Source organism: Oncorhynchus keta, unplaced genomic scaffold (genome assembly GCF_023373465.1).
Source record: "Oncorhynchus keta strain PuntledgeMale-10-30-2019 unplaced genomic scaffold, Oket_V2 Un_contig_20805_pilon_pilon, whole genome shotgun sequence".
Taxonomy (NCBI): domain Eukaryota; kingdom Metazoa; phylum Chordata; class Actinopteri; order Salmoniformes; family Salmonidae; genus Oncorhynchus; species Oncorhynchus keta.
This window is the reverse complement of record NW_026282188.1, coordinates 30,677-102,486: the sequence shown is the minus strand read 5'-3', so window position 1 is coordinate 102,486 and position 71,810 is coordinate 30,677. Positions and strand designations below refer to the sequence as shown.

General features: G+C 42.0%; 2 protein-coding genes and 2 long non-coding RNA genes across 19 annotated transcripts; all 4 read left to right on the top strand.

Annotated features, from left to right (window-relative positions):
- Positions 1-23,726: 23,726 nt before the first annotated feature.
- On the top strand, positions 23,727-32,159 carry LOC127920830 (uncharacterized). 14 transcript variants are annotated; one of them, XR_008107619.1, is made up of 6 exons: positions 23,727-24,207; positions 24,544-24,634; positions 28,607-28,697; positions 29,181-29,577; positions 30,777-31,173; positions 31,654-32,159. It is a non-coding gene; the product is annotated as an uncharacterized LOC127920830 (long non-coding RNA). The 14 variants fall into 14 exon arrangements; XR_008107621.1 differs by lacking the exon at positions 24,544-24,634 and having other exon boundaries at positions 23,729-24,207; XR_008107616.1 differs by lacking the exon at positions 23,727-24,207 and having other exon boundaries at positions 24,429-24,634.
- Positions 32,160-32,413: 254 nt separating this feature from the next.
- LOC127920828 (deleted in malignant brain tumors 1 protein-like) lies at positions 32,414-37,002 on the top strand. The gene is made up of 7 exons (XM_052504873.1): positions 32,414-33,195; positions 33,421-33,723; positions 34,152-34,457; positions 34,583-34,852; positions 35,309-35,629; positions 35,733-35,821; positions 35,942-37,002. The coding sequence occupies exons 2-7, from the start codon at positions 33,525-33,527 to the stop codon at positions 36,074-36,076; spliced, it is 1,320 nt and encodes a 439-aa protein (XP_052360833.1). The 5' UTR covers positions 32,414-33,195; positions 33,421-33,524; the 3' UTR covers positions 36,077-37,002.
- Positions 37,003-46,361: 9,359 nt separating this feature from the next.
- LOC127920831 (uncharacterized) lies at positions 46,362-48,292 on the top strand. The gene is made up of 3 exons (XR_008107626.1): positions 46,362-47,676; positions 47,753-47,828; positions 48,094-48,292. It is a non-coding gene; the product is annotated as an uncharacterized LOC127920831 (long non-coding RNA).
- Positions 48,293-50,022: 1,730 nt separating this feature from the next.
- On the top strand, positions 50,023-70,851 carry LOC127920827 (deleted in malignant brain tumors 1 protein-like). 3 transcript variants are annotated; one of them, XM_052504872.1, is made up of 8 exons: positions 50,085-50,516; positions 67,627-67,656; positions 67,888-68,223; positions 68,652-68,957; positions 69,083-69,358; positions 69,815-70,135; positions 70,239-70,327; positions 70,439-70,851. In XM_052504872.1, exons 3-8 carry the CDS (start codon positions 67,995-67,997, stop codon positions 70,577-70,579), a joined length of 1,362 nt encoding a protein of 453 aa, XP_052360832.1. In that variant the 5' UTR covers positions 50,085-50,516; positions 67,627-67,656; positions 67,888-67,994; the 3' UTR covers positions 70,580-70,851. The 3 variants fall into 3 exon arrangements, 1 of the variants encoding a protein (XP_052360832.1); XR_008107611.1 differs by lacking the exons at positions 67,627-67,656; positions 67,888-68,223; positions 68,652-68,957; ... (2 more) ...; positions 70,239-70,327; positions 70,439-70,851 and adding an exon at positions 52,904-54,502 and having other exon boundaries at positions 50,023-50,516; XR_008107610.1 differs by lacking the exons at positions 67,627-67,656; positions 67,888-68,223; positions 68,652-68,957; ... (2 more) ...; positions 70,239-70,327; positions 70,439-70,851 and adding an exon at positions 52,826-54,502 and having other exon boundaries at positions 50,023-50,516.
- The last annotated feature ends 959 nt before the right edge of the window (positions 70,852-71,810 follow it).

Here is a 71,810-nt window from a genome sequence, read left to right as displayed (position 1 = left end):
GTGTCTAAAACTCTGCCACTATACGTTGTACAAGCATCTATATTAGTCTTTGTGGTTAGGCCCTGGCTGTTGTGAGAGTGGGCTTGCAGGCTGGGTCTGAGTCTATATTAGTCTTTGTGGTTAAGTCCTGGCTGATGTGAGAGTGGGCTTGCAGGCTGGGTCTGAGTCTATATTAGTCTTTGTGGTTAAGTCCTGGCTGATGTGAGAGTGGGCTTGCAGGCTGGGTCTGAGTCTATATTAGTCTTTGTGGTTAAGTCCTGGCTGATGTGAGAGTGGGCTTGCAGGCTGGGTCTGAGTCTATATTAGTCTTTGTGGTTAAGTCCTGGCTGATGTGAGAGTGGGCTTGCAGGCTGGGTCTGAGTCTATATTAGTCTTTGTGGTTAAGTCCTGGCTGTTGTGAGAGTGGGCTTGCAGGCTGGGTCTGAGTCTATATTAGTCTTTGTGGTTAAGTCCTGGCTGATGTGAGAGTGGGCTTGCAGGCTGGGTCTGAGTCTATATTAGTCTTTGTGGTTAGGCCCTGGCTGATGTGAGAGTGGGCTTGCAGGCTGGGTCTGAGTCTATATTAGTCTTTGTGGTTAGGCCCTGGCTGTTGTGAGAGTGGGCTTGCAGGCTGGGTCTGAGTCTATATTAGTCTTTGTGGTTAGGCCCTGGCTGATGTGAGAGTGGGCTTGCAGGCTGGGTCTGAGTCTATATTAGTCTTTGTGGTTAAGTCCTGGCTGATGTGAGAGTGGGCTTGCAGGCTGGGTCTGAGTCTATATTAGTCTTTGTGGTTAAGTCCTGGCTGATGTGAGAGTGGGCTTGCAGGCTGGGTCTGAGTCTATATTAGTCTTTGTGGTTAGGCCCTGGCTGATGTGAGAGTGTGCTTGCAGGCTGGGTCTGAGTCTATATTAGTCTTTGTGGTTAAGTCCTGGCTGATGTGAGAGTGGGATTGCAGGCTGGGTCTGAGTCTATATTAGTCTTTGTGGTTAAGTCCTGGCTGTTGTGAGAGTGGGCTTGCAGGCTGGGTCTGAGTCTATATTAGTCTTTGTGGTTAGGCCCTGGCTGATGTGAGAGTGGGCTTGCAGGCTGGGTCTGAGTCTATATTAGTCTTTGTGGTTAAGTCCTGGCTGTTGTGAGAGTGGGCTTGCAGGCTGGGTCTGAGTCTATATTAGTCTTTGTGGTTAGGCCCTGGCTGATGTGAGAGTGTGCTTGCAGGCTGGGTCTGAGTCTATATTAGTCTTTGTGGTTAAGTCCTGGCTGTTGTGAGAGTGGGCTTGCAGGCTGGGTCTGAGTCAGACTGAAACTAGATAAAGAGAAGTAACCACTGTCTGGTTTTGACATGTTGATATTGTGAGACCGTGGACAATGCTAATGAATTCAGAGAAGCTACTGTACCAGGTTACTTTATAAGGAAACCTCAGCTTATTGATACACACACACTTGCACGCTGGGTGATCTATACCAGTCTTTGGTAGTGACCACATGTATATAACTACTGTCTGAGTCTATATTAGTCTTTGGTTACTTTATAAGGAAACCTCAGCTTATTGATACACACACACATTGACGTAGGTGATCATACCACCAGGTAGTGACCACATGTATATAACTACTGTACCAGGTTACTTTATAAGGAAACCTCAGCTTATTGATACACACACACATTGACGTAGGTGATCATACCACCAGGTAGTGACCACATGTATATAACTACTGTACCAGGTTACTTTATAAGGAAACCTCAGCTTATTGATACACACACACATTGACGTAGGTGATCATACCACCAGGTAGTGACCACATGTATATAATCAGCTGTGCCTTTAGGTGGGGTGCAGAACTTACTCTGAAACATACATGCTGTGTTCCCGTTGTCAACATCTGTCTGCAACCACATTAATAAATGATTTATTTACTTAAAGATATTGTCTGATTGCTGATTTCACCAATTAGCAAATGATTGACAAAGAACAACAAGGAACCTGCCCCGACATCACCACCATGAATGTACATTTACATTACATTTACATTTAAGTCATTTAGCAGACGCTCTTATCCAGAGTGATTATACCACCAGGTAGTGCATTCACCTTATGACATCCACTGGAACAGGTTACTTTACAAGTGCATCTAAATCTTTTGATAGGGGGGATTACTTTATCCACCAGGTAGTGACCACATGTATATAACTACTGTACCAGGTTACTTTATAAGGAAACCTCAGCTTATTGATACGCACCATTGACGTAGGTGATTATTCCACCAGGTAGTGACCACATGTATATAACTACTGTACCAGGTTACTTTATAAGGGGAACCTCAGCTTATTGATACCTCAGTGGTGGGTAGGTGATCATACCACCAGGTAGTGACCACATGTATATAACTACTGTACCAGGTTACTTGATAGAAACCTCAGCTTATTGATACACCACACATTGCTCCGTAGGCATACCACCAGGTAGTGACCACATGTATATAATCAACTGTGCCTTTGGAGGTGCGGAGGAGCAGGTGACTCTGAAAACTTGGTGAAGGTTGAACACCAGACTGCAACCACATTAATGGAATGAGTTGTAGAGGTTTAATGGCACAGGCAGGGAGCCCAGCCAACATGATTTCACCAATCCAGCTGTGATTTACAAGTGCCTGGACTTAGGAACCTGCGCCTGATGTCACCACCATGAATGTAGGATGTTGTATAGTCATAACCAAGTGTTAATGGGCTACCGCCATGATGTTATTTAGAAGATAGTCTTGTCCAAGTGCCAATGTCACCACCATGGGATGAGGACACAATAGTAGTCAACCAAGTGATAGATCATCACCACCATGAATGTAGAAGAGCATAGTCTACCAAGGTGTTAATGTCACCACCATGAATGAAGTTATATAGTCTACCAAGTGTTAATGTGAATTAATAGTCTACCAAGTCACCACCATGGATGTAGAAGTTATATAGTCTACCAAGTGTTAATGTCACCACCATGAATGTAGAAGTTATAATAGTCTACCAAGTGTTAATGTCACCACCATGAATGTAGAAGTTATATAGTCTACCAAGTGTTAATGTCACCACCATGAATGTAGAAGTTATATAGTCTACCAAGTGTTAATGTCACCACCATGAATGTAGAAGTTATATAGTCTACCAAGTGTTAATGTCACCACCATGAATGTAGAAGTTATATAGTCTACCAAGTGTTAATGTCACCACCATGAATGTAGAAGTTATATAGTCTACCAAGTGTTAATGTCACCACCATGAATGTAGAAGTTATATAGTCTACCAAGTGTTAATGTCACCACCATGAATGTAGAAGTTATATAGTCTACCAAGTGTTAATGTCACCACCATGAATGTAGAAGTTATATAGTCTACCAAGTGTTAATGTCACCACCATGAATGTAGAAGTTATATAGTCTACCAAGTGTTAATGTCACCACCATGAATGTAGAAGTATATAGTCTACCAAGTGTTAATGTCACCACCATGAATGTAGAAGTTATATAGTCTACCAAGTGTTAATGTCACCACCATGAATGTAGAAGTTATATAGTCTACCAAGTGTTAATGTCACCACCATGAATGTAGAAGTTATATAGTCTACCAAGTGTTAATGTCACCACCATGAATGTAGAAGTAGTCTATAAGTGTCTCACCACCATGAATGTAGTTAATAGTCACCAAGTGTTAATGTCACCACCATGAATGTAGAAGTTATATAGTCTACCAAGTGTTAATGTCACCACCATGAATGTAGAAGTTATATAGTCTACCAAGTGTTAATGTCACCACCATGAATGTAGAAGTTATATAGTCTACCAAGTGTTAATGTCACCACCATGAATGTAGAAGTTATATAGTCTACCAAGTGTTAATGTCACCACCATGAATGTAGAAGTTATATAGTCTACCAAGTGTTAATGTCACCACCATGAATGTAGAAGTTATATAGTCTACCAAGTGTTAATGTCACCACCATGAATGTAGAAGTTATATAGTCTACCAAGTGTTAATGTCACCACCATGAATGTAGAAGTTATATAGTCTACCAAGTGTTAATGTCACCACCATGAATGTAGAAGTTATATAGTCTACCAAGTGTTAATTTCTATCCTACTGTGTTACTTGTGAGTTGATGTGATGTCATTGATGATTTCTAACAGATTTCCACACAGTGGAGTCCCTGCAGATTGTGAAAAACAGGATGTGTCACACCCAAACAGCTCTTTGCTGTACGCCCAGACTTAACACTAAGTCACACAAGACAAGTTTGTATCAGTGGAAAAAAAACTAGCATTTAACAACAGACAATTCTCTAAGTAAAAAAAACAGTATAGCATGTCTAATTTGTAATTTACTACCACACCTGTTGAGTTGACTTGGGTAACAGACCTCTAGCTTCTACAACACAGAAAGTTAGAGGCGACTTTCCCAAGTCAGTCACTGACAATTGGTAAGATATTATAGGACACTATGTGTAACTTCTGCTCTGCCAGCAGTTTCCTGTGGAGTTTTTCTGATGTCAGTGTTTCCTTTAGGAAGGCGGGTTTAACTGATCTGATTTGCTTAACAGTTTGCCACATAATTGAAGTAAGGAAGTAATGAGATAGAAGTCATATAGCCTAGCAGTATTTCTCACTCTTCAGTCCTCTCTTCATGACAGTAGACTTGTTTCGCTCAGTGGAGCCCCAGTTAGAGAAAGATATGATACCTGCAGTGATATTGGTGATCCTGTTCTGGAGCACAGGTATGTTTCAAATTGTAAGATATATTACAATTTGTGCGGCTAGTAAAATAACATACAACTGGAAGCAGACAGTAAAAATGTGTCTCAAAGCAGAACAATGATGCGATCACCTGTAAATGTACTTTACTGTAGTCTTACTGTCCATCTGGGGACAGGCACTAATATAAGTTAAGGTGTGATGGTCAGTCTTATTAGAACCAAGGTAAGACCCAAATGCAGACAACAGGTTTCAGGCAAAGACAGGTCAAGGCAGGCAGGGGTCAATAGTCCAGAGTCAGGGGGGGCAAAGGTACAGGACGGCAGGCATCCTCAGGGTAGGCAGAGATCTGTAATCCAGAAGAGGGCAGAGGTACAGATCAGCAAGCAGGCTCAGGGTCAGGCAGGCAGAGTGGTCAGGCAGGTGGGCTCAGAGTCAGGACAGGCAGAGTGGTCAGGCAGGTCTCAGAGTCAGGACAGGCAGAGTGGTCAGGCAGGTGGGCTCAGAGCAGGACAGGCAGAGTGGTCAGGCAGGTGGGCTCAGAGTCAGGACAGGCAGAGTGGTCAGGCAGGTGGGCTCAGGGTCAGGACAGGCAGAGTGGTCAGGCAGGTGGGCTCAGAGTCAGGACAGGCAGAGTGGTCAGGCAGGTGGGCTCAGATTCAGGACAGACAGAGTGGTCAGGAAGGTGGGCTCAGGGTCAGGCAGGTGGGCTCAGGGTCAGGACAGGGAGAGTGGTCAGGCAGGCGGGCTCAGAGTCAGGACAGGCAGAGTGGTCAGGCAGGCGGGCTCAGAGTCAGGACAGGCAGAGTGGTCAGGCAGGCGGGCTCAGAGTCAGGGCAGGCAGAGTGGTCAGGCAGGCGGGCTCAGAGTCAGGGCAGGCAGAGTGGTCAGGCAGGCGGGCTCAGAGTCAGGGCAGGCAGAGTGGTCAGGCAGGCGGGCTCAGAGTCAGGGCAGTGGTCAGGCAGGCGGGCTCAGAGTCAGGGCAGGCAGAGTGGTCAGGCAGGCGGGCTCAGAGTCAGGGCAGGCAGAGCGGTCAGGCAGGCGGGCTCAGAGTCAGGGCAGGCAGAGCGGTCAGGCAGGCGGGCTCAGAGTCAGGGCAGGCAGAGTGGTCAGGCAGGCGGGCTCAGAGTCAGGGCAGGCAAGGGTCAAAACCGGGAGGACAAGAAAACAGAGACTGGGAAAAAGCATAAATACAGGCATAAATACACAGGGGATAATGGAGAAGATGGGCTACACCTGGAAGCGGGTGGAGATAATCACAAAGACAGGTGAAACAGATCAGGGTGTGACACAATGTTCTCTCTAAGCTGCAGATAAATCAGCAAATAGCGAGAAGCACGAGATTGAACTTCGTTCAATTTTCTAAAGCAGCTGGTCACCAACCGGTGGATCGCGAAGTGGTCGATCTCCATGGTGTTCCTAGTGGATCGACAAACACTTCTGTAAAAACCCACGATAAAGCCTTGTGTTCCTATTTTTGAGGGGGTCTCGGGCTGTTGGCAGGAGGTGCACCTGATTCAGTTTCCCTGCACGCTGGGTTGATATTGTGTAGTCATAGTAACCAGGAGTGGTATGGTGTTGATATGGTGTAGTCATAGTAACCAGGAGTGGTATAGTGTTGATATGGTGCAGTCATAGTAACCAGGAGTGGTATGGTGTTGAATATGGTGTAGTCATAGTAACCAGGAGTGGTATGGTGTTGATATGGTGTAGTCATAGTAACCAAGAGTGGTATGGTGTTGATATGGTGTAGTCATAGTAACCAGTGGTATTGTGTTGATATGGTGTAGTCATAGTAACCAGGAGTGGTATAGTGTTGATATGGTGCAGTCATAGTAACCAGGAGTGGTATGGTGTTGATATGGTGTTAGTAACCTGGAATGGTATGGGGTTGATATCTCTGTCATAGTAACCTCTATGGAGAATGGCTGTATGACCTCTATGGAGAATGTAGCTGTATGACCTCTATGGAGAATGTAGCTGTATGACCTCTATGGAGAATGTAGCTGTTTATCTGTATAGTAACTCTATGGAGAATGTAGCTGTTTATCTGTATTATTGACCCCTATGGAGAATGTAGCTGTTTATCTGTATTATTGACCTCTATGGAGAATGTAGCTGTTTATCTGTATTACTGACCTCTATGGAGAATGTAGCTGTATATCTGTGTTACTGACCCCTATGGAGAATGTAGCTGTTTATCTGTATTACTGACCCCTATGGAGAATGTAGCTGTTTATCTGTATTATTGACCTCTATGGAGACTGTAGCTGTTTATCTGTATTATTGAACTCTATGGAGAATGTAGCTGTTTATCTGTATTATTGACCTCTATGGAGAATGTAGCTGTTTATCTGTATTATTGGCCCACATGGAGAATGTAGCTGTTTATCTGTATTACTGACCTCTATGGAGAATGTAGCTGTTTATCTGTATTATTGACCTCTATGGAGAATGTAGCTGTTTATCTGTATTATTGACCTCTATGGAGAATGTAGCTGTTTATCTGTATTATTGACCCCTATGGAGAATGTAGCTGTTTATCTGTATTATTGGCCCACATGGAGAATGTAGCTGTTTATCTGTATTACTGACCTCTATTGAGAATGTAGCTGTTTATCTGTATTACTGACCCCTATGGAGAATGTAGCTGTTTATCTGTATTATTGGCCCACATGGAGAATGTAGCTGTTTATCTGTATTACTGACCTCTATTGAGAATGTAGCTGTTTATCTGTATTACTGACCCCTATGGAGAATGTAGCTGTTTATCTGTATCACTGACCCCTATGGAGAATGTAGCTGTTTATCTGTATTATTGGCCCACATGGAGAATGTAGCTGTTTATCTGTATTACTGACCTCTATTGAGAATGTAGCTGTTTATCTGTATTACTGACCTCTATTGAGAATGTAGCTGTTTATCTGTATTACTGACCCCTATGGAGAATGTAGCTGTTTATCTGTATTACTGACCCCTATGGAGAATGTAGCTGTTTATCTGACTGACCCCTATGGAGAATGTAGCTGTTTATCTGTATTATTGGCCCACATGGAGAATGTAGCTGTTTATCTGTATTACTGACCTCTATTGAGAATGTAGCTGTTTATCTGTATTATTGACCTCTATGGAGAATGTAGCTGTTTATCTGTATTATTGACCTCTATGGAGAATGTAGCTGTTTATCTGTATTATTGACCTCTATGGAGAATGTAGCTGTTTATCTGTATTATTGACCTCTATGGAGAATGTAGCTGTTTATCTGTATTATTGACCCCTATGGAGAATGTAGCTGTTTATCTGTATTATGCTGTTTATTGGCCCACATGGAGAATGTAGCTGTTTATCTGTATTACTGACCCCTATGGAGAATGTAGCTGTTTATCTGTATTATTGACCCCTATGGAGAATGTAGCTGTTTATCTGTATTATTGACCTCTATGGAGAATGTAGCTGTTTATCTGTATTACTGACCTCTATGGAGAATGTAGCTGTTTGTCTGTATTATTGACCCCTATGGAGAATGTAGCTGTTTATCTGTATTATTGACCCCTATGGAGAATGTAGCTGTTTATCTGTATTATTGGCCCACATGGAGAATGTAGCTGTTTGACCCCTATGGAGAATGTAGCTGTTTATCTGTATTATTGGCCCACATGGAGAATGTAGCTGTATGACCTCTATGGAGAATGTAGCTGTTTATCTGTATTACTGACCCACATGGAGAATGCAGCTGGGATCATATTCCTGAATTCCCAGAATTCCCTGTTAAGGTGAAAGAGGTTGAGGAGTCAAGGATCAGGGCTGTACAGTAAGTCTCCTATGTGGAGGTGATGAAGAGAGTTGAAGGGAAAAGAGGCCACAGTTCTGAAGAAGAGATGGAGGTGGATGAACCACAACCAGTTGTAAATGTTGTACGTCAATCAAGTGATCTGGATGCACTTATTGTGGAAAAGGTGGTTTTTGTAGCATTTACAGCCACAGTTATTAATTGTACTGCAGAAGTGTCCACTAAGTTGGAAATCATTATAACTGCAGCCGAGAAGTTTTTGGGCCTCCAAGACTTACGGCAGAAGCACTTCAAGGACGACTGTCACCAGGAAATGTCCCTCCATTACATGATCCTTCTGAGCCTGTGTAGGGACCTGATTCAAATAGAAAAGCAGGCTGATTTACTTTAATTAACATTTCGTTACTTATAGTTTATATTTAATTTATATTATTACATGTTTATCCTTTTAGGAGACGTATTATCAACCTGAACAGTAGGTGGCGGAATGAACATACAATTGTTGCGAACGCAATTATACCATAGAAGAAGAACCTCGCGTCCTTATTCCAGAAAACCCGGAAGTTACAGAGACCGAGAGAGGAACAGAAACAATCACACAGAGCGCTACTCCAAAACATTGATAAGTACAATAAACGTCACAAGAATAAAACATTAATGCTTGTTTGCCTCATCCTTGTACCATATTGTTACTGAAGGGAGGTAATAATAATGTGTGTATTGTATGAACTGAGATCGCTAAATTAACTGTGTGTCGACACATTGCTGACGGAGCTGAAAACAGAGCAGGGAGGAGGTGTGTTAGTTTACCAAATGCTGTCCGCTGCCAGTGACTGACTTCTCCGTCAAAGGGTGATAATGTATTGGACCTGTAGCTTACTGCACAAAACTCATTGCTACAGTAATGGTTTTAATTTGTTGATGTTGCATAGGCGTACGTTTTTTTAAGTCGTGTTAATAAGAAAAGCTGATTGGTAGATCTCTGCTTGCATTTTGACTCAAAGGTTGGTGACGACTGTTCTAGAGTTTCTCCTGTTAACACCATCACTGTTCTAGAGTTTCTCCTGTTAACACCATCACTGTTCTAGAGTTTTCCCTGTTAACACCATCACTGTTCTAGAGTTTTCCCTGTTAACACCATCACTGTTCTAGAGTTTCTCCTGTTAACACCATCACTGTTCTAGAGTTTTCCTGTTAACACCATCACTGTTCTAGAGTTTTCCCTGTTAACACCATCACTGTTCTAGAGTTTTTCCTGTTAACACCATCACTGTTCTAGAGTTTTACCTGTTAACACCATCACTGTTCTAGAGTTTTACCTGTTAACACCATCGCTGTTCTAGAGTTTTACCTGTTAACACCATCTCTGTTCTAGAGTTTTCCCTGTTAACACCATCGCTGTTCTAGAGTTTTCCCTGTTAACACCATCGCTGTTCTAGAGTTTCTCCTGTTCACACCATCGCTGTTCTAGAGTTTCTCCTGTTAACACCATCGCTGTTCTAGAGTTTTCCCTGTTAACACCATCACTGTTCTAGAGTTTTACCTGTTAACACCATCGCTGTTCTAGAGTTTTCCCTGTTAACACCATCGCTGTTCTAGAGTTTCTCCTGTTCACACCATCGCTGTTCTAGAGTCTCTCCTGTTAACACCATCGCTGTTCTAGAGTTTTCCCTGTTAACACCATCAACGTGTCCCTTTACTCTGGTAGATCTACATTACTTTACTCTGGTAGATCTACATTACTTTACTCTGGTAGGTCTACATTACTTTAATCTGGTAGATCTACATTAATTTACTCTGGTAGATCTACATTACTTTACTCTGGTAGATGTACATTACTTTACTCTGGTAGATCTACATTACTTTACATTACTTTACTCTGGTAGATCTACATTACTTTACATTACTTTACTCTGGTAGATCTACATTACTTTACATTACTTTACTCTGGTAGATCTACATTACTTTACTCTGGTAAATGTGATCAATGGAATATTATCCACTTTCACTGCAACAAACCGAAACTAAACCAACTATGTAAGAGATGTTGTAGACAGAACGCATCGGAGTAGGATTCTATTGCATTGACACGACTCATCCTGTACTCACACAGACCGGTGCGGCAGAACCAATCAGAGCTGTAGGAGTAGGATTCTATTGCATTGACACGACTCATCCTGTACTCACACAGACCGGTGCGGCAGAACCAATCAGAGCTGTAGGAGTAGGATTCTATTGCATTGACACGACTCATCCTGTACTCACACAGACCGGTGCGGCAGAACCAATCAGAGCTGCAGGAGTAGGATTCTATTGCATTGACACGACTCATCCTGTACTCACACAGACCGGTGCGGCAGAACCAATCAGAGCTGCAGGAGTAGGATTCTATTGCATTGACACGACTCATCCTGTACTCACACAGACCGGTGCGGCAGAACCAATCAGAGCTGCAGGAGTAGGATTCTATTGCATTGACACGACTCATCCTGTACTCACACAGACCGGTGCGGCAGAACCAATCAGAGCTGCAGGAGTAGGATTCTATTGCATTGACACGACTCATCCTGTACTCACACAGACCGGTGCGGCAGAACCAATCAGAGCTGCAGGAGTAGGATTCTATTGCATTGACACGACTCATCCTGTACTCACACAGACCGGTGCGGCAGAACCAATCAGAGCTGCAGGAGTAGGATTCTATTGCATTGACACGACTCATCCTGTACTCACACAGACCGGTGCGGCAGAACCAATCAGAGCTGCAGGAGTAGGATTCTATTGCATTGACACGACTCATCCTGTACTCACACAGACCGGTGCGGCAGAACCAATCAGAGCTGCAGGAGTAGGATTCTATTGCATTGACACGACTCATCCTGTACTCACACAGACCGGTGCGGCAGAACCAATCAGAGCTGCAGGAGTAGGATTCTATTGCATTTATAAGTGGATAAACAGGTTCATGTCAAGCCCTGCGTGTTTCTTTCAAAAGTCTCATGGAATGTAGGTCTACGTTGAACACCACACATTGGCTGCTACTGTAGACTGAATGACAGAACAGCTGTTTACATGTTAAAATGTTATGGGATGTATTTTCTCCATAGTTTTTGATGGCAGGTCACTCTGGTAGATCTACATTATGATCAAATAGCCACAGTAGCCCACTTGTCCACTGTTAACTGTAAGTTAAAGGGGTCATGTGTGTTCACAGTAAACACACTGTTAGAACTGTAAGTTAAAGGGGTACAGCCTCAGTGTTCACAGTAAACCACACTGTTAGAACTGTAACTTAAAGGGGTACAGCCTCAGTGTTCACAGTAAACACACACTGTTAGAACTGTAAGTTAAAGGGGAGTACAGCTCATGTTCACAGTAAACACACACTGTTAGAACTGTAAGTTAAAGGGGTGCCTGGTGTTCACAGTAAACACACACTGTTAGAACTGTAAGTTAGGGGTACAGCCTCAGTGTTCACAGTAAACACACACTGTTAGAACTGTAAGTTAAAGGGGTACAGCCTCAGTGTTCACAGTAAACACACACTGTTAGAACTGTAAGTTAAAGGGGTATTGCCTCAGTGTTCACAGTAAACACACACTGTTAGAACTGTAAGTTAAAGGTACAGCCTCAGTGTTCAGTAAACACACACTGTTAGAACTGTAAGTTAAATTGGGTACAGCCTCAGTGTTCACAGTAAACACACACTGTTAGAACTGTAAGTTAAAGGGGTACAGCCTGTGTGTTCACAGTAAACACACACTGTTAGAACTGTAACTCAACAGGGGTACAGCCTGTGTGTTCAGAACACACACTGTTAACTGTAAGTTAAAGGGGGTACAGCCTCAGTGTTCACAGTAAACACACACTGTTAGAACTGTAAGTTAAAGGGGTACAGCCTCAGTGTTCACAGTAAACACACACTGTTAGAACTGTAAGTTAAAGGGGGTACAGCCTCAGTGTTCACAGTAAACACACACTGTTAGAACTGTAAGTTAAAGGGGTACAGCCTCAGTGTTCACAGTAAACACACACTGTTAGAACTGTAAGTTAAAGGGGTACAGCCTCAGTGTTCACAGTAAACACACACTGTTAGAACTGTAAGTTAAAGGGGTACAGCCTCAGTGTTCACAGTAAACACACACTGTTAGAACTGTAAGTTAAAGGGGGTACAGCCTCAGTGTTCACAGTAAACACACACTGTTAGAACTGTAAGTTAAAGGGGGTACAGCCTCAGTGTTCACAGTAAACACACACTGTTAGAACTGTAAGTTAAAGGGGGTACAGCCTCAGTGTTCACAGTAAACACACACTGTTAGAACTGTAAGTTAAAGGGGGTACAGCCTGTGTGTTCACAGTAAACACACACTGTTAGAACTGTAACTTAAAGGGGGTACAGCCTGTGTGTTCACAGTAAACACACACTGTTAACTGTAAGTTAAAGGGGGTACAGCCTCAGTGTTCACAGTAAACACACACTGTTAGAACTGTAAGTTAAAGGGGTACAGCCTCAGTGTTCACAGTAAACACACACTGTTAGAACTGTAAGTTAAAGGGGGTACAGCCTCAGTGTTCACAGTAAACACACACTGTTAGAACTGTAAGTTAAAGGGGGTACAGCCTCAGTGTTCACAGTAAACACACACTGTTAGAACTGTAAGTTAAAGGGGGTACAGCCTCAGTGTTCACAGTAAACACACACTGTTAGAACTGTAAGTTAAAGGGGGTACAGCCTCAGTGTTCACAGTAAACACACACTGTTAGAACTGTAAGTTAAAGGGGGTACAGCCTGTGTGTTCACAGTAAACACACACTGTTAACTGTAAGTTAAAGGGGGTACAGCCTCAGTGTTCACAGTAAACACACACTGTTAGAACTGTAACTTAAAGGGGGTACAGCCTCAGTATTCACAGTAAACACACACTGTTAGAACTGTAAGTTAAAGGGGGTACAGCCTCAGTGTTCACAGTAAACACACACTGTTAGAACTGTAAGTTAAAGGGGGTACAGCCTCAGTGTTCACAGTAAACACACACTGTTAGAACTATAAGTTAAAGGGGTACAGCCTGTGTTCACAGTAAACACACACTGTTAGAACTGTAAGTTAAAGGGGTACAGCCTCAGTGTTCACAGTAAACACACACTGTTAGAACTGTAAGTTAAAGGGGGTACAGCCTCAGTGTTCACAGTAAACACACACTGTTAGAACTGTAAGTTAAAGGGGTACAGCCTCAGTGTTCACAGTAAACACACACTGTTAGAACTGTAAGTTAAAGGGGTACAGCCTCAGTGTTCACAGTAAACACACACTGTTAGAACTGTAAGTTAAAGGGGTACAGCCTCAGTGTTCACAGTAAACACACACTGTTAGAACTGTAAGTTAAAGGGGTACAGCCTGTGTGTTCACAGTAAACACACACTGTTAGAACTGTAACTTAAAGGGGTACAGCCTGTGTGTTCACAGTAAACACACACTGTTAACTGTAAGTTAAAGGGGTACAGCCTCAGTGTTCACAGTAAACACACACTGTTAGAACTGTAAGTTAAAGGGGTACAGCCTCAGTGTTCACAGTAAACACACACTGTTAGAACTGTAAGTTAAAGGGGGCACAGCCTCAGTGTTCACAGTAAACACACACTGTTAGAACTGTAAGTTAAAGGGGTACAGCCTCAGTGTTCACAGTAAACACACACTGTTAGAACTGTAAGTTAAAGGGGTACAGCCTCAGTGTTCACAGTAAACACACACTGTTAGAACTGTAAGTTAAAGGGGTACAGCCTCAGTGTTCACAGTAAACACACACTGTTAGAACTGTAAGTTAAAGGGGTACAGCCTGTGTGTTCACAGTAAACACACACTGTTAGAACTGTAACTTAAAGGGGTACAGCCTCAGTGTTCACAGTAAACACACACTGTTAGAACTAACTTAAAGGGGGTACAGCCTCAGTGTTCACAGTAAACACACACTGTTAGAACTGTAACTTAAAGGGGGTACAGCCTCAATGTTCACAGTAAACACACACTGTTAGAACTGTAAGTTAAAGGGGGTACAGCCTCAATGTTCACAGTAAACACACACTGTTAGAACTGTAAGTTAAAGGGGGTACAGCCTGTGTGTTCACAGTAAACACACACTGTTAGAACTGTAACTTAAAGGGGGTACAGCCTGTGTGTTCACAGTAAACACACACTGTTAGAACTGTAACTTAAAGGGGGTACAGCCTGTGTGTTCACAGTAAACACACACTGTTAACTGTAAGTTAAAGGGGGTACAGCCTCAGTGTTCACAGTAAACACACACTGTTAGAACTGTAAGTTAAAGGGGGTACAGCCTGTGTGTTCACAGTAAACACACACTGTTAGAACTGTAACTTAAAGTGGGTACAGCCTCAGTGTTCACAGTAAACACACACTGTTAGAACTAACTTAAAGGGGGTACAGCCTCAGTGTTCACAGTAAACACACACTGTTAGAACTGTAACTTAAAGGGGGTACAGCCTCAATGTTCACAGTAAACACACACTGTTAGAACTGTAAGTTAAAGGGGGTACAGCCTCAGTGTTCACAGTAAACACACACTGTTAGAACTGTAAGTTAAAGGGGGTACAGCCTCAGTGTTCACAGTAAACACACACTGTTAGAACTGTAACTTAAAGGGGGTACAGCCTCAGTGTTCACAGTAAACACACACTGTTAGAACTGTAACTTAAAGGGGGTACAGCCTCAGTGTTCACAGTAAACACACACTGTTAGAACTGTAAGTTAAAGGGGGTACAGCCTCAGTGTTCACAGTAAACACACACTGTTAGAACTGTAAGTTAAAGGGGGTACAGCCTCAGTGTTCACAGTAAACACACACTGTTAGAACTGTAACTTAAAGGGGGTACAGCCTCAGTGTTCACAGTAAACACACACTGTTAGAACTGTAAGTTAAAGGGGGTACAGCCTCAGTGTTCACAGTAAACACACACTGGAAGTTGCACAGAATTTTTGCGACATTACAGTTTGAGCTCAACAGACCTGAAATCTGCTCAGTGACGGAGAAAGTTGAAGCAGGACAATGAAGTGATCACCTGTAAATGTTCACAGTAAACACACACTGGAAGACCTGAAATCTGCTCAGTGACGGAGAAAGTTACAGGGAACATTGGTGATGGTGCCATGCATCTGACTGTTGTATATTCAGTGTGTCAATGATTGATTGTATCTGTCTCTATGTAAATGAATGAGAGTTTAAAATATGTTTTATATTGGTCTCATGTTAGAGTATGGGAGGGGTGTAGATGCTAGAGGTCTGTGACCTGAGTCAAGATCAACAGGCCTGATGCTACATGGCAGGAAGAGAGAGAGAAAGAGAGAGGAGCAGAGAGAGAGGAGGGGGGGGGAGAAAGGGAGGGAGGTGTCAAAAGACAGAGGACTGACATAGTAACATACAGTCAACTGAATATAGTCAACAGTCAACCAGTAACCTCTTCCACTATTGGCTCAGCTCAGCTTGACCCCTGACCTATGGAACTGAGCGATTGAGAAAACAAAAACAGACAAAAGCAAATGTATTAAATTATATATAAACTCCTTTGCAGAGAGACGTTCATCTTTCCACATTGTGACTGTTGTGGTGAGGTCTTGTTGAGAAATGTCACACCATTTCTCAGTGCTCAATGTCTCAACACTGTTTCTCAAGAGAAGCACAACCATTTGTCCTGCTCGTCTCTCACAGTTTAGTTCAGTCTACTGCTAAATAACAGGATATGGAGAAACAGCATTTGGCTGTGAGTCCAGAACCATGAGTCAGTCATGTAGACAAAGGGGAAGTGTTCTAGCAGAGGGAGAAAATCTCATCAGAACATCATGTGACTTTAGTTAAATGCATAGATAAACTAGATAAACATTACAGACTAATTAAATACATAGATACACTAGATAAACATGACAGACTTTAGTTAAATACATAGATACACTAGATAAACATTACAGACTTTAGTTAAATACATAGATACACTAGATAAACATGACAGATAAACATAATTTTGCCACCATAGACCCTCTCAGCCACCTGGCTCCACTAGGGCCCTCTCAGCCACCAGGCTCCACTAGGGCCCTCTCAGCCACCAGGCTCCACTAGGGCCCTCTCAGCCACCAGGCTCCACTAGGGCCCTCTCAGCCACCAGGCTCCACTAGGGCCCTCTCAGCCACCAGGCTCCACTAGGGCCCTCTCAGCCACCTGGCTCCACTAGGGCCCTCTCAGTCACCAGGCTCCACTAGGGCCCTCTCAGCCACCAGGCTCCACTAGGGCCCTCTCAGCCACCAGGCTCCACTAGGGCCCTCTCAGCCACCTGGGTCCACTAGGGCCCTCTCAGTCACCGGCTCCACTAGGCCCCTCTCAGCCATCCGACTCCTCTCGGGTCCTCTCAGCCAGCCTGTTCCACTAGGGCCCTCTCAGCCAGCCGGCTCCACTAGGCCCCTCTCAGCCATCCGACTCCTCTCGGGTCCTCTCAGCCAGCCTGTTCCACTAGGGCCCTCTCAGCCAGCCGGCTCCACTAGGGCCCTCTCAGCCAGCCGGCTCCACTAGGGCCCTCTCAGCAAGCTGGTGTGTGTAGGAGAGTGTGAGCTGTGTGTACAACTAGTAGAAGTACAAATGTCAAGGGTTATTAACTAAAGTGATAAATCTAGTCCTAGGTTTTATTTACTGTGGTGTTTGTTCTCCACTGGTTACCCTGTTCTCATGACAACAGGTCACACATTCTGCTGACATGATTTAACACTGTGGTATTTCACCTAACAGATACAGGAGCTTGTCAATATTATATTTGTTTTCAAATTATTTTGGGGTCCTTGTAATCTGAGGCAAATATGTGTATCTTATATCATCGTACATTTGGCAGGAGGTTAGGAAGTGCAGCTCAGTTTTCTCTTGATTTTGTGGGCAGTGGGCACATAGCCCGTCTTCTCTCTGCCTATGGCAACTTCTCTCAATAGCAAGGCTAAGCTCAATACGTCTGTACATTGTCTCTATGTATGCCATCATGTACTGTCTGTTTAGGGCCAAATAGCATTTAAGTTCAAATTGAGAATTTGTAATGTTTTCCCAATAGGTAATATCATTTTATGTATGTTTGGTTATAATTTGTTTGGGCCAGACTGTCTGAGTTCTGTCCTGAGGCTTTGTTGGGTTAGTAGTGGTTTGTGAACTTAGCTTCAGGACCAGCTGGATGAAGGGACTTTTATCAATGTTCATCTCTTGGTATTTCAGTGCTGGTCTCTTGTTTTTATGTGGTTATAGACATTGAAGTCTTGTTTCTGGATATTAATTAGTGATGGATATTATTTAGTGATGGGTATTGATTAGTGATGGATATTAATTAGTGATGGATATTAATTAGTGATGGATATTAATTAGTGATGGATATTAATTAGTGATGGATATTAATTAGTGATGGATATTAATTAGTGATGGATATTAATTAGTGATGGATATTAATTAGTGACGGATATTAATTAGTGATGGATATTAATTAGTGATGGATATTAATTAGTGATGGATATTAATTAGTGATGGATATTAATTAGTGATGGGATATTAATTAGTGATGGATTTTAATTAGTGATGGATATTAATTAGTGACGGATATTAATTAGTGATGGATAATAATTAGTGACGGATATTAATTAGTGACGGATATTAATTAGTGACGGATATTAATTAGTGATGGATATTATTTAGTGATGGGTATTGATTAGTGATGGATATTAATTAGTGATGGTTATTAATTCGTGACGGATATTAATTAGTGATGGATTTTAATTAGTGATGGATATTATTTAGTGATGGATATTAATTAGTGATGGATATTAATTAGTGATGGATATTAATTAGTGATGGATAATATTTAGTGATGGATATTAAATAATGATGGATATTAAATAATTATGGATATTAATTAGTGATGGATATTAATTAGTGATGGATATTAATTAGTGACGGATTTTAATTAGTGATGGATATTAATTAGTGATGGATATTAATTAGTGATGGATATTAATTAGTGATGGATATTAATTAGTGATGGTTATTAATTCGTGACGGATATTAATTAGTGACGGATATTAATTAGTGATGGATTTTAATTAGTGATGGATATTATTTAGTGATGGATATTAATTAGTGATGGATATTAATTAGTGATGGATATTAATTAGTGATGGATAATATTTAGTGATGGATATTAAATAATGATGGATATTAAATAATTATGGATATTAATTAGTGATGGATATTAATTAGTGATGGATATTAATTAGTGACGGATTTTAATTAGTGATGGATATTAATTAGTGATGGATATTAATTAGTGATGGATATTATTTAATGATGGATATTAATTAGTGGTGGATATTAATTAGTGACGGATATTAATTCGTGACGGATATTAATTAGTGATGGATTTTAATTAGTGATGGATATTATTTAGTGATGGATATTAATTAGTGATGGATATTAATTAGTGATGGATATTAATTAGTGATGGATAATATTTAGTGATGGATATTAAATAATGATGGATATTAAATAATTATGGATATTAATTAGTGATGGATATTAATTAGTGATGGATATTAATTAGTGATGGATATTAAATAATGATGGATATTAAATAATTATGGATATTAATTAGTGATGGATATTATTTAGTGATGGATATTAATTAGTGATGGATATTAATTAGTGACGGATATTAATTAGTGATGGATATTAATTAGTGATGGGTATTAATTAGTGATGGATATTAATTAGTGATGGATATTATTTAGTGATGGATATTAATTAGTGATGGATATTAATTAGTGACGGATATTAATTAGTGATGGATATTATTTAGTGATGGGTATTAATTAGTGATGGATATTAATTAGTGATGGATAATATTTAGTGATGGATATTAAATAATGATGGATATTAATTAGTGATGGATATTAATTAGTGATGGGTATTAATTAGTGATGGGTATTAATTAATGATGGATATTAATTAGTGATGGATATTAATTAGTGATGGATATTAATTAGTGAGGGATATTAATTAGTGATGGATGTTAATTAGTGACGGATATTAATTAGTGATGGATGTTAATTAGTGATGGATATTAATTAGTGATGGGTATTAATTAATGATGGATATTAATTAGTGATGGATATTAATTAGTGATGGATATTAATTAGTGATGGATGTTAATTAGTGACGGATATTAATTAGTGATGGATATTAATTAGTGATGGATATTAATTAGTGATGGATATTAATTAGTGATGGATAATATTTAGTGATGGATATTAAATAATGATGGATATTAATTAGTGATGGATATTAATTTGTGATGGGTATTAATTAATGATGGATATTAATTAGTGATGGATATTAATTAGTGATGGATGTTAATTAGTGACGGATATTAATTAGTGATGGATATTAATTAGTGATGGATATTAATTAGTGATGGATATTAATTAGTGATGGGTATTAATTAGTGATGGATATTAATTAGTGATGGATATTAATTAGTGATGGATATTAATTAGTGATGGATATTAATTAGTGATGGATATTAATTAGTGATGGGTATTAATTAGTGATGGATATTAATTAGTGATGGATATTAATTAGTGATGGATATTAATTAGTGATGGATATTAATTAGTGATGGATATTAATTAGTGATGGATATTAATTAGTGATGGATATTAATTAGTGATGGATATTAATTAGTGATGGGTATTAATTAGTGATGGATATTAATTAGTGATGGATATTAATTAGTGATGGATAATATTTAGTGATTGATATTAAATAATGATGGATATTAATTAGTGATGGATATTAATTAGTGATGGATATTAATTAGTGATGGATGTTAATTAGTGATTGATATTAAATAATGATGGATATTAATTAGTGATGGATATTAATTAGTGATGGTTATTAATTAATGATGGATATTAATTAGTGATGGATATTAATTAGTGATGGATATTAATTAGTGATGGATATTAATTAGTGATGGATGTTAATTAGTGACGGATATTAATTAGTGACGGATGTTAATTAGTGATGGATATTAATTAGTGATGGATATTAATTCGTGATGGATATTAATTAGTGACGGATATTAATTAGTGATGGATATTAATTAATGACAGATATTGGCCTTATTCTGCCCTACATGCATTATTTGGGCCTTTTTCTCTGAGAATGTTTTTGCAGAATATCAATTGGATGTTGGCCCCATTTAAAAACTCTTTATTGGTTAGTGGACCTAACACTTCACTCCCACAAAGGGCAATTGGTTCAAGTGTAGATTTGGATACTTTGTGTGAGGTTCTAATTGGTCCATTTGAATTTGTCTTTTGAAAAGTCCTTCTTCCTTCCTCTTTCAGTTGATTGACAGCAGAAATGGCCCGTATATCTTATTGTTAAGCCCAGATATGAAGAGACTTTCGTGTCCTCTGTCTTTCATCTACTGTGACATTTTTAAACCTTGGATTTTAGTTGTTGTTTTTTGAATCATGTTTTTTATCTGAGAGATATAAGACAGATCAGGAAACTATCATTTATTACTTGAATGTAACCCCTTATTGTTAAGAACTAAACTCCATATCTACTTCCATAAATGTGTTAAACTGGTACCAGGAGACCTTCAGACAAGTCTTGTAAAGCTTGTGGACGTCCTATATCACAACAACCTGTCTGTGTTCCTGAGAGACTCACCTTTCCATAGTGGGTCATGTTAGTGTGTCCTATATCACAACAACCTGTCTGTGTTCCTGAGAGACTCACCTTTCCATAGTGGGTCATGTTAGTGTGTCCTATATCACAACAACCTGTCTGTGTTCCTGAGAGACTCACCCTTCCATAGTGGGTCATGTTAGTGTGTCCTATATCACAACAACCTGTCTGTGTTCCTGAGAGACTCACCTTTCCATAGTGGGTCATGTTAGTGTGTCCTATATCACAACAACCTGTCTGTGTTCCTGAGAGACTCACCTTTCCATAGTGGGGTCATGTTAGTGTGTCCTATATCACAACAACCTGTCTGTGTTCCTGAGAGACTCACCTTTCCATAGTGGTGTCATGTTAGTGTGTCCTATATCACAACAACCTGTCTGTGTTCCTGAGAGACTCACCTTTCCATAGTGGGTCATGTTAGTGTGTCGTCCAAACGGTTCTGACACTACAGACAGAAGTTGGCAGATAGACTGTATGACCTCAGACGATGCTTATGGGGTCGTAGAGCAAAACGGAGAGAACATCATCGTGTTCCTGAGTCTCATCTTTCCATACTTTACAGGCCAAACATTTTCGTGAGAAGGTCTGACAAACACAGCTCTAGCTCTGTGACCTTTCACCTCAGATGAGAAATGGAGATATTGTTGTATGTGCTGGATTGAGATGTAATACATATCTCTATCTTAACCACTAGGCTATGCTGCTGCCCTACATTTGTGGGCAGTGGGCACATAGCCTGTCATCTCTCTGCCTGTTTCAATCCTTTCTCAATAGCAAGTGTTCTGCTGTGTATCGAGGTGTTCATAGGAAAGTGGTAGATTTGTAATTCTTCACAAGAGAAAGTTCTGGATTACTTTTCTTTGGGTGACCTCAGTCTTTGACAATTCAGCTACTTTGTTCACAGTCCTACAACTGTCACCTTATGTAACATCTGATTTACTTAACTGGAGGCACATCTCAATATGTGGTCCAGGTGACTTAGTCTTCCTATAAAAACCTGTGTCCAAACTCAGCATTAAATAGTATCTAATCAGAATAGTGTACAGAGAGATAAGTTATGACAGCTATTTAAATGTAATGCGTTTTTTAGTGTTTATTCTGTGAAAAGTCGCTGTTGCCTATTAGATCAATATCAGTGTGAACACGTCTGATTGGACTAGATCCATGTTGAGGTGAGGCACGTCTGATTGGACTAGATCCATGTTGAGGTGAGACACGTCTGATTGGACTAGATCCATGTTGAGGTGAGGCACGTCTGATTGGACTAGATCCATGTTGAGGTGAGGCACGTCTGATTGGACTAGATCCATGTTGAGGTGAGACACGTCTGATTGGACTAGATCCATGTTGAGGTGAGACACGTCTGATTGGACTAGATCCATGTTGAGGTGAGACACGTCTGATTGGACTAGATCCATGTTGAGGTGAGACACGTCTGATTGGACTAGATCCATGTTGAGGTGAGACACGTCTGATTGGACTAGATCCATGTTGAGGTGAGACACGTCTGATTGGACTAGATCCATGTTGCGGTGAGGCACGTCTGATTGGACTAGATCCATGTTGAGGTGAGACACGTCTGATTGGACTAGATCCATGTTGAGGTGAGACACGTCTGATTGGACTAGATCCATGTTGAGGTGAGACACGTCTGATTGGACTAGATCCATGTTGAGGTGAGACACGTCTGATTGGACTAGATCCATGTTGAGGTGAGACACGTCTGATTGGACTAGATCCATGTTGAGGTGAGACACGTCTGATTGGACTAGATCCATGTTGAGGTGAGACACGTCTGATTGGACTAGATCCATGTTGAGGTGAGACACGTCTGATTGGACTAGATCCCTGTTGAGGTGAGACACGTCTGATTGGACTAGATCCATTTTGAGGTGAGACACGTCTGATTGGACTAGATCCATGTTGAGGTGAGACACGTCTGATTGGACTAGATCCATGTTGAGGTGAGACACGTCTGATTGGACTAGATCCATGTTGAGGTGAGACACGTCTGATTGGACTAGATCCCTGTTGAAGTGAGACCATTCCATGTCTTTATTGGTTTGTATGAGAAGGCAGTTTGGGAGAAGGTGGTGGACCGTTTGAGGATTCTACAGTTCCCCTGGTGGAGGTTCTTGGAACACTGATATTTAAGTCTGAGGTTGATGAAAACTAAATGTGGTGCTGCAATGTTGTGTGTTATCTTGAATACCAGGCAGATGTTGGAGTACAGAATGAAATGGAGAGGAGAGGGGAGGGGAGGAGAGGAGAAGAGAGGGGGAGAAGAGGAGAGGAGAGAGGAGAGGAGGAGAATACCAGGCAGATGTTGGAGTACAGAATGAAATGGAGAGGAGAGGGGAGGGGAGGAGAGGAGAAGAGAGGGGGAGAAGAGGAGAGGAGAAGAGAGGAGGAGAGAGGAGAGGAGGAGAATACCAGGCAGATGTTGGAGTACAGAATGAAATGGAGAGGAGAGGAGAAGAGAGGAGGAGAGAGGAGAGGAGGAGAATACCAGGCAGATGTTGGAGTACAGAATGAAATGGAGAGGAGAGGGGAGAGGAGAAGAGAGGAGGAGAGAGGAGAGGAGGAGAATACCAGACAGATGTTGGAGTACAGAATGAAATGGAGAGGAGAGGAGAAGAGAGGAAAGGTGTTGGAGTACAGAATGAAATGGAGAGGAGAGGAGAAGAGAGGAAAGGTGTTGGAGTACAGAATGAAATGGAGAGGAGAGGAGAAGAGAGGAAAGGTGTTGGAGTACAGAATGAAATGGAGAGGAGAGGAGAGGAAAGGTGTTGGAGTACAGAATGAAATGGAGAGGAGAGGAGAAGAGAGGAAAGGTGTTGGAGTACAGAATGAAATGGAGAGGAGAAGAGAGGAAAGGTGTTGGAGTACAGAATGAAATGGAGAGGAGAGGAGAAGAGAGGAAAGGTGTTGGAGTACAGAATGAAATGGAGAGGAGAGGAGAAGAGAGGAAAGGTGTTGGAGTACAGAATGAAATGGAGAGGAGAGGAGAAGAGAGGAAAGGTGTTGGAGTACAGAATGAAATGGAGAGGAGAGGAGAAGAGAGGAAAGGTGTTGGAGTACAGAATGAAATGGAGAGGAGAGGAGAAGAGAGGAAAGGTGTTGGAGTACAGAATGAAATGGAGAGGAGAGGAGAAGAGAGGAAAGGTGTTGGAGTACAGAATGAAATGGAGAGGAGAGGAGAAGAGAGGAAAGGTGTTGGAGTACAGAATGAAATGGAGAGGAGAGGAGAAGAGAGGAAAGGTGTTGGAGTACAGAATGAAATGGAGAGGAGAAGAGAGGAAAGGTGTTGGAGTACAGAATGAAATGGAGAGGAGAGGAGAAGAGAGGAAAGGTGTTGGAGTACAGAATGAAATGGAGAGGAGAGGAGAAGAGAGGAAAGGTGTTGGAGTACAGAATGAAATGGAGAGGAGAGGAGAAGAGAGGAAAGGTGTTGGAGTACAGAATGAAATGGAGAGGAGAGGAGAAGAGAGGAAAGGTGTTGGAGTACAGAATGAAATGGAGAGGAGAGGAGAAGAGAGGAAAGGTGTTGGAGTACAGAATGAAATGGAGAGGAGAGGAGAAGAGAGGAAAGGTGTTGGAGTACAGAATGAAATGGAGAGGAGAGGAGAAGAGAGGAAAGGTGTTGGAGTACAGAATGAAATGGAGAGGAGAGGAGAAGAGAGGAAAGGTGTTGGAGTACAGAATGAAATGGAGAGGAGAGGAGAAGAGAAGAGAGGAAAGGTGTTGGAGTACAGAATGAAATGGAGAGGAGAGGAGAAGAGAGGAAAGGTGTTGGAGTACAGAATGAAATGGAGAGGAGAGGAGAAGAGAGGAAAGGTGTTGGAGTACAGAATGAAATGGAGAGGAGAGGAGAAGAGAGGAAAGGTGTTGGAGTACAGAATGAAATGGAGAGGAGAGGAGAAGAGAGGAAAGGTGTTGGAGTACAGAATGAAATGGAGAGGAGAGGAGAAGAGAGGAAAGGTGTTGGAGTACAGAATGAAATGGAGAGGAGAGGAGAAGAGAGGAAAGGTGTTGGAGTACAGAATGAAATGGAGAGGAGAGGAGAAGAGAGGAAAGGTGTTGGAGTACAGAATGAAATGGAGAGGAGAGGAGAAGAGAGGAAAGGTGTTGGAGTACAGAATGAAATGGAGAGGAGAGGAGAAGAGAGGAAAGGTGTTGGAGTACAGAATGAAATGGAGAGGAGAGGAGAAGAGAGGAAAGGTGTTGGAGTACAGAATGAAATGGAGAGGAGAGGAGAAGAGAGGAAAGGTGTTGGAGTACAGAATGAAATGGAGAGGAGAGGAGAAGAGAGGAAAGGTGTTGGAGTACAGAATGAAATGGAGAGGAGAGGAGAAGAGAGGAAAGGTGTTGGAGTACAGAATGAAATGGAGAGGAGAGGAGAAGAGAGGAAAGGTGTTGGAGTACAGAATGAAATGGAGAGGAGAGGAGAAGAGAGGAAAGGTGTTGGAGTACAGAATGAAATGGAGAGGAGAGGAGAAGAGAGGAAAGGTGTTGGAGTACAGAATGAAATGGAGAGGAGAGGAGAAGAGAGGAAAGGTGTTGGAGTACAGAATGAAATGGAGAGGAGAGGAGAAGAGAGGAAAGGTGTTGGAGTACAGAATGAAATGGAGAGGAGAGGAGAAGAGAGGAAAGGTGTTGGAGTACAGAATGAAATGGAGAGGAGAGGAGAAGAGAGGAAAGGTGTTGGAGTACAGAATGAAATGGAGAGGAGAGGAGAAGAGAGGAAAGGTGTTGGAGTACAGAATGAAATGGAGAGGAGAGGAGAAGAGAGGAAAGGTGTTGGAGTACAGAATGAAATGGAGAGGAGAGGAGAAGAGAGGAAAGGTGTTGGAGTACAGAATGAAATGGAGAGGAGAGGAGAAGAGAGGAAAGGTGTTGGAGTACAGAATGAAATGGAGAGGAGAGGAGAAGAGAGGAAAGGTGTTGGAGTACAGAATGAAATGGAGAGGAGAGGAGAAGAGAGGAAAGGTGTTGGAGTACAGAATGAAATGGAGAGGAGAGGAGAAGAGAGGAAAGGTGTTGGAGTACAGAATGAAATGGAGAGGAGAGGAGAAGAGAGGAAAGGTGTTGGAGTACAGAATGAAATGGAGAGGAGAGGAGAAGAGAGGAAAGGTGTTGGAGTACAGAATGAAATGGAGAGGAGAGGAGAAGAGAGGAAAGGTGTTGGAGTACAGAATGAAATGGAGAGGAGAGGAGAAGAGAGGAAAGGTGTTGGAGTACAGAATGAAATGGAGAGGAGAAGAGAAGAGAGGAAAGGTGTTGGAGTACAGAATGAAATGGAGAGGAGAGGAGAAGAGAGGAAAGGTGTTGGAGTACAGAATGAAATGGAGAGGAGAGGAGAAGAGAGGAAAGGTGTTGGAGTACAGAATGAAATGGAGAGGAGAGGAGAAGAGAGGAAAGGTGTTGGAGTACAGAATGAAATGGAGAGGAGAGGAGAAGAGAGGAAAGGTGTTGGAGTACAGAATGAAATGGAGAGGAGAGGAGAAGAGAGGAAAGGTGTTGGAGTACAGAATGAAATGGAGAGGAGAGGAGAAGAGAGGAAAGGTGTTGGAGTACAGAATGAAATGGAGAGGAGAGGAGAAGAGAGGAAAGGTGTTGGAGTACAGAATGAAATGGAGAGGAGAGGAGAAGAGAGGAAAGGTGTTGGAGTACAGAATGAAATGGAGAGGAGAGGAGAAGAGAGGAAAGGTGTTGGAGTACAGAATGAAATGGAGAGGAGAGGAGAAGAGAGGAAAGGTGTTGGAGTACAGAATGAAATGGAGAGGAGAGGAGAAGAGAGGAAAGGTGTTGGAGTACAGAATGAAATGGAGAGGAGAGGAGAAGAGAGGAAAGGTGTTGGAGTACAGAATGAAATGGAGAGGAGAGGAGAAGAGAGGAAAGGTGTTGGAGTACAGAATGAAATGGAGAGGAGAGGAGAAGAGAGGAAAGGTGTTGGAGTACAGAATGAAATGGAGAGGAGAGGAGAAGAGAGGAAAGGTGTTGGAGTACAGAATGAAATGGAGAGGAGAGGAGAAGAGAGGAAAGGTGTTGGAGTACAGAATGAAATGGAGAGGAGAGGAGAAGAGAGGAAAGGTGTTGGAGTACAGAATGAAATGGAGAGGAGAGGAGAAGAGAGGAAAGGTGTTGGAGTACAGAATGAAATGGAGAGGAGAGGAGAAGAGAGGAAAGGTGTTGGAGTACAGAATGAAATGGAGAGGAGAGGAGAAGAGAGGAAAGGTGTTGGAGTACAGAATGAAATGGAGAGGAGAGGAGAAGAGAGGAAAGGTGTTGGAGTACAGAATGAAATGGAGAGGAGAGGAGAAGAGAGGAAAGGTGTTGGAGTACAGAATGAAATGGAGAGGAGAGGAGAAGAGAGGAAAGGTGTTGGAGTACAGAATGAAATGGAGAGGAGAGGAGAAGAGAGGAAAGGTGTTGGAGTACAGAATGAAATGGAGAGGAGAGGAGAAGAGAGGAAAGGTGTTGGAGTACAGAATGAAATGGAGAGGAGAGGAGAAGAGAGGAAAGGTGTTGGAGTACAGAATGAAATGGAGAGGAGAGGAGAAGAGAGGAAAGGTGTTGGAGTACAGAATGAAATGGAGAGGAGAGGAGAAGAGAGGAAAGGTGTTGGAGTACAGAATGAAATGGAGAGGAGAGGAGAAGAGAGGAAAGGTGTTGGAGTACAGAATGAAATGGAGAGGAGAGGAGAAGAGAGGAAAGGTGTTGGAGTACAGAATGAAATGGAGAGGAGAGGAGAAGAGAGGAAAGGTGTTGGAGTACAGAATGAAATGGAGAGGAGAGGAGAAGAGAGGAAAGGTGTTGGAGTACAGAATGAAATGGAGAGGAGAGGAGAAGAGAGGAAAGGTGTTGGAGTACAGAATGAAATGGAGAGGAGAGGAGAAGAGAGGAAAGGTGTTGGAGTACAGAATGAAATGGAGAGGAGAGGAGAAGAGAGGAAAGGTGTTGGAGTACAGAATGAAATGGAGAGGAGAGGAGAAGAGAGGAAAGGTGTTGGAGTACAGAATGAAATGGAGAGGAGAGGAGAAGAGAGGAAAGGTGTTGGAGTACAGAATGAAATGGAGAGGAGAGGAGAAGAGAGGAAAGGTGTTGGAGTACAGAATGAAATGGAGAGGAGAAGAAGAGAGGAAAGGTGTTGGAGTACAGAATGAAATGGAGAGGAGAGGAGAAGAGAGAAAGGTGTTGGAGTACAGAATGAAATGGAGAGGAGAGGAGAAGAGAGGAAAGGTGTTGGAGTACAGAATGAAATGGAGAAGAAGAGGAAAGGTGTTGGAGTACAGAATGAAATGGAGAGGAGAAGAGAGGAAAGGTGTTGGAGTACAGAATGAAATGGAGAGGAGAAGAGAGGAAAGGTGTTGGAGTACAGAATGAAATGGAGAGGAGAGGAGAAGAGAGGAAAGGTGTTGGAGTACAGAATGAAATGGAGAGGAGAGGAGAAGAGAAATGGAAAGGTGTTGGAGTACAGAATGAAATGGAGAGGAGAGGAGAAGAGAGGAAAGGTGTTGGAGTACAGAATGAAATGGAGAGGAGAGGAGAAGAGAGGAAAGGTGTTGGAGTACAGAATGAAATGGAGAGGAGAGGAGAAGAGAGGAAAGGTGTTGGAGTACAGAATGAAATGGAGAGGAGAGGAGAAGAGAGGAAAGGTGTTGGAGTACAGAATGAAATGGAGAGGAGAGGAGAAGAGAGGAAAGGTGTTGGAGTACAGAATGAAATGGAGAGGAGAGGAGAAGAGAGGAAAGGTGTTGGAGTACAGAATGAAATGGAGAGGAGAGGAGAAGAGAGGAAAGGTGTTGGAGTACAGAATGAAATGGAGAGGAGAGGAGAAGAGAGGAAAGGTGTTGGAGTACAGAATGAAATGGAGAGGAGAGGAGAAGAGAGGAAAGGTGTTGGAGTACAGAATGAAATGGAGAGGAGAAGAGAGGAAAGGTGTTGGAGTACAGAATGAAATGGAGAGGAGAGGAGAAGAGAGGAAAGGTGTTGGAGTACAGAATGAAATGGAGAGGAGAAGAGAGGAAAGGTGTTGGAGTACAGAATGAAATGGAGAGGAGAGGAGAAGAGAGGAAAGGTGTTGGAGTACAGAATGAAATGGAGAGGAGAAGAGAGGAAAGGTGTTGGAGTACAGAATGAAATGGAGAAGAGAGGAAAGGTGTTGGAGTACAGAATGAAATGGAGAGGAGAAGAGAGGAAAGGTGTTGGAGTACAGAATGAAATGGAGAGGAGAAGAGAGGAAAGGTGTTGGAGTACAGAATGAAATGGAGAGGAGAGGAGAAGAGAGGAAAGGTGTTGGAGTACAGAATGAAATGGAGAGGAGAGGAGAAGAGAGGAAAGGTGTTGGAGTACAGAATGAAATGGAGAGGAGAGGAGAAGAGAGGAAAGGTGTTGGAGTACAGAATGAAATGGAGAGGAGAGGAGAAGAGAGGAAAGGTGTTGGAGTACAGAATGAAATGGAGAGGAGAGGAGAAGAGAGGAAAGGTGTTGGAGTACAGAATGAAATGGAGAGGAGAGGAGAAGAGAGGAAAGGTGTTGGAGTACAGAATGAAATGGAGAGGAGAGGAGAAGAGAGGAAAGGTGTTGGAGTACAGAATGAAATGGAGAGGAGAGGAGAAGAGAGGAAAGGTGTTGGAGTACAGAATGAAATGGAGAGGAGAGGAGAAGAGAGGAAAGGTGTTGGAGTACAGAATGAAATGGAGAGGAGAGAGAAGAGAGGAAAGGTGTTGGAGTACAGAATGAAATGGAGAGGAGAGGAGAAGAGAGGAAAGGTGTTGGAGTACAGAATGAAATGGAGAGGAGAGGAGAAGAGAGGAAAGGTGTTGGAGTACAGAATGAAATGGAGAGGAGAGGAGAAGAGAGGAAAGGTGTTGGAGTACAGAATGAAATGGAGAGGAGAGGAGAAGAGAGGAAAGGTGTTGGAGTACAGAATGAAATGGAGAGGAGAGGAGAAGAGAGGAAAGGTGTTGGAGTACAGAATGAAATGGAGAGGAGAGGAGAAGAGAGGAAAGGTGTTGGAGTACAGAATGAAATGGAGAGGAGAGGAGAAGAGAGGAAAGGTGTTGGAGTACAGAATGAAATGGAGAGGAGAGGAGAAGAGAGGAAAGGTGTTGGAGTACAGAATGAAATGGAGAGGAGAGGAGAAGAGAGGAAAGGTGTTGGAGTACAGAATGAAATGGAGAGGAGAGGAGAAGAGAGGAAAGGTGTTGGAGTACAGAATGAAATGGAGAGGAGAGGAGAAGAGAGGAAAGGTGTTGGAGTACAGAATGAAATGGAGAGGAGAGGAGAAGAGAGGAAAGGTGTTGGAGTACAGAATGAAATGGAGAGGAGAGGAGAAGAGAGGAAAGGTGTTGGAGTACAGAATGAAATGGAGAGGAGAGGAGAAGAGAGGAAAGGTGTTGGAGTACAGAATGAAATGGAGAGGAGAGGAGAAGAGAGGAAAGGTGTTGGAGTACAGAATGAAATGGAGAGGAGAGGAGAAGAGAGGAAAGGTGTTGGAGTACAGAATGAAATGGAGAGGAGAAGAGAGGAAAGGTGTTGGAGTACAGAATGAAATGGAGAGGAGAGGAGAAGAGAGGAAAGGTGTTGGAGTACAGAATGAAATGGAGAGGAGAAGAGAGGAAAGGTGTTGGAGTACAGAATGAAATGGAGAGGAGAGGAGAAGAGAGGAAAGGTGTTGGAGTACAGAATGAAATGGAGAGGAGAAGAGAGGAAAGGTGTTGGAGTACAGAATGAAATGGAGAAGAGAGGAAAGGTGTTGGAGTACAGAATGAAATGGAGAGGAGAAGAGAGGAAAGGTGTTGGAGTACAGAATGAAATGGAGAGGAGAAGAGAGGAAAGGTGTTGGAGTACAGAATGAAATGGAGAGGAGAGGAGAAGAGAGGAAAGGTGTTGGAGTACAGAATGAAATGGAGAGGAGAGGAGAAGAGAGGAAAGGTGTTGGAGTACAGAATGAAATGGAGAGGAGAGGAGAAGAGAGGAAAGGTGTTGGAGTACAGAATGAAATGGAGAGGAGAGGAGAAGAGAGGAAAGGTGTTGGAGTACAGAATGAAATGGAGAGGAGAGGAGAAGAGAGGAAAGGTGTTGGAGTACAGAATGAAATGGAGAGGAGAGGAGAAGAGAGGAAAGGTGTTGGAGTACAGAATGAAATGGAGAGGAGAGGAGAAGAGAGGAAAGGTGTTGGAGTACAGAATGAAATGGAGAGGAGAGGAGAAGAGAGGAAAGGTGTTGGAGTACAGAATGAAATGGAGAGGAGAGGAGAAGAGAGGAAAGGTGTTGGAGTACAGAATGAAATGGAGAGGAGAGGAGAAGAGAGGAAAGGTGTTGGAGTACAGAATGAAATGGAGAGGAGAGGAGAAGAGAGGAAAGGTGTTGGAGTACAGAATGAAATGGAGAGGAGAAGAGAGGAAAGGTGTTGGAGTACAGAATGAAATGGAGAGGAGAGGAGAAGAGAGGAAAGGTGTTGGAGTACAGAATGAAATGGAGAGGAGAAGAGAGGAAAGGTGTTGGAGTACAGAATGAAATGGAGAGGAGAGGAGAAGAGAGGAAAGGTGTTGGAGTACAGAATGAAATGGAGAGGAGAAGAGAGGAAAGGTGTTGGAGTACAGAATGAAATGGAGAAGAGAGGAAAGGTGTTGGAGTACAGAATGAAATGGAGAGGAGAAGAGAGGAAAGGTGTTGGAGTACAGAATGAAATGGAGAGGAGAAGAGAGGAAAGGTGTTGGAGTACAGAATGAAATGGAGAGGAGAGGAGAAGAGAGGAAAGGTGTTGGAGTACAGAATGAAATGGAGAGGAGAGGAGAAGAGAGGAAAGGTGTTGGAGTACAGAATGAAATGGAGAGGAGAGGAGAAGAGAGGAAAGGTGTTGGAGTACAGAATGAAATGGAGAGGAGAGGAGAAGAGAGGAAAGGTGTTGGAGTACAGAATGAAATGGAGAGGAGAGGAGAAGAGAGGAAAGGTGTTGGAGTACAGAATGAAATGGAGAGGAGAGGAGAAGAGAGGAAAGGTGTTGGAGTACAGAATGAAATGGAGAGGAGAGGAGAAGAGAGGAAAGGTGTTGGAGTACAGAATGAAATGGAGAGGAGAGGAGAAGAGAGGAAAGGTGTTGGAGTACAGAATGAAATGGAGAGGAGAGGAGAAGAGAGGAAAGGTGTTGGAGTACAGAATGAAATGGAGAGGAGAGGAGAAGAGAGGAAAGGTGTTGGAGTACAGAATGAAATGGAGAGGAGAGGAGAAGAGAGGAAAGGAAAACTGAACACATTGAACTTGTTGAATTCATTCTTAGAAAAAAGGGTTTCAAACAGTGTTCTTTGGCCGTCATAAAAGGAGAACCCTGTTACATGTAGAACTCTTTTGGGTTCCATGTAGAACCCTCTGTAAAATGGAACTAAAAAAGGGTTCTACCTGGAGGGGTTCTACCTGGAACTAAAAAGGGTTCTTCAAAGGGTTCTCCTATGGGGACAGTGGAAGAATCCTTCTAGGTTCTAGATAGCCCCTTTATAAAGAGTGCAGGACTATATTGCTGTATTGGTTCTGTGGTTTTCTGTAAAACAAAGTGGCTCTTTGGTTCTGGTAAGTTAATTAAGATCATCAGAAATACTATGAAACATCCCCACTTTTAGAACCCATTAACAACCAGGAAAAGTAGCCTACTTTTATGCGTACTGAGGCATGTGTCATCTTCCCCATCACATCATGAAAGGTCATGTTGATGTTCATTTAAACTCTGTCTCTCTCTTCCTCTGACTCCTCCCTTTCTCCTCTGTTTCTCTCTGTCTTTTTCTCTCTTTCTCCTGTCTCTCTCTCTCTTTCTCCTCTGTCTCTCTCTCTTTCTCTCTCTGTCTCTCTCTCTTTCTCCTCTGTCTCTCTCTTTCTCCTCAGATCTCCAGGCTCAAAGCGTCAGTCCACCAGGTAGGTAGAGTATAAATCTACAGTGATTATTCAATATTAGTCAACTTTATTATCCCACATGGAGATATTAATGTGTCCATACAAACCATTCTAAACCCCAATAACAAGTAGTGTTTTATGGAGCTACTAATACTTGTCAACCACAAAGCATCACTGCTGTTAGAATAACAGAATCACTGTCATCATCTGTCCTCACCACTGTGTTTTCCTCTCTGCTGTTTACAGCTGAATACTCAGTCAGACTGGTGAATGGGACCACTTCCTGTTCTGGGACAGTGGAAGTCTTCAATGAAGGAGAGTGGTCAGGTCTTTGTTCTAGGTGGTGGAGAATGAGGATAGAGGTTAAGGTTGTGTGTAGAGAGCTGGACTGTGGGAATCCTGTATCTGAATCTAGAGTTCTGGTTGAATATAGAAGAAGAGGAGTCACACTATATAGGTGTAGTGGAGATGAGTCTTCTATTAGACAGTGTGTCATCATAGGACCTGGTTACTGTTTTGGTGGATATTATCATCATGTGATCTGTTCAGGTAAGAGACTGGTCATATTGAGAGATTTATTTATACATTATACAATATTACCATGTATCATGTTTTATGTGTTTTTATTTAATTTAAATAGAGGGAGAGATGTCAGATGTATTTAAACATTATATTTGTGTTTGTCATATTGGTTTATGGGAGATGTTCATGGGCAGATCATTGTAGTTCAGATGGTACTGAAGTGAAGCTGCCTGATGGATGTCCAGCTGTTTATTTTCTATAAAGTGAAGTGAACTTATTCCTGTCTCCTGCCTGCATTATTCCCAACCCGATCCTGAGTGACTAAGAACCCATTTCTACCTCTTACAGTATCAAACATAGCAAACTACAATCTTTTATCCAACATATTTGTGTTTAGTCCTTGACAGTGTCATCAACAAAACTGATTGAATGTTCAACCAACTCTTTTTCTCCAGAGTCTGTGCGGCTTGTGGATGGAGCTGGTCTCTGCTCTGGGAGAGTGGAGGTGAAGTCCAATCAGTCCTGGGCCTCAGTGTGTGAAGCTGACTTTGACCGGCAGGATGCAGAGGTAGTCTGTAGGGAGTTTGGCTGTGGGGCTCCTGCAGCTCTACAGGGGGGGCTCTATGGAGAAGGTGAGGGTCAGACCTGGGATAAAGAGTTCCAGTGTAAAGGCAAAGAGTCCCTTCTCCTGGACTGTGACACCTCAGACAGAAAACACAAGACCTGCCTACCTGGTAATGCTGTTGGACTCACCTGCTCAGGTAAGAAACAGTTTGTCACTCAATCAACATTGTTTCTCACCTGGAGTGAAGAATATGAGAGAAAATATAGGTGTGTTTTAGTGAGAAAATAGTAAGATTACTGTCTCTCTCTTTTCTTTTCTCAGAGCCTGATGATGTGAGGCTAGTGGGAGGAGGCAGTCGCTGTGCTGGTGGAGTGGAGTGGTACGACCAGGGAGAGTGGAGGACTGTGGGAGCTGATGACTGGGATGTAGCTGCAGTAGTGTGTAGACAACTGGGTTGTGGCTCCACTGTTTCAGTACTACCTGGAAACACCACTAGAGGGTTTAGAGTTTACTGTTCTGGGTCTGAGCCTTCACTGAGGGAGTGTAGAAGAATGTATGATCTCCATCCTGGACTCACAGTGATCTGCTCAGGTAATAACAACATATTATAATTATATTCAACTGATTTCCTTCATTCATACAACTTCCTCTGCACCTCTCATGATGACTGTTTAACTTGTCAGTCTGCTTTACTAAATAGATCACTCAGTCAAGTAGGAATCAAATGCAACTTAAATATCCCAGAATGCTTTGTATTTGAGTGTTACCTCAGTGAACGTCTCTACTCACTACCACTGTCACATGTCATGTTATTGTCACATCTAAATGAGGAAAGTAGTTGAGGAGCTACGTTTTCTTTTTCTCTCCTCTAGTTCCAGATGTCCTGCTTCAGCCTGATATCAACATATGTTGTCTCAGTGACTGTAGGCCCACTACTCATGTTGCCCTGTGAGGGAGGGTGGCTGGCACTGTTACATGCTGATGTTATTGTCATATCTATAGGAAACTAGTTGAAGAGGTATTTCTTGTTCTCTTTTATTGTTACAGATCTCCTGGTCCAGCCTGATATCTTCCTGACTGACCCAATGGGAGGGGTCTCCAGGGGCCACCAGGGGCCCGAGATGTTCAGGGGCTACAACTTCACCATCACCTGCTCCACTCAGCCACAGTACCCAGGAGGCTCCTTCCTCCTCACGTTCACCGGCTCCAACAGAACCCAGATCCAGCCAGCTGTCAATCACTCTGCTGCCTTCCTCTTCCCTGCTGCAGATGACTCCCACCAAGGGAACTACAGCTGTGTTTATGACAATTATGTTTTCTCTCATAACTTCTCCTCTGAGAGTGAGCTCCTCTCCCTCACCATCACAGGTAACTGAACAGGAACCAGACTTATAACTTTGTCATTGACAGATTTCCCACAGATCTATGTGATGATGATCAGTCCCCTCATCAAAGGTGTTTCTGTTTGCAGCCTCTCCTCTGCCAGCCTTCATCATCAGACACGTTGTAGTGCTGCTGATCCTACTGACAACAATCACCACCTCCTACCTGTACTACAAGGTAAAGACATTTACTCAGACGTTACAAGTCATTTAAACTAGAGGGAGAGGGTGGGGGGGGAGGGAGAGAATGGAGATACTAGTGAGTAAATGTCTGACTGTTGGTGCTGTGTCTCCCTAGCCCACCAGGAGGCAGAAGAGAGTGAACAGGGTGAGCAGCATGGATCTTTATGTCAATGCCATGGAGATGGTCTCTCTGAGCTCCAGAGCTGAAGCTGGACCGGGAGAGGAGAGAGCAGCCCAGGGGACGGAGTAGGAGTAGAATGAATCTGACCCTACATGCTTGAGAATTCGTTTATTTTTCTAGAACCTTGGAATAAATCTAAAAGGAGTGATTGAAATTGATTGATAAAATAAATGCTTTTCTGCTTTTGTCTTCATGTCTTTACCTTATTTATCTTATTTAGTGTCTCTTAGATTCTTTATCTTATTTAGTGTCTCTTAGATTCTTTATCTTATTTAGTGTCTCTTAGATTCTTTATCTTATTTAGTGTCTCTTAGATTCTTTATCTTATTTAGTGTCTCTTATATTCTTTATCTTATTTAGTGTCTCTTAGATTCTTTATCTTATTTAGTGTCTCTTAGATTCTTTATCTTATTTAGTGTCTCTTAGATTCTTTATCTTATTTAGTGTCTCTTAGATTCTTTATCTTATTTAGTGTCTCTTAGATTCTTTATCTTATTTAGTGTCTCTTAGATTCTTTATCTTATTTAGTGTCTCTTAGATTCTTTATCTTATTTAGTGTCTCTTAGATTCTTTATCTTATTTAGTGTCTCTTAGATTCTTTATCTTATTTAGTGTCTCTTAGATTCTTTATCTTATTTAGTGTCTCTTAGATTCTTTATCTTATTTAGTGTCTCTTAGATTCTTTATCTTATTTAGTGTCTCTTAGATTCTTTATCTTATTTAGTGTCTCTTAGATTCTTTATCTTATTTAGTGTCTCTTAGATTCTTTATCTTATTTAGTGTCTCTTAGATTCTTTATCTTATTTAGTGTCTCTTAGATTCTTTATCTTATTTAGTGTCTCTTAGATTCTTTATCTTATTTAGTGTCTCTTATATTCTTTATCTTATTTAGTGTCTCTTATATTCTTTATCTTGAAGTGTTTCCATTAGTCCATGTATTATTGTTCATTCTTTGTATTTTGAAACATTTTTTAATAAAGGGGTCTTTTTCTCAAGTCATTTTGGTTGGTTGTTGTTTTGTTGTTGTTTACCTTATGATGTAGATTATTGTTATGATGTTGTTAGTAGTACATACAGAGGGGAGAACAAGTATTTGATACACTGCCAATTTTGCAGGTTTTCCTACTTACAAAGCATGTAGAGGTCTGTAATGTTTAGCATAGGTTCACTTCAACTGTGAGAGACGGAATCTAAAAAATCCAAGAAAATCACATTGATTTTTCAGTAATTAATTAGCATTTTATTGTCCTGTCCCCTTTGTGCTGGCAGCACAACATCAGATTATTTTCTTCTAAATAAGAGTCCCCCTGAAAAAGACAAGCTCAACTTTGAGAATATCGATTATTTTAGCACTGTAGTTCAGTACAACTGTACAAAAAAATAAATGGATCATTTGAAATATTTTAATATTGTATTATTTATACCAGCATTTCTTTTGAATGTTTCCAAACTAAATACTGGTATGTTGAAAGCTGTTGGTCAGTGGTGTCGTGGTGCCTGGAGAAGTGGGTAAACGTTCATCTCATTTAGCAAAACATTTTCCAAACGGCCCAGTGAAGGAAAGGCGCCCTGTGTGAAAAGCATGAGAAACAGTGATACACACTCTGAATGACCTACATGATGAACCCCATATTGGTCTTTTACAGTCAGACCAACCCAACCTGTACTGTTCAGTAGGATAATAGTAGACCAACCCAAGCTGTACTGTTCAGTGGGATAATAGTAGACCAACCCAAGTGGTACTGGTCAGTAGGATAATAGTAGACCAACCCAAGCTGTACTGTTCAGTAGGATAATAGTAGACCAACCCAAGCTGTACTGTTCAGTAGGATAATAGTAGACCAACCCAAGTGGTACTGGTCAGTAGGATAATAGTAGACCAACCCAAGCTGTACTGTTCAGTAGGATAATAGTAGACCAACCCAAGCTGTACTGTTCAGTAGGATAATAGTAGACCAACCCAAGCTGTACTGTTCAGTGGGATAATAGTAGACCAACCCAATCTGTACTGTTCAGTAGGATAATAGTAGACCAACCCAAGCTGTACTGTTCAGTAGGATAATAGTAGACCAACCCAAGCTGTACTGTTCAGTAGGATAATAGTAGACCAACCCAAGCTGTACTGTTCAGTGGGATAATAGTAGACCAAAACAAGCTGTACTGTTCAGTGGGATAATAGTAGACCAACACAAGCTGTACTGTTCAGTAGGATAATAGTAGACCAACCCAAGCTGTACTGTTCAGTGGGATAATAGTAGACCAACCCAAGCTGTACTGTTCAGTGGGATAATAGTAGACCAACCCAAGCTGTACTGTTCAGTAGGATAATAGTAGACCAACCCAATCTGTACTGTTCAGTAGGATAATAGTAGACCAACCCAAGCTGTACTGTTCAGTAGGATAATAGTAGACCAACCCAAGCTGTACTGTTCAGTGGGAAAATAGTAGACCAACCCAAGCTGTACTGTTGAGTGGGATAATAGTAGACCAACCCAAGCTGTACTGTTCAGTAGGATAATAGTAGACCAACCCAATCTGTACTGTTCAGTAGGATAATAGTAGACCAACCCAAGCTGTACTGTTCAGTAGGATAATAGTAGACCAACCCAAGCTGTACTGTTCAGTAGGATAATAGTAGACCAACCCAAGCTGTACTGTTCAGTGGGATAATAGTAGACCAACCCAATCTGTACTGTTCAGTAGGATAATAGTAGACCAACCCAAGCTGTACTGTTCAGTGGGATAATAGTAGACCAACCCAATCTGTACTGTTCAGTAGGATAATAGTAGACCAACCCAATCTGTACTGTTCAGTAGGATAATAGTAGACCAACCCAAGCTGTACTGTTCAGTAGGATAATAGTAGACCAACCCAAGCTGTACTGTTCAGTGGGATAATAGTAGACCAACCCAAACTGTACTGTTCAGTAGGATAATAGTAGACCAACCCAAGCAGTACTGTTCAGTGGGATAATAGTAGACCAACCCAAGCTGTACTGTTCAGTAGGATAATAGTAGACCAACCCAAGCTGTACTGTTCAGTAGGATAATAGTAGACCAACCCAAGCTGTACTGTTCAGTAGGATAATAGTAGACCAACCCAAGCTGTACTGTTCAGTAGGATAATAGTAGACCAACCCAAGCTGTACTGTTCAGTAGGATAATAGTAGACCAACCCAAGCTGTACTGTTCAGTAGGATAATAGTAGACCAACCCAAGCTGTACTGTTCAGTAGGATAATAGTAGACCAACCCAAGCTGTACTGTTCAGTGGGATAATAGTAGACCAACCCGAACTGTACTGTTCAGTGGGATAATAGTAGACCAACCCAAACTGTACTGTTCAGTGGGATAATAGTAGACCAACCCAAGCTGTACTGTTCAGTGGGATAATAGTAGACCAACCCAAGCTGTACTGTTCAGTAGGATAATAGTAGACCAACCCAAGCTGTACTGTTCAGTGGGATAATAGTAGACCAAAACAAGCTGTACTGTTCAGTGGGATAATAGTAGACCAACACAAGCTGTACTGTTCAGTAGGATAATAGTAGACCAACCCAAGCTGTACTGTTCAGTGGGATAATAGTAGACCAACCCAAGCTGTACTGTTCAGTGGGATAATAGTAGACCAACCCAAGCTGTACTGTTCAGTAGGATAATAGTAGACCAACCCAATCTGTACTGTTCAGTAGGATAATAGTAGACCAACCCAAGCTGTACTGTTCAGTAGGATAATAGTAGACCAACCCAAGCTGTACTGTTCAGTGGGAAAATAGTAGACCAACGCAAGCTGTACTGTTGAGTGGGATAATAGTAGACCAACCCAAGCTGTACTGTTCAGTAGGATAATAGTAGACCAACCCAATCTGTACTGTTCAGTAGGATAATAGTAGACCAACCCAAGCTGTACTGTTCAGTAGGATAATAGTAGACCAACCCAAGCTGTACTGTTCAGTAGGATAATAGTAGACCAACCCAAGCTGTACTGTTCAGTGGGATAATAGTAGACCAAAACAAGCTGTACTGTTCAGTGGGATAATAGTAGACCAACACAAGCTGTACTGTTCAGTAGGATAATAGTAGACCAACCCAAGCTGTACTGTTCAGTGGGATAATAGTAGACCAACCCAAGCTGTACTGTTCAGTGGGATAATAGTAGACCAACCCAAGCTGTACTGTTCAGTAGGATAATAGTAGACCAACCCAATCTGTACTGTTCAGTAGGATAATAGTAGACCAACCCAAGCTGTACTGTTCAGTAGGATAATAGTAGACCAACCCAAGCTGTACTGTTCAGTGGGAAAATAGTAGACCAACCCAAGCTGTACTGTTCAGTGGGATAATAGTAGACCAACCCAAGCTGTACTGTTCAGTAGGATAATAGTAGACCAACCCAATCTGTACTGTTCAGTAGGATAATAGTAGACCAACCCAAGCTGTACTGTTCAGTAGGATAATAGTAGACCAACCCAAGCTGTACTGTTCAGTAGGATAATAGTAGACCAACCCAAGCTGTACTGTTCAGTGGGATAATAGTAGACCAACCCAATCTGTACTGTTCAGTAGGATAATAGTAGACCAACCCAAGCTGTACTGTTCAGTGGGATAATAGTAGACCAACCCAATCTGTACTGTTCAGTAGGATAATAGTAGACCAACCCAATCTGTACTGTTCAGTAGGATAATAGTAGACCAACCCAAGCTGTACTGTTCAGTAGGATAATAGTAGACCAACCCAAGCTGTACTGTTCAGTGGGATAATAGTAGACCAACCCAAACTGTACTGTTCAGTAGGATAATAGTAGACCAACCCAAGCTGTACTGTTCAGTGGGATAATAGTAGACCAACCCAAGCTGTACTGTTCAGTAGGATAATAGTAGACCAACCCAAGCTGTACTGTTCAGTAGGATAATAGTAGACCAACCCAAGCTGTACTGTTCAGTAGGATAATAGTAGACCAACCCAAGCTGTACTGTTCAGTAGGATAATAGTAGACCAACCCAAGCTGTACTGTTCAGTAGGATAATAGTAGACCAACCCAAGCTGTACTGTTCAGTAGGATAATAGTAGACCAACCCAAGCTGTACTGTTCAGTAGGATAATAGTAGACCAACCCAAGCTGTACTGTTCAGTGGGATAATAGTAGACCAACCCAAGCTGTACTGTTCAGTGGGATAATAGTAGACCAACCCAAACTGTACTGTTCAGTGGGATAATAGTAGACCAACCCAAGCTGTACTGTTCAGTGGGATAATAGTAGACCAACCCAAGCTGTACTGTTCAGTAGGATAATAGTAGACCAACCCAAGCTGTACTGTTCAGTGGGATAATAGTAGACCAAAACAAGCTGTACTGTTCAGTGGGATAATAGTAGACCAACACAAGCTGTACTGTTCAGTAGGATAATAGTAGACCAACCCAAGCTGTACTGTTCAGTGGGATAATAGTAGACCAACCCAAGCTGTACTGTTCAGTGGGATAATAGTAGACAACCCAAGCTGTACTGTTCAGTAGGATAATAGTAGACCAACCCAATCTGTACTGTTCAGTAGGATAATAGTAGACCAACCCAAGCTGTACTGTTCAGTAGGATAATAGTAGACCAACCCAAGCTGTACTGTTCAGTGGGAAAATAGTAGACCAACGCAAGCTGTACTGTTGAGTGGGATAATAGTAGACCAACCCAAGCTGTACTGTTCAGTAGGATAATAGTAGACCAACCCAATCTGTACTGTTCAGTAGGATAATAGTAGACCAACCCAAGCTGTACTGTTCAGTAGGATAATAGTAGACCAACCCAAGCTGTACTGTTCAGTAGGATAATAGTAGACCAACCCAAGCTGTACTGTTCAGTGGGATAATAGTAGACCAACCCAATCTGTACTGTTCAGTAGGATAATAGTAGACCAACCCAAGCTGTACTGTTCAGTGGGATAATAGTAGACCAACCCAATCTGTACTGTTCAGTAGGATAATAGTAGACCAACCCAATCTGTACTGTTCAGTAGGATAATAGTAGACCAACCCAAGCTGTACTGTTCAGTAGGATAATAGTAGACCAACCCAAGCTGTACTGTTCAGTGGGATAATAGTAGACCAACCCAATCTGTACTGTTCAGTAGGATAATAGTAGACCAACCCAATCTGTACTGTTCAGTAGGATAATAGTAGACCAACCCAAGCTGTACTGTTCAGTAGGATAATAGTAGACCAACCCAAGCTGTACTGTTCAGTGGGATAATAGTAGACCAACCCAAACTGTACTGTTCAGTAGGATAATAGTAGACCAACCCAAGCTACTGTTCAGTGGGATAATAGTAGACCAACCCAAGCTGTACTGTTCAGTAGGATAATAGTAGACCAACCCAAGCTGTACTGTTCAGTAGGATAATAGTAGACCAACCCAAGCTGTACTGTTCAGTAGGATAATAGTAGACCAACCCAAGCTGTACTGTTCAGTAGGATAATAGTAGACCAACCCAAGCTGTACTGTTCAGTAGGATAATAGTAGACCAACCCAAGCTGTACTGTTCAGTAGGATAATAGTGACCAACCCAAGCTGTACTGTTCAGTAGGATAATAGTAGACCAACCCAAGCTGTACTGTTCAGTGGGATAATAGTAGACCAACCCTGAACTGTACTGTTCAGTGGGATAATAGTAGACCAACCTGAAACTGTACTGTTCAGTGGGATAATAGTAGACCAACCCAAGCTTTACTGTTCAGTGGGATAATAGTAGACCAACCCAAGCTGTACTGTTCAGTAGGATAATAGTAGACCAACCCAAGCTGTACTGTTCAGTGGGATAATAGTAGACCAAAACAAGCTGTACTGTTCAGTGGGATAATAGTAGACCAACACAAGCTGTACTGTTCAGTAGGATAATAGTAGACCAACCCAAGCTGTACTGTTCAGTGGGATAATAGTAGACCAACCCAAGCTGTACTGTTCAGTGGGATAATAGTAGACCAACCCAAGCTGTACTGTTGGCTTGAGTCAGTAGGATAATAGTAGACCAACCCAATCTGTACTGTTCAGTAGGATAATAGTAGACCAACCCAAGCTGTACTGTTCAGTAGGATAATAGTAGACCAACCCAAGCTGTACTGTTCAGTGGGAAAATAGTAGACCAACGCAAGCTGTACTGTTGAGTGGGATAATAGTAGACCAACCCAAGCTGTACTGTTCAGTAGGATAATAGTAGACCAACCCAATCTGTACTGTTCAGTAGGATAATAGTAGACCAACCCAAGCTGTACTGTTCAGTAGGATAATAGTAGACCAACCCAAGCTGTACTGTTCAGTAGGATAATAGTAGACCAACCCAAGCTGTACTGTTCAGTGGGATAATAGTAGACCAACCCAATCTGTACTGTTCAGTAGGATAATAGTAGACCAACCCAAGCTGTACTGTTCAGTGGGATAATAGTAGACCAACCCAATCTGTACTGTTCAGTAGGATAATAGTAGACCAACCCAATCTGTACTGTTCAGTAGGATAATAGTAGACCAACCCAAGCTGTACTGTTCAGTAGGATAATAGTAGACCAACCCAAGCTGTACTGTTCAATGGGATAATAGTAGACCAACCCAAACTGTACTGTTCAGTAGGATAATAGTAGACCAACCCAAGCAGTACTGTTCAGTGGGATAATAGTAGACCAACCCAAGCTGTACTGTTCAGTAGGATAATAGTAGACCAACCCAAGCTGTACTGTTCAGTAGGATAATAGTAGACCAACCCAAGCTGTACTGTTCAGTAGGATAATAGTAGACCAACCCAAGCTGTACTGTTCAGTAGGATAATAGTAGACCAACCCAAGCTGTACTGTTCAGTAGGATAATAGTAGACCAACCCAAGCTGTACTGTTCAGTAGGATAATAGTAGACCAACCCAAGCTGTACTGTTCAGTAGGATAATAGTAGACCAACCCAAGCTGTACTGTTCAGTGGGATAATAGTAGACCAACCCAAACTGTACTGTTCAGTGGGATAATAGTAGACCAACCCAAGCTGTACTGTTCAGTGGGATAATAGTAGACCAACCCAAGCTGTACTGTTCAGTAGGATAATAGTAGACCAACCCAAGCTGTACTGTTCAGTAGGATAATAGTAGACCAACCCAATCTGTACTGTTCAGTGGAATAATAGTAGACCAACCCAAGCTTTACTGTTCAGTGGGATAATAGTAGACCAACCCAAGCTGTACTGTTCAGTAGGATAATAGTAGACCAACCCAAGCTGTACTGTTCAGTGGGATAATAGTAGATCAACCCAAGCTGTACTGTTCAGTAGGATAATAGTAGACCAACCCAAGTCTGAGTCTATATTAGTATTTGTGGTTAAGTCCTGGCTGATGTGAGAGTGGGCTTGCAGGCTGGGTCTGAGTCTATATTAGTCTTTGTGGTTAAGTCCTGGCTGATGTGAGAGTGGGCTTGCAGGCTGGGTCTGAGTCTATATTAGTCTTTGTGGTTAAGTCCTGGCTGATGTGAGAGTGGGCTTGCAGGCTGGGTCTGAGTCTATATTAGTCTTTGTGGTTAAGTCCTGGCTGATGTGAGAGTGGGCTTGCAGGCTGGGTCTGAGTCTATATTAGTCTTTGTGGTTAAGTCCTGGCTGATGTGAGAGTGGGCTTGCAGGCTGGGTCTGAGTCTATATTAGTCTTTGTGGTTAAGTCCTGGCTGATGTGAGAGTGGGCTTGCAGGCTGGGTCTGAGTCTATATTAGTCTTTGTGGTTAAGTCCTGGCTGATGTGAGAGTGGGCTTGCAGGCTGGGTCTGAGTCTATATTAGTCTTTGTGGTTAGGCCCTGGCTGATGTGAGAGTGGGCTTGCAGGCTGGGTCTGAGTCTATATTAGTCTTTGTGGTTAGGCCCTGGCTGTTGTGAGAGTGGGCTTGCAGGCTGGGTCTGAGTCTATATTAGTCTTTGTGGTTAGGCCCTGGCTGATGTGAGAGTGGGCTTGCAGGCTGGGTCTGAGTCTATATTAGTCTTTGTGGTTAAGTCCTGGCTGTTGTGAGAGTGGGATTGCAGGCTGGGTCTGAGTCTATATTAGTCTTTGTGGTTAAGTCCTGGCTGTTGTGAGAGTGGGATTGCAGGCTGGGTCTGAGTCTATATTAGTCTTTGTGGTTAGGCCCTGGCTGTTGTGAGAGTGGGCTTGCAGGCTGGGTCTGAGTCTATATTAGTCTTTGTGGTTAAGTCCTGGCTGTTGTGAGAGTGGGATTGCAGGCTGGGTCTGAGTCTATATTAGTCTTTGTGGTTAGGCCCTGGCTGTTGTGAGAGTGGGCTTGCAGGCTGGGTCTGAGTCAGACTGAAACTAGATAAAGAGAAGTAACCACTGTCTGGTTTTGACATGTTGATATTGTGAGACAGTGGTCAATGCTAATGAATTCAGAGAAGCTACTGTACCAGGTTACTTTATAAGGAAACCTCAGCTTATTGATACACACACACATTGACGTAGGTGATCATACCACCAGGTAGTGACCACATGTATATAACTACTGTACCAGGTTACTTTATAAGGAAACCTCAGCTTATTGATACACACACACATTGACGTAGGTGATCATACCACCAGGTAGTGACCACATGTATATAATCTGTAGCTGTGCCTTTATGGGGTGCACCACAACATGAATGCTGTGTTATATAGTCAACCATCTGTCTGCAACCACATTAATAAATGATTTATTTACTTAAAGATATTGTCTGATTGCTGATTTCACCAATTAGCAAATGATTGACAAAGAACAACAAGGAACCTGCCCCGACATCACCACCATGAATGTAGAAGTTATATAGTCTACCAAGTGTTAATGTCACCACCATGAATGTAGAAGTTATATAGTCTACCAAGTGTTAATGTCACCACCATGAATGTAGAAGTTATATAGTCTACCAAGTGTTAATGTCACCACCATGAATGTAGAAGTTATATAGTCTACCAAGTGTTAATGTCACCACCATGAATGTAGAAGTTATATAGTCTACCAAGTGTTAATGTCACCACCATGAATGTAGAAGTTATATAGTCTACCAAGTGTTAATGTCACCACCATGAATGTAGAAGTTATATAGTCTACCAAGTGTTAATGTCACCACCATGAATGTAGAAGTTATATAGTCTACCAAGTGTTAATGTCACCACCATGAATGTAGAAGTTATATAGTCTACCAAGTGTTAATGTCACCACCATGAATGTAGAAGTTATATAGTCTACCAAGTGTTAATGTCACTACCATGAATGTAGAAGTTATATAGTCTACCAAGTGTTAATGTCACCACCATGAATGTAGAAGTTATATAGTCTACCAAGTGTTAATGTCACTACCATGAATGTTTAAGTTATATAGTCTACCAAGTGTTAATGTCACCACCATGAATGTAGAAGTTATATAGTCTACCAAGTGTTAATGTCACCACCATGAATGTAGAAGTTATATAGTCTACCAAGTGTTAATGTCACCACCATGAATGTAGAAGTTATATAGTCTACCAAGTGTTAATGTCACCACCATGAATGTAGAAGTTATATAGTCTACCAAGTGTTAATTTCTATCCTACTGTGTTACTTGTGAGTTGATGTGATGTCATTGATGATTTCTAACAGATTTCCACACAGTGGAGTCCCTGCAGATTGTGAAAAAACAGGATGTGTCACACCCAAACAGCTCTTTGCTGTACGCCCAGACTTAACACTAAGTCACACAAGACAAGTTTGTATCAGTGGAAAAAAAAACTAGCATTTAACAACAGACAATTCTCTAAGTAAAAAAAACAGTATAGCATGTCTAATTTGTAATTTACTACCACACCTGTTGAGTTGACTTGGGTAACAGACCTCTAGCTTCTACAACACAGAAAGTTAGAGGCGACTTTCCCAAGTCAGTCACTGACAATTGGGTAAGATATTATAGGACACTATGTGTAACTTCTGCTCTGCCAGCAGTTTCCTGTGGAGTTTTTCTGATGTCAGTGTTTCCTTTAGGAAGGCGGGTTTAACTGATCTGATTTGCTTAACAGTTTGCCACATAATTGAAGTAAGGAAGTAATGAGATAGAAGTCATATAGCCTAGCAGTATTTCTCACTCTTCAGTCCTCTCTTCATGACAGTAGACTTGTTTCGCTCAGTGGAGCCCCAGTTAGAGAAAGATATGATACCTGCAGTGATATTGGTGATCCTGTTCTGGAGCACAGGTATGTTTCGAAATTGTAAGATATATTACAATTTGTGCGGCTAGTAAAATAACATACAACTGGAAGCAGACAGTAAAAATGTGTCTCAAAGCAGAACAATGATGCGATCACCTGTAAATGTACTTTACTGTAGTCTTACTGTCCATCTGGGGACAGGCACTAATATAAGTTAAGGTGTGATGGTCAGTCTTATTAGAACCAAGGTAAGACCCAAATGCAGACAACAGGTTTCAGGCAAAGACAGGTCAAGGCAGGCAGGGGTCAATAGTCCAGAGTCAGGGGGCAAAGGTACAGGACGGCAGGCATCCTCAGGGTAGGCAGAGATCTGTAATCCAGAAGAGGGCAGAGGTACAGATCAGCAAGCAGGCTCAGGGTCAGGCAGGCAGAGTGGTCAGGCAGGTGGACTCAGAGTCAGGACAGGCAGAGTGGTCAGGCAGGTGGGCTCAGAGTCAGGACAGGCAGAGTGGTCAGGCAGGTGGGCTCAGAGTCAGGACAGACAGAGTGGTCAGGCAGGTGGGCTCAGAGTCAGGACAGGCAGAGTGGTCAGGCAGGTGGGCTCAGAGTCAGGACAGGCAGAGTGGTCAGGCAGGTGGGCTCAGATTCAGGACAGGCAGAGTGGTCAGGCAGGTGGGCTCAGAGTCAGGACAGACAGAGTGGTCAGGCAGGTGGGCTCAGAGTCAGGACAGGCAGAGTGGTCAGGCAGGTGGGCTCAGAGTCAGGACAGGCAGAGTGGTCAGGCAGGTGGGTTCAGAGTCAGGACAGACAGAGTGGTCAGGCAGGTGGGCTCAGAGTCAGGACAGGCAGAGTGGTCAGGCAGGTGGGCTCAGAGTCAGGACAGGCAGAGTGGTCAGGCAGGTGGGCTCAGATCAGGACAGGCAGAGTGGTCAGGCAGGTGGGCTCAGATTCAGGACAGGCAGAGCGGTCAGGCAGGCGGGCTCAGAGTCAGGGCAGGCAGAGTGGTCAGGCAGGCGGGCTCAGAGTCAGGGCAGGCAGAGCGGTCAGGCAGGCGGGCTCAGAGTCAGGGCAGGCAGAGTGGTCAGGCAGGGGGCTCAGAGTCAGGGCAGGCAGAGTGGTCAGGCAGGCGGGCTCAGAGTCAGGGCAGGCAAGGGTCAAAACCGGGAGGACAAGAAAACAGAGACTGGGAAAAAGCATAAATACAGGCATAAATACACAGGGGATAATGGAGAAGATGGGCTACACCTGGAAGCGGGTGGAGATAATCACAAAGACAGGTGAAACAGATCAGGGTGTGACACAATGTTCTCTCTAAGCTGCAGATAAATCAGCAAATAGCGAGAAGCACGATTGAACTTCGTTCAATTTTCTAAAGCAGCTGGTCACCAACCGGTGGATCGCGAAGTGGTCGATCTCCATGGTGTTCCTAGTGGATCGACAAACACTTCTGTAAAAACCCACGATAAAGCCTTGTGTTCCTATTTTTGAGGGGGTCTCGGGCTGTTGGCAGGAGGTGCACCTGATTCAGTTTCCCTGCACGCTGGGTTGATATTGTGTAGTCATAGTAACCAGGAGTGGTATGGTGTTGATATGGTGTAGTCATAGTAACCAGGAGTGGTATAGTGTTGATATGGTGCAGTCATAGTAACCAGGAGTGGTATGGTGTTAATATGGTGTAGTCATAGTAACTAGGAGTGGTATGGTGTTGATATGGTGTAGTCATAGTAACCAGGAGTGGTATGGTGTTGATATGGTGTAGTCATAGTAACCAGGAGTGGTATAGTGTTGATATGGTGCAGTCATAGTAACCAGGAGTGGTATGGTGTTGATATTTTGTAGTCATAGTAACCAGGAGTGGTATGATGTTGATATGGTGTCGTCATAGTAACCTGGAATGGTATGGGGTTGATATCTCTGGCGTACCGTTGGACATTATGTATTATTGACCTCTATGGAGAATGTAGCTGTATGACCTCTATGGAGAATGTAGCTGTTTATCTGTATTATTGACCCCTATGGAGAATGTAGCTGTTTATCTGTATTACTGACCCCTATGGAGAATGTAGCTGTATGACCTCTATGGAGAATGTAGCTGTTTATCTGTATTATTGGCCCACATGGAGAATGTAGCTGTTTATCTGTATTACTGACCTCTATGGAGAATGTAGCTGTATGACCTCTATGGAGAATGTAGCTGTATGACCTCTATGGAGAATGTAGCTGTATGACCTCTATGGAGAATGTAGCTGTTTATCTGTATTACTGACCCACATGGAGAATGCAGCTGGGATCATATTCCTGAATTCCCAGAATTCCCTGTTAAGGTGAAAGAGGTTGAGGAGTCAAGGATCAGGGCTGTACAGTAAGTCTCCTATGTGGAGGTGATGAAGAGAGTTGAAGGGAAAAGAGGCCACAGTTCTGAAGAAGAGATGGAGGTGGATGAACCACAACCAGTTGTAAATGTTGTACGTCAATCAAGTGATCTGGATGCACTTATTGTGGAAAAGGTGGTTTTTGTAGCATTTACAGCCACAGTTATTAATTGTACTGCAGAAGTGTCCACTAAGTTGGAAATCATTATAACTGCAGCCGAGAAGTTTTTGGGCCTCCAAGACTTTACAGCCACAGGTACAGAAGCACTTCAAGGACTTCAAGACTGTCACCAGGAAATGTCCCTCCATTACATGATCCTTCTGAGCCTGTGTAGGGACCTGATTCAAATAGAAAAGCAGGCTGATTTACTTTAATTAACATTTCGTTACTTATAGTTTATATTTAATTTATATTATTACATGTTTATCCTTTTAGGAGACATATTATCAACCTGAACAGTAGGTGGCGGAATGAACATACAATTGTTGCGAACGCAATTATACCATAGAAGAAGAACCTCGCGTCCTTATTCCAGAAAACCCGGAAGTTACAGAGACCGAGAGAGGAACAGAAACAATCACACAGAGCGCTACTCCAAAACATTGATAAGTACAATAAACGTCACAAGAATAAAACATTAATGCTTGTTTGCCTCATCCTTGTACCATATTGTTACTGAAGGGAGGTAATAATAATGTGTGTATTGTATGAACTGAGATCGCTAAATTAACTGTGTGTCGACACATTGCTGACGGAGCTGAAAACAGAGCAGGGAGGAGGTGTGTTAGTTTACCAAATGCTGTCCGCTGCCAGTGACTGACTTCTCCGTCAAAGGGTGATAATGTATTGGACCTGTAGCTTACTGCACAAAACTCATTGCTACAGTAATGGTTTTAATTTGTTGATGTTGCATAGGCGTACGTTTTTTTAAGTCGTGTTAATAAGAAAAGCTGATTGGTAGATCTCTGCTTGCATTTTGACTCAAAGGTTGGTGACGACTGTTCTAGAGTTTCTCCTGTTGACACCATCACTGTTCTAGAGTTTTCCCTGTTGACACCATCACTGTTCTAGAGTTTTCCCTGTTAACACCATCACTGTTCTGGAGTTTCTCCTGTTAACACCATCACTGTTCTAGAGTTTCTCCTGTTAACACCATCACTGTTCTAGAGTTTTACCTGTTAACACCATCACTGTTCTAGAGTTTTCCCTGTTAACACCATCGCTGTTCTAGAGTTTCTCCTGTTAACACCATCACTGTTCTAGAGTTTCTCCTGTTAACACCATCACTGTTCTAGAGTTTTCCCTGTTAACACCATCTCTGTTCTAGAGTTTTCCCTGTTAACACCATCTCTGTTCTAGAGTTTTCCCTGTTAACACCATCGCTGTTCTAGAGTTTTCCCTGTTAACACCATCTCTGTTCTAGAGTTTTCCCTGTTAACACCATCGCTGTTCTAGAGTTTCTCCTGTTGACACCATCGCTGTTCTAGAGTTTCTCCTGTTAACACCATCACTGTTCTAGAGTTTTCCCTGTTAACACCATCACTGTTCTAGAGTTTTACCTGTTAACACCATCACTGTTCTAGAGTTTCTCCTGTTAACACCATCACTGTTCTAGAGTTTTACCTGTTAACACCATCAACGTGTTCTAGAGTTTTACCTGTTAGATCTACCATCACTGTTCTAGAGATTTTACCTGTTAACACCTTTATCTGGTGATCTACATTACTTTACTCTGGTAGATCTACATTACTTTACTCTGGTAGATCTACATTACTTTACTCTGGTAGATCTACATTACTTTACTCTGGTAGATCTACATTACTTTACTCTGGTAGATCTACATTACTTTACTCTCGTAGATCTACATTACTTTACTCTGGTAGATCTACATTACATTACTTTACTCTGGTAGATCTACATTACTTTACATTACTTTACTCTGGTAGATCTACACTACTTTACATTACTTTACTCTGGTAGATCTACATTGCTTTACATTACTTTACTCTGGTAGATCTACATTACTTTACATTACTTTACTCTGGTAGATCTACATTACTTTACTCTGGTAAATGTGATCAATGGAATATTATCCACTTTCACTGCAACAAACCGAAACTAAACCAACTATGTAAGAGATGTTGTAGACAGAACGCATCGGAGTAGGATTCTATTGCATTGACACGACTCATCCTGTACTCACACAGACCGGTGCGGCAGAACCAATCAGAGCTGCAGGAGTAGGATTCTATTGCATTGACACGACTCATCCTGTACTCACACAGACCGGTGCGGCAGAACCAATCAGAGCTGTAGGAGTAGGATTCTATTGCATTGACACGACTCATCCTGTACTCACACAGACCGGTGCGGCAGAACCAATCAGAGCTGCAGGAGTAGGATTCTATTGCATTGACACGACTCATCCTGTACTCACACAGACCGGTGCGGCAGAACCAATCAGAGCTGCAGGAGTAGGATTCTATTGCATTGACACGACTCATCCTGTACTCACACAGACCGGTGCGGCAGAACCAATCAGAGCTGCAGGAGTAGGATTCTATTGCATTGACACGACTCATCCTGTATTCACACAGACCGGTGCGGCAGAACCAATCAGAGCTGCAGGAGTAGGATTCTATTGCATTGACACGACTCATCCTGTACTCTACACAGACCGGTGCGGCAGAACCAATCAGAGCTGCAGGAGTAGGATTCTATTGCATTGACTGACTCATCCTGTATTCACACAGACCGGTGCTGGCAGAACCAATCAGAGCTGCAGGAGTAGGATTCTATTGCATTGACACGACTCATCCTGTACTCACACAGACCGGTGCGGCAGAACCAATCAGAGCTGCAGGAGTAGGATTCTATTGCATTGACACGACTCATCCTGTATTCACACAGACCGGTGCGGCAGAACCAATCAGAGCTGCAGGAGTAGGATTCTATTGCATTGACACGACTCATCCTCACACAGACCGGTGCGGCAGAACCAATCAGAGCTGCAGGAGTAGGATTCTATTGCATTGACACGACTCATCCTGTACTCACACAGACCGGTGCGGCAGAACCAATCAGAGCTGCAGGAGTAGGATTCTATTGCATTGACACGACTCATCCTGTACTCACACAGACCGGTGCGGCAGAACCAATCAGAGCTGCAGGAGTAGGATTCTATTGCATTGACACGACTCATCCTGTACTCACACAGACCGGTGCGGCAGAACCAATCAGAGCTGTAGGGAGTAGGATTCTATTGCATTGACACGACTCATCCTGTACTCACACAGACCGGTGCGGCAGAACCAATCAGAGCTGCAGGAGTAGGATTCTATTGCATTGACACGACTCATCCTGTACTCACACAGACCGGTGCGGCAGAACCAATCAGAGCTGCAGGAGTAGGATTCTATTGCATTGACACGACTCATCCTGTACTCACACAGACCGGTGCGGCAGAACCAATCAGAGCTGCAGGAGTAGGATTCTATTGCATTGACACGACTCATCCTGTACTCACACAGACCGGTGCGGCAGAACCAATCAGAGCTGCAGGAGTAGGATTCTATTGCATTGACACGACTCATCCTGTACTCACACAGACCGGTGCGGCAGAACCAATCAGAGCTGCAGGAGTAGGATTCTATTGCATTGACACGACTCATCCTGTACTCACACAGACCGGTGCGGCAGAACCAATCAGAGCTGCAGGAGTAGGATTCTATTGCATTGACACGACTCATCCTGTACTCACACAGACCGGTGCGGCAGAACCAATCAGAGCTGCAGGAGTAGGATTCTATTGCATTGACACGACTCATCCTGTACTCACACAGACCGGTGCGGCAGAACCAATCAGAGCTGCAGGAGTAGGATTCTATTGCATTGACACGACTCATCCTGTACTCACACAGACCGGTGCGGCAGAACCAATCAGAGCTGCAGGAGTAGGATTCTATTGCATTGACACGACTCATCCTGTATTCACACAGACCGGTGCGGCAGAACCAATCAGAGCTGCAGGAGTAGGATTCTATTGCATTGACACGACTCATCCTGTACTCACACAGACCGGTGCGGCAGAACCAATCAGAGCTGCAGGAGTAGGATTCTATTGCATTTATAAGTGGATAAACAGGTTCATGTCAAGCCCTGCATGTTTCTTTCAAAAGTCTCATGGAATGTAGGTCTACGTTGAACACCACACATTGGCTGCTACTGTAGACTGAATGACAGAACAGCTGTTTACATGTTAAAATGTTATGGGATGTATTTTCTCCATAGTTTTTGATGGCAGGTCACTCTGGTAGATCTACATTATGATCAAATAGCCACAGTAGCCCACTTGTCCACTGTTAACTGTAAGTTAAAGGGGGTACAGCCTGTGTGTTCACAGTAAACACACACTGTTAGAACTGTAAGTTAAAGGGGGTACAGCCTGTGTGTTCACAGTAAACACACACTGTTAGAACTGTAAGTTAAAGGGGGTACAGCCTCAGTGTTCACAGTAAACACACACTGTTAGAACTGTAAGTTAAAGGGGGTACAGCCTGTGTGTTCACAGTAAACACACACTGTTAGAACTGTAACTTAAAGGGGGTACAGCCTGTGTGTTCACAGTAAACACACACTGTTAACTGTAAGTTAAAGGGGGTACAGCCTCAGTGTTCACAGTAAACACACACTGTTAGAACTGTAAGTTAAAGGGGGTACAGCCTCAGTGTTCACAGTAAACACACACTGTTAGAACTGTAAGTTAAAGGGGGTACAGCCTCAGTGTTCACAGTAAACACACACTGTTAGAACTGTAAGTTAAAGGGGGTACAGCCTCAGTGTTCACAGTAAACACACACTGTTAGAACTGTAAGTTAAAGGGGGTACAGCCTCAGTGTTCACAGTAAACACACACTGTTAGAACTGTAAGTTAAAGGGGGTACAGCCTCAGTGTTCACAGTAAACACACACTGTTAGAACTGTTAACTGTAAAAAGGGGGTACAGCCTCAGTGTTCACAGTAAACACACACTGTTAGAACTGTAAGTTAAAGGGGTACAGCCTCAGTGTTCACAGTAAACACACACTGTTAGAACTGTAAGTTAAAGGGGTACAGCCTCAGTGTTCACAGTAAACACACACTGTTAGAACTGTAACTTAAAGGGGGTACAGCCTCAGTGTTCACAGTAAACACACACTGTTAGAACTGTAAGTTAAAGGGGGTACAGCCTCAGTGTTCACAGTAAACACACACTGTTAGAACTGTAAGTTAAAGGGGGTACAGCCTCAGTGTTCACAGTAAACACACACTGTTAGAACTGTAAGTTAAAGGGGGTACAGCCTGTGTGTTCACAGTAAACACACACTGTTAGAACTGTAAGTTAAAGGGGGTACAGCCTCAGTGTTCACAGTAAACACACACTGTTAGAACTGTAAGTTAAAGGGGGTACAGCCTCAGTGTTCACAGTAAACACACACTGTTAGAACTGTAAGTTAAAGGGGGTACAGCCTCAGTGTTCACAGTAAACACACACTGTTAGAACTGTAAGTTAAAGGGGGTACAGCCTCAGTGTTCACAGTAAACACACACTGTTAGAACTGTAAGTTAAAGGGGTACAGCCTCAGTGTTCACAGTAAACACACACTGTTAGAACTGTAAGTTAAAGGGGGTACAGCCTGTGTGTTCACAGTAAACACACACTGTTAACTGTAAGTTAAAGGGGGTACAGCCTGTGTGTTCACAGTAAACACACACTGTTAGAACTGTAAGTTAAAGGGGGTACAGCCTCAGTGTTCACAGTAAACACACACTGTTAGAACTGTAAGTTAAAGGGGGTACAGCCTCAGTGTTCACAGTAAACACACACTGTTAGAACTGTAAGTTAAAGGGGGTACAGCCTCAGTGTTCACAGTAAACACACACTGTTAGAACTGTAAGTTAAAGGGGGTACAGCCTCAGTGTTCACAGTAAACACACACTGTTAGAACTGTAAGTTAAGGGGTACAGCCTCAGTGTTCACAGTAAACACACACTGTTAGAACTGTAAGTTAAAGGGGTACAGCCTCAGTGTTCACAGTAAACACACACTGTTAGAACTGTAAGTTAAAGGGGTACAGCCTCAGTGTTCACAGTAAACACACACTGTTAGAACTGTAACTTAAAGGGGGTACAGCCTCAGTGTTCACAGTAAACACACACTGTTAAAACTGTAGAACTGTAAAAAGGGTACAGCCTCAATGTTCACAGTAAACACACACTGTTAGAACTGTAAGTTAAAGGGGTACAGCCTCAATGTTCACAGTAAACACACACTGTTAGAACTGTAAGTTAAAGGGGTACAGCCTGTGTGTTCACAGTAAACACACACTGTTAGAACTGTAACTTAAAGGGGTACAGCCTGTGTGTTCACAGTAAACACACACTGTTAGAACTGTAACTTAAAGGGGTACAGCCTGTGTGTTCACAGTAAACACACACTGTTAACTGTAAGTTAAAGGGGTACAGCCTCAGTGTTCACAGTAAACACACACTGTTAGAACTGTAAGTTAAAGGGGTACAGCCTGTGTGTTCACAGTAAACACACACTGTTAGAACTGTAACTTAAAGTGGGTACAGCCTCAGTGTTCACAGTAAACACACACTGTTAGAACTAACTTAAAGGGGTACAGCCTCAGTGTTCACAGTAAACACACACTGTTAGAACTGTAACTTAAAGGGGTACAGCCTCAATGTTCACAGTAAACACACACTGTTAGAACTGTAAGTTAAAGGGGGTACAGCCTCAGTGTTCACAGTAAACACACACTGTTAGAACTGTAAGTTAAAGGGGGTACAGCCTCAGTGTTCACAGTAAACACACACTGTTAGAACTGTAACTTAAAGGGGGTACAGCCTCAGTGTTCACAGTAAACACACACTGTTAGAACTGTAACTTAAAGGGGGTACAGCCTCAGTGTTCACAGTAAACACACACTGTTAGAACTGTAACTTAAAGGGGGTACAGCCTCAGTGTTCACAGTAAACACACACTGTTAGAACTGTAAGTTAAAGGGGGTACAGCCTCAGTGTTCACAGTAAACACACACTGTTAGAACTGTAACTTAAAGGGGGTACAGCCTCAGTGTTCACAGTAAACACACACTGTTAGAACTGTAACTTAAAGGGGGTACAGCCTCAGTGTTCACAGTAAACACACACTGGAAGTTGCACAGAATTTTTGCGACATTACAGTTTGAGCTCAACAGACCTGAAATCTGCTCAGTGACGGAGAAAGTTGAAGCAGGACAATGAAGTGATCACCTGTAAATGTTCACAGTAAACACACACTGGAAGACCTGAAATCTGCTCAGTGACAGATAAAGTTACAGGGAACATTGGTGATGGTGCCATGTATCTGACTGTTGTATATTCAGTGTGTCAATGATTGATTGTATCTGTCTCTATGTAAATTAATGAGAGTTTAAAATATGTTTTATATTGGTCTCATGTTAGAGTATGGGAGGGGTGTAGATGCTAGAGGTCTGTGACCTGAGTCAAGATCAACAGGCCTGATGCTACATGGCAGGAAGAGAGAGAGAAAGAGAGAGGAGCAGAGAGAGAGGAGGGGGGGGGAGAAAGGGAGGGAGGTGTCAAAAGACAGAGGACTGACATAGTAACATACAGTCAACTGAATATAGTCAACAGTCAACCAGTAACCTCTTCCACTATTGGCTCAGCTCAGCTTGACCCCTGACCTATGGAACTGAGCGATTGAGAAAACAAAAACAGACAAAAGCAAATGTATTAAATTATATATAAACTCCTTTGCAGAGAGACGTTCATCTTTCCACATTGTGACTGTTGTGGTGAGGTCTTGTTGAGAAATGTCACACCATTTCTCAGTGCTCAATGTCTCAACACTGTTTCTCAAGAGAAGCACAACCATTTGTCCTGCTCGTCTCTCACAGTTTAGTTCAGTCTACTGCTAAATAACAGGATATGGAGAAACAGCATTTGGCTGTGAGTCCAGAACCATGAGTCAGTCATGTAGACAAAGGGGAAGTGTTCTAGCAGAGGGAGAAAATCTCATCAGAACATCATGTGACTTTAGTTAAATGCATAGATAAACTAGATAAACATTACAGACTAATTAAATACATAGATACACTAGATAAACATGACAGACTTTAGTTAAATACATAGATACACTAGATAAACATGACAGACTAATTAAATACATAGGTACACTAGATAAACATGACAGATAAACATAATTTTGCCACCATAGACCCTCTCAGCCACCTGGGCTCCACTAGGGCCCTCTCAGCCACCAGGCTCCACTAGGGCCCTCTCAGCCACCAGGCTCCACTAGGGCCCTCTCAGCCACCAGGCTCCACTACTAGGGCCCTCTCAGCCACCAGGCTCCACTAGGGCCCTCTCAGCCACCTGGCTCCACTAGGGCCCTCTCAGCTAGCCACCTGGCTCCACTAGGGCCCTCTCAGCCAGCCGGCTCCACTAGGGCCCTCTCAGCCAGCCTGCTCCACTAGGGCCCTCTCAGGGCCCTCTCAGCCAGCCTGTTCCACTAGGGCCCTCTCAGCCAGCCGGCTCCACTAGGGCCCTCTCAGCCAGCCGGCTCCACTAGGCCCCTCTCAGCCATCCGACTCCTCTCGGGTCCTCTCAGCCAGCCTGTTCCACTAGGGCCCTCTCAGCCAGCCGGCTCCACTAGGGCCCTCTCAGCCAGCCGGCTCCACTAGGGCCCTCTCAGCAAGCTGGTGTGTGTAGGAGAGTGTGAGCTGTGTGTACAACTAGTAGAAGTACAAATGTCAAGGGTTATTAACTAAAGTGATAAATCTAGTCCTAGGTTTTATTTACTGTGGTGTTTGTTCTCCACTGGTTACCCTGTTCTCATCACAACAGGTCACACATTCTGCTGACATGATTTAACACTGTGGTATTTCACCTAACAGATACAGGAGCTTGTCAATATTCAAATTATTTTGGGGTCCTTGTAATCTGAGGCAAATATGTGTATCTTATATCATCGTACATTTGGCAGGAGCTTAGGAAGTGCAGCTCAGTTTTCTCTTGATTTTGTGGGCAGTGGGCACATAGCCCATCTTCTCTCTGCCTATGGCAACTTCTCTCAATAGCAAGGCTAAGCTCAATACGTCTGTACATTGTCTCTATGTATGCCATCATGTACTGTCTGTTTAGGGCCAAATAGCATTTAAGTTCAAATTGAGAATTTGTAATGTTTTCCCAATAGGTAATATCATTTTATGTATGTTTGGTTCTAATTTGTTTGGGCCAGACTGTCTGAGTTCTGTCCTGAGGCTTTGTTGGGTTAGTAGTGGTTTGTGAACTTAGCTTCAGGACCAGCTGGATGAAGGGACTTTTATCAATGTTCATCTCTTGGTATTTCAGTGCTGGTCTCTTGTTTTTATGTGGTTATAGACATTGAAGTCTTGTTTCTGGATATTAATTAGTGATGGATATTAATTAGTGATGGATATTAATTAGTGATGGATATTAATTAGTGATGGATATTAATTAGTGATGGATATTAATTAGTGATGGATATTAATTAGTGATGGATATTAATTAGTGATGGATATTAATTAGTGATGGATATTAATTAGTGATGGATATTAATTAGTGATGGATATTAATTAGTGATGGATATTAATTAGTGATGGATATTAATTAGTGATGGATATTAATTATTAATTAGTGATGGGTATTAATTAGGATATTATTTAGTGATGGATATTAATTAGTGATGGATATTAATTAGTGATGGATATTAATTAGTGATGGATAATATTTAGTGATGGATATTAATTAGTGATGGATATTAATTAGTGATGGATATTAATTTGTGAGTGATGGATATTAATTGGATATTAATGATGGATTATTATATTAATTAGTGATGGATATTAATTAGTGATGGATATTAATTAGTGATGGATATTAATTAGTGATGGATATTAATTAGTGATGGATATTAATTAGTGATGGATATTAATTGATGGATATTAATTATGATGGATATTAATTAGTGATGGATATTATGGATATTATGATATATTAATATTAATGATGGATATTAATTAGTGATGGATATTAATTAATGATGGATATTAATTAGTGATGGATATTAATTAGGATATTAATTAGTGATGGATATTAATTAGTGATGGATATTAATTAGTGATGGATAATTAATGGATATTAATTAGTGATGGATATTAATTAATGGGATATTAATTAGTGATGGATATTATTTAGTGATGGATATTAATTAGTGATGGATATTAAATAGTGATGGATATTAATTAGTGATGGATATTAATTAGTGATGGATATTAATTAGTGATGGATATTAATTAGTGATGGATATTAATTAGTGATGGATATTAATTAGTGATGGATATTAAATAATGTGATGGATGGGTATTAATTAGATGGATATTAATTAGTGATGGATATTAATTAGTGATGGATATTAATTAGTGATGGATATTAATTAGTGATGGATATTAGTGATGGATATTAATTAGTGATGGATATTAATTTGATGATGGATATTAATTAGTGATGGATATTAATTAGTGATGGATATTAATTAGTGATGGATATTTTAGTGATGGATATTAAATAATGATGGATATTAATTAGTGATGGATATTAATTTGGATATTAATTAATGATGGATATTAATTAGTGATGGATATTAATTAGTGATGGATATTATTAATTAGTGATGGATATTAATTAGTGATGGATATTAATATTAATTAGTGATGGATATTAATTAGTGATGGATATTAATTAGTGATGGATATTAATTAGTGATGGATATTAATTAGTGATGGATATTATTTAGTGATGGATATTAATTAGTGATGGATATTAATTAGTGATATAATATTTAGTGATTGATATTAAATAATGATGGATATTAATTAGTGATGGGTATTAATTAGTGATGGATATTAATTAGTGATGGATATTAATTAGTGATGGATATTAATTAGTGATGGATATTAATTAGTGATGGATATTAATTAGTGACGGATATTAATTAGTGATGGATATTAATTAGTGATGGATATTAATTAGTGATGGATATTAATTAGTGATGGATATTATTTAGTGATGGATATTAATTAGTGATGGATATTAATTAGTGATGGATATTAATTAGTGATGGATAATATTTAGTGATGGATATTAAATAATGATGGATATTAATTTGTGATGGGTATTAATTAATGATGGATATTAATTAGTGATGGATATTAATTAGTGATGGATAATTAGTGACGGATATTAATTAGTGATGGATATTAATTAGTGATGGATATTAATTAGTGATGGATATTAATTAGTGATGGATAATATTTAGTGATGGATATTAATTAGTGATGGATATTAATTAGTGATGGATAATATTTAGTGATGGATAATATTTAGTGATGGATATTAAATAATGATGGATATTAATTAGTGATGGATATTAATTTGTGATGGGTATTAATTAATGATGGATATTAATTAGTGATGGATATTAATTAGTGAATATTAATTAGTGATGGATATTAATTAGTGATGGATGTTAATTAGTGATGGATATTAATTAGTGATGGATATTAATTAGTGATGGATATTAATTAGTGATGGATATTAATTAGTGATGGATATTATTTAGTGATGGATATTAATTAGTGATGGATATTAATTAGTGATGGATATTAATTAGTGATGGATAATATTTAGTGATTGATATTAAATGATGGATATTAATTAGTGATGGATATTAATTAGTGATGGATATTAATTAGTGATGGATATTAATTAGTGATGGATATTAATTAGTGATGGATATTAATTAGTGATGGATATTAATTAGTGATGGATATTAATTAGTGATGGATATTAATTAGTGATGGATATTAATTAGTGATGGATATTAATTAGTGATGGATATTAATTAGTGATGGATATTAATTAGTGATGGATGTTAATTAGTGATGGATATTAATTAGTGATGGATATTAATTAGTGATGGATATTAATTAGTGATGGATATTAATTAGTGACGGATATTAATTAGTGATGGATATTAATTAATGACAGATATTGGCCTTATTCTGCCCTACATGAATTATTTGGGCCTTTTTCTCTGAGAATGTTTTTGCAGAATATCAATTGGATGTTGGCCCCATTTAAAAACTCTTTATTGGTTAGTGGACCTAACACTTCACTCCCACAAAGGACAATTGGTTCAAGTGTAGATTTGGATACTTTGTGTGAGGTTCTAATTGGTCCATTTGAATTTGTCTTTTGAAAAGTCCTTCTTCCTTCCTCTTTCAGTTGATTGACAGCAGAAATGGCCCGTATATCTTATTGTTAAGCCCAGATATCAAGAGACTTTCGTGTCCTCTGTCTTTCATCTACTGTGACATTTTTAAACCTTGGATTTTAGTTGTTGTTTTTTGAATCATGTTTTTATCTGAGAGATATAAGACAGATCAGGAAACTATCATTTATTACTTGAATGTAACCCCTTATTGTTAAGAACTAAACTCCATATCTACTTCCATAAATGTGTTAAACTGGTACCAGGGACCTTCAGACAAGTCTTGTAAAGCTTGTGGACGTCCTATATCACAACAACCTGTCTGTGTTCCTGAGAGACTCACCTTTCCATAGTGGGTCATGTTAGTGTGTCCTATATCACAACAACCTGTCTGTGTTCCTGAGAGACTCACCTTTCCATAGTGGGTCATGTTAGTGTGTCCTATATCAAAACAACCTGTCTGTGTTCCTATCACCTTTCACAACAACACCTTTCCATAGTGGGGTCATGTTAGTGTGTCTGTCTGTGTTCCTGAGAGACTCACCTTTCCATAGTGGGTCATGTTAGTGTGTCCTATATCACAACAACCTGTCTGTGTTCCTGAGAGACTCACCTTTCCATAGTGGGTCATGTTAGTGTGTCCTATATCACAACAACCTGTCTGTGTTCCTGAGAGACTCACCTTTCCATAGTGGGGTCATGTTACCTGTCTGTGTTCCTGAGAGACTCACCTTTCCATAGTGGTGTCATGTTAGTGTGTCCTATATCACAACAACCTGTCTGTGTTCCTGAGAGACTCACCTTTCCATAGTGGGTCATGTTAGTGTGTCCTATATCACAACAACCTCACCTATATCACAACAACCTGTCTGTGTTCCTGAGAGACTCACCTTTCCATAGTGGGTCATGTTAGTGTGTCCTATATCACAACAACCTGTCTGTGTTCCTGAGAGACTCACCTTTCCATAGTGGTGTCATGTTAGTGTGTCCTATATCACAACAACCTGTCTGTGTTCCTGAGAGACTCACCTTTCCATAGTGGTGTCATGTTAGTGTGTCATATCACAACAACCTGTCTGTGTTCCTGAGAGACTCACCTTTCCATAGTGGTGTCATGTATATCACAACAACCTGTCTGTGTTCCTGAGAGACTCACCTTTCCATAGTGGTGTCATGTTAGTGTGTCCTATATCACAACAACCTGTCTGTGTTCCTGAGAGACTCACCTTTCCATAGTGGTGTCATGTTAGTGTCTGTCTGTTTCTGAGAGACTCACCTTTCCATAGTGGGTCATGTTACACTTCTGACAGACAGAAGTTGGCAGATAGACTGTATGACCTCAGACGATGCTTATGGGGTCGTAGAGCAAAACGGAGAGAACATCATCGTGTTCCTGAGTCTCATCTTTCCATACTTTACAGGCCAAACATTTTCGTGAGAAGGTCTGACAAACACAGCTCTAGCTCTGTGACCTTTCACCTCAGATGAGAAATGGAGATATTGTTGTATGTGCTGGATTGAGATGTAATACATATCTCTATCTTAACCACTAGGCTATGCTGCTGCCCTACATTTGTGGGCAGTGGGCACATAGCCTGTCATCTCTCTGCCTGTTTCAATCCTTTCTCAATAGCAAGTGTTCTGCTGTGTATCGAGGTGTTCATAGGAAAGTGGTAGATTTGTAATTCTTCACAAGAGAAAGTTCTGGATTACTTTTCTTTGGGTGACCTCAGTCTTTGACAATTCAGCTACTTTGTTCACAGTCCTACAACTGTCACCTTATGTAACATCTGATTTACTTAACTGGAGGCACATCTCAATATGTGGTCCAGGTGACTTAGTGTTCCTATAAAAACCTGTGTCCAAACTCAGCATTAAATAGTATCTAATCAGAATAGTGTACAGAGAGATAAGTTATGACAGCTATTTAAATGTAATGCGTTTTTTAGTGTTTATTCTGTGAAAAGTCGCTGTTGCCTATTAGATCAATATCAGTGTGAACACGTCTGATTGGACTAGATCCATGTTGAGGTGAGACACGTCTGATTGGACTAGATCCATGTTGAGGTGAGACACGTCTGATTGGACTAGATCCATGTTGAGGTGAGGCACGTCTGATTGGACTAGATCCATGTTGAGGTGAGGCACGTCTGATTGGACTAGATCCATGTTGAGGTGAGACACGTCTGATTGGACTAGATCCCTGTTGAGGTGAGACACGTCTGATTGGACTAGATCCATGTTGAGGTGAGGCACGTCTGATTGGACTAGATCCATGTTGAGGTGAGGCACATCTGATTGGACTAGATCCATGTTGAGGTGAGACACGTCTGATTGGACTAGATCCATGTTGAGGTGAGGCACGTCTGATTGGACTAGATCCATGTTGAGGTGAGACACGTCTGATTGGACTAGATCCCTGTTGAGGTGAGACACGTCTGATTGGACTAGATCCATGTTGAGGTGAAACACGTCTGATTGGACTAGATCCATGTTGAGGTGATTGATTGACTAGATCCATGTTGAGGTGAGACACGTCTGATTGGACTAGATCCATGTTGAGGTGAGACACGTCTGATTGGACTAGATCCATGTTGAGGTGAGATTGGACAGATCCATGTTGAGGTGAGACACGTCTGATTGGACTAGATCCATGTTGAGGTGAGACACGTCTGATTGGACTAGATCCATGTTGAGGTGAGACACGTCTGATTGGACTAGATCCATGTTGAGGTGAGACACGTCTGATTGGACTAGATCCATGTTGAGGTGAGACACGTCTGATTGGACTAGATCCATGTTGAGGTGAGACACGTCTGATTGGACTAGATCCATGTTGAGGTGAGACACGTCTGATTGGACTAGATCCATGTTGAGGTGAGACACGTCTGATTGGACTAGATCCATGTTGAGGTGAGACACGTCTGATTGGACTAGATCCATGTTGAGGTGAGACACGTCTGATTGGACTAGATCCATGTTGAGGTGAGACACGTCTGATTGGACTAGATCCATGTTGAGGTGAGACACGTCTGATTGGACTAGATCCATGTTGAGGTGAGACACGTCTGATTGGACTAGATCCATGTTGAGGTGAGACACGTCTGATTGGACTAGATCCATGTTGACTGATTGGACTAGATCCATGTTGAGGTGAGACACGTCTGATTGGATCCATGTTGAGGTGAGACACGTCTGAGATCCATGTTGAGGTGAGACACGTCTGATTGGACTAGATCCATGTTGAGGTGAGACACGATCTGATTGGACTAGATCCATGTTGAGGTGAGACACGTCTGATTGGACTAGATCCATGTTGAGGTGAGACACGTCTGATTGGACTAGATCCATGTTGAGGTGAGACACGTCTGATTGGACTAGATCCATGTTGAGGTGAGACACGTCTGAGTTGAGGTGAGACACGTCTGATTGGACTAGATCCATGTTGAGGTGAGACACGTCTGATTGGACTAGATCCATGTTGAGGTGAGACACGTCTGATTGGACTAGATCCATGTTGAGGTGAGACACGTCTGATTGGACTAGATCCATGTTGAGGTGAGACACGTCTGATTGGACTAGATCCATGTTGAGGTGAGACACGTCTGATTGGACTAGATCCATGTTGAGGTGAGACACGTCTGATTGGACTAGATCCATGTTGAGGTGAGACACGTCTGATTGGACTAGATCCATGTTGAGGTGAGACACGTCTGATTGGACTAGATCCATGTTGAGGTGAGACACGTCTGATTGGATCCATGTTGAGGTGAGATCCATGATTGAGATCCATGTTGAGGTGAGACACGTCTGATTGGACTAGATCCATGTTGAGGTGAGACACGTCTGATTGGACTAGATCCATGTTGAGGAGACACGAGGCACGTCTGATTGGACTAGATCCATGTTGAGGTGAGACACGTCTGATTGGACTAGATCCATGTTGAGGAGATGAGCACGTCTGATTGGACTGTTGAGGTGAGATTGGACCCATGTTGAGATCCATGTGAGACACGTCTGATTGGACTAGATCCATGTTGAGGTGAGACACGTCTGATTGGACTAGATCCATGTTGAGGTGAGACACGTCTGATTGGACTAGATCCCTGTTGAGGACTAGATCCATGTTGAGACACGTCTGATTGGACTAGATCCATGTTGAGATCCATGTGAGACACGTCTGATTGGACTAGATCCATGTTGAGGTGAGACACGTCTGATTGGACTAGATCCATGTTGAGGTGAGGCACATCTGATTGGACTAGATCCATGTTGAGGTGAGACACGTCTGATTGGACTAGATCCATGTTGAGGTGAGGCACGTCTGATTGGACTAGATCCATGTTGAGGTGAGGCACATCTGATTGGACTAGATCCATGTTGAGGTGAGGCACATCTGATTGGACTAGATCCATGTTGAGGTGAGACACGTCTGATTGGACTAGATCCATGTTGAGGTGAGACACGTCTGATTGGACTAGATCCATGTTGAGGTGAGGCACGTCTGATTGGACTAGATCCATGTTAAGGTGAGACACGTCTGATTGGACTAGATCCATGTTGAGGTGAGGCACGTCTGATTGGACTAGATCCATGTTGAGGTGAGACACGTCTGATTGGACTAGATCCATGTTGAGGTGAGGCACGTCTGATTGGACTAGATCCATGTTGAGGTGAGGCACATCTGATTGGACTAGATCCATGTTGAGGTGAGGCACATCTGATTGGACTAGATCCATGTTGAGGTGAGACACGTCTGATTGGACTAGATCCATGTTGAGGTGAGACCATTCCATGTCTTTATTGGTTTGTGTGAGAAGGCAGTTTGGGAGAAGGCGGTGGACCGTTTGAGGATTCTACAGTTCCCCTGGTGGAGGTTCTTGGAACACTGATATTTAAGTCTGAGGTTGATGAAAACTAAATGTGGTGCTGCAATGTTGTGTGTTATCTTGAATACCAGGCAGATGTTGGAGTACAGAATTAAGTGGTGGAAACTGAACACATTGAACTTCTGAATTCATTCTTAGAAAAAAGGGTTTCAAACAGTGTTCTTTTGCCGTCATAAAAGGAGAACCCTGTTACATGTAGAACTCTTTTGGGTTCCATGTAGAACCCTCTGTAAAATGGAACTAAAAAAGGGTTCTACCTGGAACTAAAAAGGGTTCTTCAAAGGGTTCTCCTATGGGGACAGTGGAAGAATCCTTCTAGGTTCTAGATAGCCCCTTTATAAAGAGTGCAGGACTATATTGCTGTATTGGTTCTGTGGTTTTCTGTAAAACAAAATGGTTCTTTGGTTCTGGTAAGTTAATTAAGATCATCAGAAATACTATGAAACATCCCCACTTTTAGAACCCATTAACAACCAGGAAAAGTAGCCTACTTTTATGCGTACTGAGGCATGTGTCATCTTCCCCATCACATCATGAAAGGTCATGTTGATGTTCATTTAACCTCTGTCTCTCTCTTCCTCTGACTCCTCCCTTTCTCCTTTGTTTCTCTCTGTCTTTTTCTCTCTTTCTCCTCTGTCTCTCTCTTCCTCTGACTCCTCCCTTTCTCCTTTGTTTCTCTCTGTCTTTTTCTCTCTTTCTCCTCTGTCTCTCTCTTCCTCTGACTCCTCCCTTTCTCCTTTGTTTCTCTCTGTCTTTTTCTCTCTTTCTCCTCTGTCTCTCTCTCTCTTTCTCCTCTGTCTCTCTCTCTCTTTCTCCTCTGTCTCTCTCTCTTTCTCTCTCTGTCTCTCTCTCTCTCTCTCCTCAGATCTCCAGGCTCAAAGCGTCAGTCCACCAGGTAGGTAGAGTATAAATCTACAGTGATTATAACAGTTCAATATTAGTCAACTTTATTATCCCACATGGAGAAATTCATGTGTCCATACAAACCATTCTAAACCCCAATAACAAGTAGTGTTTTATGGAACTACTAATACTTGTCAACCACAAAGCATCACTGCTGTTAGAATAACAGAATCACTGTCATCATCTGTCCTCACCACTGTGTTTTCCTCTCTGCTGTTTACAGCTGAACTCTCAGTCAGACTGGTGAATGGGACCACTTCCTGTTCTGGGACAGTGGAAGTCTTCTACAGAGGAGAGTGGACAGGTCTATGTACTAGTGGGTTGTGGAGCATGATGAGAGAGACGTGGTTGTGGGACATGAGAGAGACCAAGGTTGTGTGTAGAGAGCTGAACTGTGGGAATCCTGTAGCTGAATCTAGAGGACCTCTGATTGAAGATGGAAGAAGAGGAGTCACACTATATAGGTGTAGTGGAGATGAGTCTTCTATTGGACAGTGTGACATCACAGGAGGACCTGGTGTCTGTGATGGTGGATATTATCATCATGTGACCTGTTCAGGTAAGAGACTGGTCATATTGAGAGATTTATTTATACATTATACAATATTACCATGTATCATGTTTTATGTGTTTTTATTTAATTTAAATAGAGGGAGAGATGTCAGATGTATTTAAACATTATATTTGTGTTTGTCATATTGGTTTATGGGAGATGTTCATGGGCAGATCATTGTAGTTCAGATGGTACTGAAGTGAAGCTGCCTGATGGATGTCCAGCTGTTTATTTTCTATAAAGTGAAGTGAACTTATTCCTGTCTCCTGCCTGCATTATTCCCAACCCGATCCTGAGTGACTAAGAACCCATTTCTACCTCTTACAGTATCAAACATAGCAAACTACAATCTTTTATCCAACATATTTGTGTTTAGTCCTTGACAGTGTCATCAACAAAACTGATTGCATGTTCAACCAACTCTTTTTCTCCAGAGTCTGTGCGGCTTGTGGATGGAGCTGGTCTCTGCTCTGGGAGAGTGGAGGTGAAGTCCAATCAGTCCTGGGCCTCAGTGTGTGAAGCTGACTTTGACCGGCAGGATGCAGAGGTAGTCTGTAGGGAGTTTGGCTGTGGGGCACCTGCAGCTCTACAGGGGGGGCTCTATGGAGAAGGTGAGGGTCAGACCTGGGATAAAGAGTTCCAGTGTAAAAGCAATGAGTCCCTTCTCCTGGACTGTGACACCTCAGACAGAGAGAACAACACCTGCCTACCTGGTGATGCTGTTGGACTCACCTGCTCAGGTAAGAAACAGTTTGTCACTCAATCAACATTGTTTCTCACCTGGAGTGAAGAATATGAGAGACAATATAGGTGTGTTTTAGTGAGAAAATAGTAAGATTACTGTCTCTCTCTTTTCTTTTCTCAGAGCCTGATGATGTGAGGCTGGTGGGAGGAGGCAGTCGCTGTGCTGGTGGAGTGGAGTGGTACGACCAGGGAGAGTGGAGGACTGTGGGAGCTGACTGGGAGCAGGAGGATGTAGCTGCAGTAGTGTGTAGACAGCTGGGTTGTGGCTCCACTGTTTCAGTACCACCTGGAAACACCATTCGAGGGTTTAGAGTTATCTGTTCTGGGTCTGAGCCTTCACTGAGGGAGTGTAGAAGAATGTATTATCTCCCTCCTGGACTCACAGTGATCTGCTCAGGTAATAACAACATATTATAATTATATTCAACTGATTTCCTTCATTCATACAACTTCCTCTGCACCTCTCATGATGACTGTTTAACTTGTCAGTCTGCTTTACTAAATAGATCACTCAGTCAAGTAGGAATCAAATGCAACTTAAATATCCCAGAATGCTTTGTATTTGAGTGTTACCTCAGTGAACGTCTCTACTCACTACCACTGTCACATGTCATGTTATTGTCACATCTAAATGAGGAAAGTAGTTGAGGAGCTACGTTTTCTTTTTCTCTCCTCTTGTTCCAGATGTCCTGCTTCAGCCTGATATCAACATATGTTGTCTCAGTGACTGTAGGCCCACTACTCATGTTGCCCTGTGAGGGAGGGTGGCTGGCACTGTTACATGCTGATGTTATTGTCATATCTATAGGAAACTAGTTGAAGAGGTATTTCTTGTTCTCTTTTATTGTTACAGATCTCCTGGTCCAGCCTGATATCTTCCTGACTGACCCAATGGGAGGGGTCTTCAGGGGCCACCAGGGGCCCGAGATGTTCAGGGGCTACAACTTCACCATCACCTGCTCCACTCAACCACAGTACCCAGGAGGCTCCTTCCTCCTCACGTTCACCGGCTCCAACAGAACCCAGATCCAGCCAGCTGTCAATCACTCTGCTGCCTTCCTCTTCCCTGCTGCAGATGACTCCCACCAAGGGAACTACAGCTGTGTTTATGACAATTATGTTTTCTCTCATAACTTCTCCTCTGAGAGTGAGCTCCTCTCCCTCACCATCACAGGTAACTGAACATGAACCAGACTTATAACTTTGTCATTGACAGATTTCCCACAGATCTATGTGATGATGATCAGTCCCCTCATCAAAGGTGTTTCTGTTTGCAGCCTCTCCTCTGCCAGCCTTCATCATCAGACACGTTGTAGTGCTGCTGATCCTACTGACAACAATCACCACCTCCTACCTGTACTACAAGGTAAAGACATTTACTCAGATGTTACAAGTCATTTAAACTAGAGGGAGAGAGGGAGAGAGAATGGAGATACCAGAGAGTAAATGTCTGACTGTTGGTGCTGTGTCTCCCTAGCCCACCAGGAGGCAGAAGAGAGTGAACAGGGTGAGCAGCATGGATCTTTATGTCAATGCCATGGAGATGGTCTCTCTGAGCTCCAGAGCTGAAGCTGGACCGGGAGAGGAGAGAGCAGCCCAGGGGACGGAGGAGGAGTAGAATGAAGCTGACCCTACATGCTGATCTTAGATCAGTTTTGTGTTTTAAATCGATGGTCAGCAGTGGACTGGTGTTTAAAATGTGGTGACAAACCTGAAGTGGTTCTAATTTTAATAACAATTTCAGAATTAGTTTCTCTTTCTAGAACCTTGGAAGAAATCTAAAAGTAGTGACTGCAACCACCATTATTCATTTAGTTTGGTTATTACCACCAGAGAAACATGGGGTTTGGGGTAACATGGGGTTTAGGTAACATGGGGTTTTGGGTAACATGGGGTTTTGGGTAACATGGGGTTCTGGGTAACATGGGGTTTTGGGTAACATGGGGTAACATGGGGTAACATGGGGTTTTGGTAACATGGGGTAACATGGAGTTTTGGTAACATGGGGTAACATGGAGTTTTGGTAATATGGGGTTTGGGTAACATGGGGTCTTGGTAACATGGGGTAACATGGGGTCTTGGTAACATGGGGTAACATGGGGTTTTGGTAACATGGGGTTTTGGTAACATGGGGTAACATGGGTGTTTTGGTAACATGGGGTTTTTGGGTAACATGGGGTTTGGTAACATGGGGTTTTGGGTAACATGTTTTTTGGGGGTAACATGGGGTTTGGGTAACATGGGGTTCGGGTAACATGGGATTTTGGGTAACATGGGATTTTGGGTAACATGGGATTTTGGGTAACATGGGGTTTGGGGTAACATGGGGCTTTGTTAATATGGAGTTTGGGGTAACATGGGGTTTGGTAACATGGGGTTTTGGGTAACATGGGGTTTGGGGGAACATGTTGTTTTGTTAACATGGGAATTCTGTAACAATCGGTTTTGAATTATTTTAAGAGAGCAGCTCAATTAAATCTGTTTCATGTTCCAGTATTGCTTATCTTTATTTTTTTGTCTTATTTAGTGTGTCTTATATTCTTTATCTTATTTAGTGTCTCTTAGATTCTTTATCTTATTTAGTGTCTCTTATATTCTTTATCTTATTTAGTGTCTCTTAGATTCTTTATCTTATTTAGTGTCTCTTATATTCTTTATCTTATTTAGTGTCTCTTAGATTCTTTATCTTATTTAGTGTCTCTTATATTCTTTATCTTATTTAGTGTCTCTTAGATTCTTTATCTTATTTAGTGTCTCTTAGATTCTTTATCTTATTTAGTGTCTCTTAGATTCTTTATCTTATTTAGTGTCTCTTAGATTCTTTATCTTATTTAGTGTCTCTTAGATTC

Coding starts and splice junctions, on each gene's coding strand:
- LOC127920828 (XM_052504873.1), top strand. CDS start 33,525: ATGAGGATAGAGGTTAAGGTTGTGTGTAGAGAGCTGGACTGTGGGAAT. Junction 33,724..34,151: donor TCATCATGTGATCTGTTCAG/GTAAGAGACTGG, acceptor CTTTTTCTCCAG/AGTCTGTGCGGCTTGTGGAT. Junction 35,630..35,732: donor CCTCTCCCTCACCATCACAG/GTAACTGAACAG, acceptor TTCTGTTTGCAG/CCTCTCCTCTGCCAGCCTTC.
- LOC127920827 (XM_052504872.1), top strand. CDS start 67,995: ATGATGAGAGAGACGTGGTTGTGGGACATGAGAGAGACCAAGGTTGTG. Junction 69,359..69,814: donor ACTCACAGTGATCTGCTCAG/GTAATAACAACA, acceptor TTATTGTTACAG/ATCTCCTGGTCCAGCCTGAT. Junction 70,328..70,438: donor CCTCCTACCTGTACTACAAG/GTAAAGACATTT, acceptor GTGTCTCCCTAG/CCCACCAGGAGGCAGAAGAG.